The sequence below is a fragment of the Magallana gigas genome, chromosome 5 (genome assembly GCF_963853765.1).
Source record: "Magallana gigas chromosome 5, xbMagGiga1.1, whole genome shotgun sequence".
Classification (NCBI taxonomy): domain Eukaryota; kingdom Metazoa; phylum Mollusca; class Bivalvia; order Ostreida; family Ostreidae; genus Magallana; species Magallana gigas.
The window spans coordinates 45,056,150-45,128,238 of record NC_088857.1 but is presented as its reverse complement, the minus strand read 5'-3'; the positions used below and the strand labels follow the sequence as shown (position 1 = coordinate 45,128,238).

Genomic DNA, 72,089 nt, shown 5'->3' with positions numbered 1-72,089 from the left:
AACAAATAATTAAACAAAGTGATATTAAAAGAATATTTAATATTTTGTTTACGACAGTAGATAAACAAGTCAGTGGTCGGGGTACCCGGCGCAGCCATGAACTCGGAGATTAAATAACTTAAACATTTACTTTATAAGTGTCCGTAGAATTACAGTTAATGATAAAAGAAATCAAATTAAATATGTTCATTTTGCTATTCTTTGCGACTAACTGTCGATTAAGTTTCACTGATGTTGGAGTTGAAATACAGATATGGTACACACATATTTACCAAACAATAAAAATCTGACAACGACTTTACATTGAGTTTTGACGTCAAGGCGGCGCAACGAAAACCATTAAACTGGTGGAAATCTCAGAAGAAGACCTTTTAAAGCCACGCAATTGCGTAAAAAAAATATACGATAACAAGACAATGTATAAAACTTCAGTTCATCATATTTTTTTTCACTGATTATTTAACTAGAATTAGGCCAAAGGGATTAATCAACAACTTTTGACACACAAACTGTTGTAAACAGTTCTAAAATATGTAAAAAATGACTGCAGGAGACATTCACAGTAATTAGACTTTCGGGTAAAAATATCTCGATTATTTCTCTAAAAAAACAAGAATGAGAGAAAATGTAAATGATGACATCTTGAAATTAAAACAAAAGATGAGAAATAAAGAATAATTCTTATTTCAGTGCGTTTGTAAGGTGTTTAAAACATGGGAGCAATAAGAATGGTTAAAATGACGTTGCGAAAAGTTTGCGGTTGCGCCGGGTTACAGGACGAAGGCACTTTGGTCAGCTTACTAGGAATGATCTATTCATGCCATGAACAAGAAACTTTTCACATTTATAAACTCTATCCTGATTTACGTTTTGGTGAAATTTCAAGAGTTTATCTGTTTTACTAAAAGAATAAGACAAAATGTCTCAATAATTTCCGAACAACCCTCGTATATCAATGAAATATTAATGTTGATTACTTCATGAATGTTATGTTTGACATGAATAAAGCATGTTTTAGTAAAATATGGCGCTTATGTCACATCTCAAAAATGAAATCTATGTGCACCCACCATTGTTCCTTTTGATTACTTCATGGTACAGTGAATTTTTTTTATTAAATCCATCTGGGTTTCTTTAACCTACCTATTCAGGAATCATATAAAATCCACATATTGTAATGACGCCCATCTCGAAAAAAGAATTGTAGATTTATTTATTCGTGACACCTTTCTAGTGTAGTGTCAAAACAAATTTTAAATGCTAGTTTCATAGATAAGCTACGCCACCAATTATTTATTTTATTATAATTACATACTATGAACAAATATAATTAATAGATGTTCTCTCCCTTTATTATTTATTATCCGCTTCGATGTGAACCATTGAAGTTAAAAACTATTTTCAGTTCTGTACTAATTGTCTTTTTAACTGAAAGTGCTTTATTGAATATAGTAACTTATAAGATAATCTTATTTTTTCTCGTGTTCATAAATCAGTCATACTTACTCACTATACTAATACTGATGTTGAAGTCGTACTCAATGTAGTGGCATCTTGCTATTATGCAGAAAGGCACTCATATCCGTATACATAGGACTAAAGTGCACTCGTTTAACACAGTAAAGCTTTTTATTTGTGTTTTTTTGTCCGATTTATTATTTACAAGCAATGATGTTAAAGCTTATAAAACATATAGAGCATCAACTGATGTACTTGTAGTTTCTAGTAAAAAAATAAACAATAAAAAGCAAGTTAAGAGTTAACCAGGATATGAACTCGGTTGGTCACGGGATCAAATCCTGTGAATCCCGAGAGGCTTCTCAGAAGAATTTTAATCACTCACTAAGTTCATATCTAGGACTTTTTAAATTGCTGTTTTTTTCTTATATTTACGTTTGAGAAAGGCAAATTGTGTAGATTCATAAACATAACAATATTTTTTTGTGTATAATAATGCAACCGTCAAACTATAAGCGCGTGTGGTGACTATTGTGACGTCATAATTTTGACATTTTGACCCGTTAAAAAATTAACACAGAAATAAACGTTTGTTGCTACATATTGGGAAACAAAGTTGCAAATGTTAATATAAAGAAAAAAATAAAAACGTTGATTACACCGTAATTATCATTTAAAACAACGTGGATTAATTATTTTCATAATTTTACAGAATTAATATTAGTGTTCGTTAAGGTAAGAAAATTGTATCAAAACAATAAAAAAAGAACGGATTTAACTGATCTATTAAACAGGCTCATTTTATTTTCCATTTGTTCTAGGTTTTTTATTTGAACATGCACTTCCATGACTCTGAATTGCTTTAAGGAATATTGATGACAAAATATTACATCAGAGTATACACTGTGACAGTTAAACATACCTCTTTTGAGAATATAGCACAATACAGATCGATTATTAAGAGATTCAATTTACACTACTCTTTTTACTCTATTTTTTAAACAAATATTGTAAACAGTCAATTACAATTCGTTTTAAGACAAGGCTTTACATACAAGAGCTAACATTTATTCTTCAGGTAAGAACGTTTGATTACCATGAAACTATAATTTGTGATAAAATATAATTGAAATATATCATTTTTTACAACAGACATAACATCTAAAACAGGAGAAATATACATATATTTGTAATTAAGATACATCTATTTGTTTTGTGGGAGACACTTAAGACTACCAATCTTTTCTTTGATCCATTTGGTAGCAAAAGTCGTACTCTGGATTACCCATAGAAGAACCATTGTTTTCCAAAGAAGGCATTGTACTGTATTCGTTATCAAAATCGGGTTCGGGGTTTGGGTTTCTGCCTTGTCTCAACGTGGAATAAGAATTATCTTCCAAATAAGAAGCAGTTCCATATTCATTGTCTTTTGTATCCTTTGTTATATGATTTTGTCTACTAGAATGTAGATGGTCATATTCTTCCTCTTCTTTTTCCACATAAATACCGTCTTCTTCATCCATGCTTCCCTGGTTATAATCATCTGGTGTTGTATTGTCGTCATGTCCTTGGTTTTTCACAATATTGTCATCGTATGTACTATTATCAAAGACATTGGGACACTTTCTTTGTTGTTGATTTGATTGCAGGCATTGTAACTTTCTACAACAAATAATTAGATTTGTAACTTCATGTTAAAAACAAGAATTTGTCATTTCAAACAAATGATCATACGAATAATATATACATGCTACACACGTGGCAATATATATGTCATATAATAAAAATACCCCCACCTAATCATACACAAGGTACACATCGCCATTATAAAGATTCCGCTCAATTACAAAAACACCGTAAGTTAGCTTTCAAGTCTTTTCATTTTCCCACTGACACTTTATATCTTTTTACCTAGAGAAACAGAGAGATTTCTTAAGGCAATTCAAAATGGGAATCTTTTCCCATTCGAAAGTCACTCGGAACACTTTGCCAATTTTTTAATGTTATCCTTAGAGTACTTTCATGTCTTTTGCAATGCAAAATCCCAGCTAATATTTTACTGTTCAATGTGTATTAAAACCTGACACGTTAGAGGAGACCTTTCAAACGAAAAATATTGGGATTATTTTAACCACGAGGCATTAGATTTTATAAATATCGAATAATTTAAGAAAATGTTCTGCATAAATATTTTGGGACAGAGTGTATTACTTTTATGAAAACGTAGATTTGTACATGCATGTCTCCTATAAACATATTTCTCAGAACTTATTTCATGCATAATTCATCAATTGTATATATACTTGCCGTCTTTTTATGAAACACAATATCAGAAAAGCGACCGATGTCAAAAATACTATTCCAGCAATACTTGTACCAACGATTGTTGTCTTATTTTCATCTAAAAATGAAATGTAAAATAAAATATTATGCCTTAAGGCGTTAAAATTCTATTTTGTAATATGATAGTATAAAAACAATAAAGGCGATTTAAAAGAATCAGGTTTGATCTGTTTAATACAAACGCACGAGAAGAATTAGGGGAAATTTTTTCATTTATGCAAATATAGTGGCAAACTAATCTACTTCAAATTCTCCAGATCATCCATGATTTAAGGTATAATTTGGGATATGCCTTACCTATTTTGAAAGATGATGTATCATTAGGTTGACTTGTTGCTTGATTAGGGTTAGTGGACTTCAAGGATGTTAAAAATGTAACAGAGGTTAAAGTTGACGTACTCCTTTTGCTTGAGGGTGATGTATTTCGGTCATTGGTAGTGGAGGAGATGTCAATAGTAGATTGCAGCCTTACAAACTTTGTAGTACTTTTTATTTGTTTCGTGCTGTAGACGTCTGTCTGAGCTAATATTAAAGTAAACGACTGTCAGTGTAATAAAATACTGATAGTTTTTGCATACAAATGTTTATGCCCAAAGCAATCTCTCTCTCTCTCTCTCTCTCTCTCTCTCTCTCTCTCTCTCTCTCTATATATATATATATATAAAGCACTGAATAGAATCAACAACACTAGGCATCTTTAAAGTGTCGGATCCAATATATAGATACTAAGCCAGTAAACTGAATATATAAAGCACTAAAAATGGCTAACGACACAACAATAGAAATTGTCAAATTTTCGGGACAACCAGTCCCTTCTTCAGGACCAAAAATAAATGACATGAGTAAAAAACAAAGAAAACAAAATCTAAAGCTACTACTAAACTACTTAAGAAACTATAAAAAAAACCCAGCTACATTATAAACATCATTTGTTCACATTCTTAAAGAAGGTGTTGATACTGTCGCCGATCGCTCTAAAGTAAACACCTTCTTTAAGAATGTGAACAAATGATGTTTATAATGTAGCCGTTTTTTTTTTTATAGTTTCCTAAGTAGTTTAGTAGTAGCTTTAGATTTTGTTTTCTTTGTTTATATATATATATATATATATATATATATATATATATATATATATATATATATATATATATATATATATATATATATATATATATATATCTTAAGCAACCAAACATTATTAAATATTTTGCAGATGCTGCAATACTTGAAAAAAGTTCAAAATAACTTTTCTGATACATAAACTGTGAACAATTATATTTACATGTAATATCTACCTTATCAATTTGAAGCACAGGTAGAGTTTTGTAGTTTTACGGAAAAACAAATTGACATTCATTTTTAAGGCTTAAAACACCACACTGTTATTTTGATCTCGGCCCTGGTATCAGCCCTTTATTTTATCTATTTGTGTCCTTCCGTGTTGGGCCAATATCAACCACTCAGGCTGATGGCAGATCAAACAATAGTGAGGTATTCTATATAGCCCCCTCATCATTTAAAGAATATATGTAAAACAGGTCATCTTAATGTTAATATACATGTACTTAAAAAAGGAGACAATTTTTGAGTGAATAATATATTTATGCTGCAAGACACTAGTTAAAAAAATGACCCATACAAAGTTTACTCACCGATATCTTGTGTACAAAGAAACGAATGTCTTTCTGTACAATTCCTTTCTACGTAACTGATTTTGCCTTCTTGTATTTCTATGCTGTAGCATCTGTTCTCATTTTTTATCATATCTAAACAAATTCTTAATATTGTCATTGTGTTAATTGTTAGAAAATAAAATTAATACTTTTATTCAAAACACAAAAGGAACTAAAAATGATGATACGAATACCTATTTTGTATTTTCGTAGTCCAGTCCAAATACTTCTGTTTGAATAATAACAGATACTCATTGTATCTCCAACAATATATATGTTTTGTTTTCTACAGCGTTCCCAGTATGCATTAAATGTTGACATATTTGTTTTTCGATTTCCATTGCCATTACTCATAACTGGATTCAAATAATGAAAAAGTAGTATTAATTCAACATGATATATATACCGGTTAGACTCATATTTTGGTCGTTATAGTCACATAGACACATAAGCCCTCATAGTTAATTTTTATCAAAGGAAAATAAATTACAGGATCGAGTGCCATTGGTTTTTGCAATTGTAGTGGATAGAAAATGCACATTATGCACATCCTGCAGGTCAACCTTAAGGGGAAACGAAATAAAATTTATCATACAGAATATGCATGTAGTAGTATAAAATAATCATTGAGGATACCAATATTTATAAATCAAACGTGACTGTATTCTATAGATATATTAAAGATTTACCCTATTTTGAAATGTTAATTTATAATTTTCCAAAGACACCTTATAATTAGAATCTTGATAACTTGATGTTTTAATCATTGTGGAATTAATTAGTCTTGAAACTGACTTTACATTTGTTTTAACACCAAGTTTGAATTCAATGATCACACTACGTATTCAAATTGAACGTTTTTCATGCCTAACTTTAAGTAGAATTTAAACATTTCGATAGCAGTTTGGAAATATCTTAATAAAGCATTGTAAACAAAACTAATTCGTGACCATGCGCCTTTAAACTGTATAGAGTAGAAAATTGATGGTGATTGTACAAATGGAACAATATTCCTACCGCAATATCCATATGCATTTGCATCGCATTCCGTACTGTATAAAAATTTACGACCAGACATACTTTGTGTTTGACAAGTCAAACAAAATCCCCCTAAAGGTGTTTCAGGTAGGTTAACTAAAATAAAAATTACTAAAATATAATATTGTTCATTTTCTAGTTGCAAATAAAGTCAAGTGTAACTAATTTCCATGAAGCTCACTTTTTTTTTAGATTATACTTTTTAATTCTATAAACCATATCTATAATAAATGTAGATCTTGACATCATTTTGTGACATTAGATGTAAAATCTCCAAAACAAAGCTCTCTGGATACAAGTAGAATCAAATTTTCATGTAGCCCTATCCAAAAGTTCTTCAAATTATTGAAATTTCTTTGAAACTCAATTAATTGCATCCTACCTGTCATTTTCTGGTACACGCTAATGTAGTGATATCCACCACATTCGCCGTTGTTGATAGAATGCACACACAATGTGTTGCATGAAGAACTATTCGATAAAAGTGTGAGTCTGTTGACCGTGCAGAAGCATAAGCAGGTTTCTTCCTTGTAAAAATAATTAAATTACTATTAGAGCTAAAAGTCGGGATATTTTGATGTGAATTGATCAAAAATATTTTAGGGGAAATACCACAAAATTAGAATTGTATGTTCGAAGAAAGAGTTGTCCATTAACTACACTGACCATGATTTAAAATAGGTTCAAAAAATGTTTTCCTTTATTTTAAAATGAATTTTTTCTGGGTTACCTAAAACAAAGAATAAATTTCATTAAGGTGGTATGAGACACCTATCGACATTTAATGTTGATTAAGGTAAAATTTATCATGAAAATACTTCCATCGTTTTTAAATTTTCAAATTTTACAATATTTGATAAAATAAATATGTTTTAAAAATATTTTGAAACGTAATAATTATAAAAGCCCCAGCGGGATTCGAACTTGTGACTTACAGGTTTGTAGTTAACGCCCTAACTCATTGCACTACGCTGTTCGGTAACAATTTATGGAAAGGTTTATAAAATTATGGTTGATTTTATTGTTTATTTCGGAAGTACGTCACAATAAGGAGGTGTCCAATATCATCTTAAGAAGTTAGAACTGTGTTTACATATATTGGGAACATAAATTAAATTTTAAAGTTCAAATACATGTACGTGTATATGAATATTTCCTGACTTAATCATAATTTTACGTTTACCGAAATCAATTATTTTTTTAAAGGTATCTAACTTCTCACGTTTTGATTTCATTGCGCATATGTTCATTATATTTTAAAGGAATATGATTTTATTTATTCAAACTTCACAGAAAGATAATAATTTCATAAATACACAACAATCATAGAGAAAATCCATTTGAATTCAAGAAACAAGCAAGTTTTTGGGGAACTATTTTCTCGTGCGGAATGTTTTTTTAGTCAAAAATGACAAAAACAAGCAAGTTTATGAATTTTCTATATACTTTTCTTTTTATTAAAATGTATTCATTATTTACATTTTTAACATTTCATAAGTTTGTGACATGTTTTATAGGTCCTGTATGACTTGTACTAATCTAAATTTTGGGAGAGTGATAGACGTTTAGCATAAAGTTATGCAAGTATATAGAAAATATCTGAACATTTTGAAGCCAAATTTGCGAGAATTTTACCTTTGAACCCGTATATCTAAAATTTAACATAACTGACCTCCATGTCAAAATGATACTGAATATATATCTAGGCAAACTGGATTAATCTTGTAAAATTCTTTATATTCAAAGTGTTTTTATTTCAGTTCAAATTGAATTAATTATAGAAATTGTCTATTTTAAGTGCAAAAAGGTCACACAAAAATTTATGCAGCTACATACAATTTTTTTGTTATAATCACTGTATTCAGTTTGACCATTGTGCATAATTAAAAACATCATTTCAAGAAAAAAGTTTGCTTAATCAAAAATACTGACAACAAATCCTAACCAGGCTGAAATCGCATCTTAGGTGCAAAAAGGTCAAATTAAATTGGGCATAATACAGATGAATGAATACTGACCTCCCATTATCTTTGCATGTTTTAAGTATGTTTTGTCTACAGATTTTAATGATATACTTCCAAAGAAATTGTTGATTCAAGAACATCAAGGAGTGGGATACCTTAAGGTAGATCTTTAACCCTCATTCCTGTAATAATGTTATTCACCGGCTGTTGTTTCTAAATGTTTAAACGAGCTTTTATTAGTTTTTAAGAACGATTTAGATTTTAACTTTTTTCAAACATATTATCTTATATGAAAGGCAGTACTCTGTAAGGTTAAACGTTGTTTTCAGACGTATCGTCTAATTTGTTCAAATGACTAACGCTTCTTGACTTAATCAAAATTTTGAGTGTGTACCCTGGCACAAGACCACAAGTATTTTGTGGGGTGTAATCATGATACATGTATTTGAACACACACGGCATCAATAGTTCCTCGATTAACTAATTCTTTACCAAGATATCATAATGTGAAATAAAATATTTTTTGTAACTATTTAAGAAATGGAAATGCTACCTGTATTCACTTTCGCGGTTTGTCTGACTTTAAACAGCCCGAATAAAATTGCGGGTCTTAAATTTAATGTTATTTTGACGCACTTTGCAATAATTTTCTTCTTAATTAAGTGATACTGTCATGTAAAATAATGAGTTCATTTCTTTGTCCAAAAAAAGTATTGGGTTTCATTAAGCTGACTTCAATCAAAAATGCTTAAAATTAAAAGCACTGCTTGATATATAATACTACCTTAAGACCAAAGTAAAACTGTTCAGTGTCGGCACATCCTCCATCAGAATAGTTCTTAGAATTACATTGGAAATAACAGTTTCCCACGGTGTTGTTGACGAGATTATGGCACTTTCCCTCGCACACACTTTCTTCGAAACATCCTTTACACAGTAATAAATTTATAACAGAAAACAGCTGTAAACAACCATCGGCAAATTAGCTATCTACTTATTATAATGCTTTAAAAATACTTTTCAAGCATGTCAAGTGAGGACTTTCCTATTGGTGTGATTCATAATTTAATATTACAATTTAACTACCCAAAGTCGTGTTCATATAATCGCAAAAAAACGTGTGTCCTCACAAAAGGTTAACTTATACAATATTTTGAAAGCAAATATAGTTTACTCTGTAGCAATGATGATCAGTAGAGGATGTTTTAATGCTCTTTAAAGAATTAGATATTCCAGAACGTAACAACTTTATTAATTTGCCCTGAGTATACGGTTTCCTTTACTTACCCCTGTAGGCAATCCATGGAGTAAATGTTCCTTTGACCGAGGACCAGATAGGAAAATGTCCAATCCTTAATGAATTGCTTTGTATGTCCTGTATACTAACCAGTGAGTCGTTTTGAGATTTACAACGTTCATCGGCTCCCTCCCAGTCACCACATTGTTTTACCGTGTCGGATTCACTACATGTACCTTGAATAATGTTATGGTATATATCATTTTTCACACAAGAAACAAGAGAAAAAAATAGTACATAATGATACCTACTTTGCAATCGGTAAAGTATAACAACCGCGGTAAATGGTAGAACAATCATTTTCTAGTTCATTTTATAACATTATTGATTTGTTTTGACAACTTCCTGATAGAAAGACCTTATCTAAAAGACCCGTAACCTTGATATTTAACTGTACAGGCGCTTTTTAAGTGTGATGCATCAGTATTTTTACCTGCTCTACAGGTGTATAATAGTTGAACTCTCCACAGGTCGTTTCTTTATTTTATATTTACATGGCGGCCATGAAAAGAGATAAGCAATAGTTTACTTTCTTCACTTTTTAGCTCACCTGAGCTGAAAGCTCAAGTGAGCTATTCTGATCACATTTTGTCTGTCGTCTGTCTGTCCGTCTGTCTGTCTGTCCGTAAACTTTTCACATTTTCAACATCTTCTCAAAAACTACTGGGCCAATTTCAACCAAACTTGGCACATATCATCCTTAGGCAAAGAAGATTCAAAGTTGTGAAAATTAAGGGTCACACCTATTTTCAAGGGGAGATAATTAGAAATTAATTAAAAATTTCGAGAATTTTTCAAAAATCTTCTTCTAAAGAACCAGAAAACCAGGAAAGCTGAAACTTGTGTGGAATCATCCTCAGGAAGTGTAGATTCAAAGTTGTGAAATTTATGATTCCCGAGGGTAGGATGGGGCCACAACGGGGGGTCGAAGTTTTACATAGGAATATATAGAGTAAATCTTTAAAAATCTTCTTCTCAGAAACTAATCAGCCAGGAAAGCTGAAACTTGTGTGGAAGCATCCTCAAGTAGTGTAGATTCAAAGTTGTGAAATTCATGACCCCCGGGGGTAGGGTGGGGCCACAATGGGGGTCGAAACTTTACATAGGAATATTTAGAGTAAATCTTTAAAAGTCTTCTTCTCAGGATCTAATAAGTCAGGAAAGCTGAAACTTGTGTGGAAGCATCCTCAGGTAGTGTAGATTTAAAGTTGTGAAATTCATGACCCCCGGGGGTAGGGTGGGGCCACAATGGGGGTCGAAGTTTTACATAGGAATAAATTCCTATCTTTAAAATGTTCTTCTCAGAAACTAATCAGCCAGGAAAGTTGAAACTTGTGTGGAAGCATCCTCAGGTAGTGTAGATTCAAAGTTGTGAAATTCATGATCCCCGGGGGTAGGGTGGGGCCACAATGGGGGGGGGGGGTCGAAGTTTTACATAGGAATATATAGAGTAAATCTTTAAAAATGTTCTTCTCAGGAACTAATCAGCCAGGAAAGCTGTTACTTGTATGGAAGTATCCTCAGGTAGTGTAGATTCAAAGTTGTGAAAATCATGATCCCTAGGGGTAGGGTGAGGCCATATTGAGGGGGGGGGGAGTGTTTAAGTTTTACATAGGAATATATAGAGTAAATCTTTAAAAATCTTCTTCTCTGAAACTAATCAGCCAGGAAAGCTGAAACTTGTGTGGAAGCATCCTCATGTAGTGAAGATTCAAAGTTGTGAAATTCATGACCCCCGGGGGTAGGGTGGGGCCACAATGGGGGGTCGAAGTTTTACATAGGAATACATAGAGTAAATCTTTAAAAAAGTTCTTCTCAAAAACGAATCAGCCAGGAAAGCTGAAACTTGTGTAGAAGCATCCTCAGGTAGTGTAGATTCAAAGTTGTGAAATTCATGATCCCCGAGGGTAGGATGGGGCCACAACGGGGGGTCGAAGTTTTACACAGGAATATATAGAGTAAATCTTTAAAAATGTTCTTCTCAGAAACTAATCAGCCAGGAAAGCTGAAACTTGTGTGGAAGCATCCTCAGGTAGTGTAGATTCAAAGTTGTGAAAATCATGATCCCTGGGGGTAGGGTGGGGCCACAATGGGGGGTCGAAGTTTTACATAGGAATACATAGAGTAAATCTTTAAAAATGTTCTTCTCAGAAACGAATCAGCCAGGAAAGCTGAAACTTGTGTAGAAGCATCCTCAGGTAGTGTAGATTCAAAGTTGTGAAATTCATGATCCCCGAGGGTAGGGTGGGGCCACAATGGGGGTCGAAGTTTTACATAGGAATAAATTCCTATCATTAAAATGTTCTTCTCAGAAACTAATCAGCCAGGAAAGTTGAAACTTGTGTGGGAGCATCCTCAGGTAGTGTAGATTCAAAGTTGTGAAATTCATGATCCCCGAGGGTAGGGTGGGGCCACAATGGGGGGGGGGGTCGAAGTTTTACATAGGAATATATAGAGTAAATCTTTAAAAATGTTCTTCTCAGGAACTAATCAGCCAGGAAAGCTGAAACTTGTGTGGAAGCATCCTCAGGTAGTGTAGATTCAAAGTTGTGAAATTCATGATCCCCGGGGGTAGGGTGGGGCCACAATGGGGGGGGGGTCGAAGTTTTACATAGGAATATATAGAGTAAATCTTTAAAAATGTTCTTCTCAGGAACTAATCAGCCAGGAAAGCTGTTACTTGTATGGAAGTATCCTCAGGTAGTGTAGATTCAAAGTTGTGAAAATCATGATCCCTAGGGGTAGGGTGAGGCCATATTGAGGGGGGGGGGTCGAAGTTTTACATAGGAATATATAGAGTAAATCTTTAAAAATGTTCTTCTCAGAAACTAATCAGCCAGGAAAGCTGAAACTTGTGTGAAAGTATCCTCAGGTAGTGTAGATTCAAAGTTGTGAAAATCATGATCCCTGGGGGTAGGGTGGGGGCCACAATGGGGGGGGGGGGGTCGAAGTTTTACATAGGAATATATAGAGTAAATCTTTAAAAATGTTCTTCTCAGAAACTAATCAGCCACATGATTCTTTATAATTGTTAAGACTTTGGCTCCAGGACAATTTTTCGGCCTCACAAGAAGGTTCAGAGTTTGATGTAGCTTTATATCCCATATATAAACAATTGTTAAGGATCTTTTTGAGAACTGCAATACTCAACATGTGATATGACTATAAAATCATCCTGTTAGAAAAGGGACTAATGATTATAAACATAAGAATATCCAGGGGGAAAAATGGATTTTATTTATACAGGACTACATGTATTATTGTACATTGTCCAGATTGTTTGTATTGTGACTCCATTAAGCTGATTTTATCATACCTATTGTTCCTCAGGTGAGCGATGTGGCCCATGGGCCTCTTGTTTCTTATACCATCCAATCGCTGCTATTTGAGTTGATATTACTTATTTTTAAAAGTCAACAAGGAAAATAAGGTAAAGAGCTTGATGTAATAGAGGGTTAGATATTTTGTTTTCATTACATTATTGATCTCTTATCCATTTCAAGATTACAGTCGATTAGGAAGTGGTTCTATTTTTAACTAAGTTAACTTAGCGATAGAAATCATGTCTATACTTTCTTACATCCGTTAGCTAGATAACAATGTTATTATTACTTTTTAATACTTTTTAATCAATTGATATTGGTCATTTTCACTTTAAACACTATAGCCAAAAATTCAACAATCATACTTTAATACACTAAAATATAAGCTCAAGGGTGCTAATCTACGTCATCACCGGGATGACGTAAACATACACAGTCAGCCATTTTCTCTCGGTTCGAATAAGAGGTAAGGTTGTTTTGTACACAGATACTAAATACTTATTAAATACACCACTCTTATGGAATTACATTAGACCCACTCTATTATGCTAAAACTGTATAACTTTCCAAACTGCAGTCATTTCTGAAAACACCTCGCATTTATCCAAATGTATGCCGAGGTAACATTAACGCACTTGCACTATCGTACATTCAATTCACACATTATATGCATGTTTTACAAATTATAAAACACATTTTTTAACAAAACTTATTATTAGCGGTCTTTTAGCCATAAATGAATTCATCTAGTCAATTGCAATCTATAATTTGATATTGTTGACATTATTTGATGCTATTACTAATATCTTGATAACGTTAACACATCCATTTTTCAATGATAACGTTCACACTTTACTGATAATAACGTGTTTTCTTTTTTTATCAATCTTATAATTATATACTTTTTATTTATAGGTGAAGATGGTTAAACGTAAAAGTCGATTGTGGCTAAATCACCCAACATCAACAGCTGCAAAAATAAATTCTAAAAACAAACATATAGTAGACAATATACCGGTATGTACTAGTGATTCGCCACACAAAAACAATACTCTGATTTTGCGACGAAAGATAAAAGGGACACCTTCTAAGTCACCTCTAAAGTTATTAAATAAATTAAGATAATTAAAAATGATTTTGATCAAGAATCTCCCGGGTCGTCTGATAAAGTTTTGAAGTGTCAAAACAACCAAATAGAAAGTGAAAGCATTGGAGTAAAATGCACAGGGCCTTCTAAGAGAAGGCGTGCTCTGCTTGAGCGGTTTGAAAAGAATTCAAACATTTCTTTTTCAGACAAAACTGGTATATTACCTGTAGGCAATACGTGTATTACGTGTATTTCAGACTCGGTGGACACTGCTGATATTCATGCAATGATCTTAAAAGTTTTACAACAACTCAAAGAACATGGTCTTGAAAGAAGATTTGTTCTTTTTTTCGAGTTGGTACGGAAGGGTTTATTCCCGATCAACAACATTGCACTAAGACTGTAGTTGGAAGTTGTTGAATGGTACGCTAATGAAAATACTACAACCATGCGGTATATGAATAAAACCAAATCCTTCTGGAAATTAGGATGGCGTTTATTTGGGGGAAAGTTTGTAAGATTTATGTCTGGGTACAAGAATGTAACACAGGTGTTGTTTTCAAACCGCTCAAGCAGAGCACGCCTTCTCTTAGAAGGCCCTGTGTATTTTACTCCAATGCTTTCACTTTCTATTTGGTTGTTTTGACACTTCAAAACTTTATCAGACGACCCGGGAGATTCTTGATCAAAATCATTTTTAATTATTTTAAATGAAACCGACGGACATTTTGATACAGAGGGGGATACATAAAAAATCGTATTCTTCGTCAGTCTTTTGATAAATGGAGATTTTGATGGTGTCGAACGCTGCTTGAATACTTTACAAGGAGGTGACCAAGAAGGTGTCCCTTTTATCGTTCGTCGCAAAATCAGAGTATTGTTTTTGTGTGGCGAATCACTAGTACATACATGTACCGGTATATTTTCTACTATATGTTTGTTTTTAGAATTTATTTTTGCAGCCGTTGATCTTGGGTGATTTAGCCACAATCGACTTTTACGTTTAACCATCTTCACCTATAAATAAAAAGTATATAATTATAAGATTGATAAAATAAGAAAACACGTTATTATAAGTAAAGTGTGAACGTTATCATTGAAAAATGGATGTGTTAACGTTATCAAGATATTAGTAATAGCATCAAATAATGTCAACAATATCAAATTATAGATTGCAATTGACTAGATGAATTCATTTATGGCTAAAAGACCGCTAATAATAAGTTTTGTTAAAAAATATGTTTTATAATTGTAAAACATGCATATAATGTGTGAACTGAATGTACGATAGTGCAAGTGCGTTAACGTTACCTCGGCATACATTTGGATAAATGCGAGATGTTTTCAGAAATGACTGCAGGTTGGAAAGTTATACAGTTTTTGCATAATAGAGTGGGTCTAATGTAATTCCGTAAGAGAGGTGTATTTAATAAGTATTTAGTATCTGTGTACAAAACAACCTTACCTCTTATTCGAACCGAGAGAAAATGGCCGACTGTGTATGTTTACGTCATCCCATTGATGACGTAGATTAGCACCCTTGAAGCTAGCCCAAGCGTTAATCTTAGTAAGAATTTCTGATCATATTCTTTCTGCGTCCATCTGACTGGCCGACCCTTTATCAACTTTTAACACGCTTAGAAAAGCATCTTTGTGGAATTATTTAAATAAAAATCAAGACATCATGTCAGTGGAAGAAAATTAAAAGTATGTCCTAGACAACAAAATTTTTAAATGACGTCATACCCGTTATTTTCCTACTGATGACGACAGTGCTTCTTGTCATTTACAGCTTTAATCTTTAAAAAGGTATATGTTATTACCTTTATTGCAAAACAATTATTTCCTGAAAAGATACGTGAAAATTGATCATCTACGAAATCGGCTAGTGTACCTTTTACAAAAATGGGTTGGCTCTTCATCTTATCAGTCGACAATCTTTTCCCTAGCCCCGGTGATCATGATTTGAACAACTTGATTTTATACTGAGAATGTTACCACACAAGTTTTAGCTTTTCTGGCTGGCTAAGTGCTGTTTGAAACGAAGATTTATAAAAAAAAACTGCTGACAATTTTCATTTATCAGTTATTCCTAATTATTTCCTCTGCGAAGAGATTGAAAAAAAATTTCGAATCACCTTCACAAAAGAATACTTTGTGCCAAGTTTGGTTAGAATTAACCCAGTGGTTCTGGAATTGTACGTTCATTTATTACTTTTGTATAACTTTAAAGAAAAAAACTGTTCGTAAAACAAATATGTATATCAATGTTTATCAAAAACATACATACACTGTGTCTATAGATGAAGAGTAACTCTACTTTAATATGAAGCAACTGTTTCAAAACATAACAGACGGTTTATGCTAACAATCTTGTCTTTGGTTTGACTGGTAACAAAAGTCACAATCTGGATTGACAACCGAACGGGAAATGTTGTCCAAAGATGCTGCCATGCTGTCGTACTCATTATCACGGTCTGGAACAGACTTCCTGGATTTTTTGACTGTAGAATATAAAAGATCTTCCACCTGAGTAGATGTTGCATATCTTTCATCTTCAATTTTCGAGACAACTTGTTTTGGACGACTGGAATGTAAATGGTCATACTCTCCCTCTTCATTTTCCAAATATAAATCATCGGTTCGGACATCATTAGTTGTGAAGACGACGTCATTTTGGTTCTGGTTTGTTTCAGATTCAAGCATCATGCTAGCATACGCATTATTGACTGAAGGAGTCCTTTGTGGTTGCTGAAGATCAATCTTGGAATCACGTAGCTTGCTGTCACAAATGTTGGTTAACGGTTAGTATGCAAAATATTGAATAACAATTTCAACAATTAACATGCACAATACTGAATAACAGTTTTAAAGCATTAATATTATATACTTATAACGATTGAATAAATGACAATCATTTACAACACCATTTGGTTAAAACAATCCACAAGACTTTTCAAAACAGAAATCATGTATCAACAGTAACTACATGTAACGTCAATACATTCATTCAGAACTGAAATAGTCAAGTTTCTTAGTTTAAAACAAATTCATGCAGTATTTTATTGACAAAGTGTAGGCTAAAAAAACCGGTATATATTATAGATATCAATAAAACTCACCATTTACGTTTTATTCTGTAGTACCAGATAAGGAGAACCAGTGAAGTCAATGCAAAGATGGCAACAAACAAACTGACTATGACTCCAACAGTATCTAAAAAGTAACACTTTATGGATAACCGATACGGCGGTGCTCCGTTTGACACAATACAATTAAAGACATTGTTTAAGTAATAAGAACGGTCATTTATTAAATAATATAATAAATGACAAAGTACAAAGTACAACATAAAGATGCCACAATGTAAACTACCAAAAACACAATACTTTTAATCAAAGGAACAATCCTGCATATATAAAACATAGATAACTAACACAGTATTGTGACTAGAACACTATTGCTAATAGAAATCCGTATCCAATGTTCGTGCGCAAATATGGTCACTCACACCTATACAATAGAGAGGTTAATCAATTGACCGTGTACGTGTACCTGTGACTAGGGGAATCCACTAATTTATTGCGTGTTACTGCATCAATTTTGCATATCGTGGAGGTACATTTTTGTAAGAATCTCTAGCTTTTCACACTCAAAATGAAATATTTCTGTATGAAAATGTACATTTGTTTTTAAAAGTACAGGATAAATTACATACGATTGTATGTCTAACTTGATCAACATAATAGAATAAAAAATGATTGTTAAGCTACAGTGTTGAAAGAAGGTCATCGGTTGAGGAAATTTCTATTTAAAACCTCTGCATCGTATTTGTAGCAAAAAAAAAATTCAGCGCCGCTCAGATTGCCGCACCAAACTATCAATATCAATATACATTCAACGTCACATATAAAATAATATGTGATTAATATTATCATTAATCAAACCGGGGGGGGGGGGGGGGGGGCGCACATGTTGCCGGCGATTGTTAATTCCCCATTGTTCCTATAACATAGATTTATACGAGCCCCTTTTGTCATGAATTGTATAGATTTTAATTAACCATAAATCATAAATCTAATGTAAAAGTTTGGATATCACGGGGTATTTGCTTCTGGAGAAGATGTTTTGATTTACTTCTCGATATCGTATCTTCCATTTTTTCTTAATTATCTCCCTGTGAACGGACTGGTCCTTCATTTGATTTAACTTGAATGACCTCTCCGAATAATTAATTTTTTGCCAAGTTTGGTTTAAATAAGTCGTTTGGTTCTGAAGGGAAAAAACACCCAACCCTATTTTCACTCTTTACTAATTAAATCCCCTTTAAAGAGGAACTGGCGCTTCATTTAAAAAAAAACAACTTTGAAAGCCATTCTCTCAAGGATGCTATGTACCAAATTTATTTGCTTATTGATTCTGGAGAAGAATATTTTAAAAACTTCAAACCCAATTTTAACCCCTTTTTTATTAGCTCACCTGAGCCAAAGGCTCAAGTGAGCTTTTCTGATCACAATTTGTCCGTTGTCTGTCGTTGTCGTCGTCGTTGTCGTTAACTTTTCACATTTTCATCTTCATCTCAAGAACCACTGGGCAGATTTCAACTAAATTTGGCACAAAGCAGCACTAGGTGAAGGGGATTCAAGTTTGTTCAAATGAAGGGCCACGCCCTCTTTAAAGGGGAGATAATTGAGAATTATTGAAAATTTGTTGGTATTTTTCAAAAATCTTCTTCTCAAAAACTATTTGGCCTGAAAAGCTAAAACTTGTGTGGAGGCATCCTCAGGTAGTGTAGATTCAAGTTTGTTCAAATCATGGTCCCCGGGGGTAGGGTGGGGCCACAATAGGGGGATGAATTTTTACATAGGAATATATAGAGAAAATCTTTAAAAATCTTCTTCTCAAAAACTATTGGGCCAGGAAAGCTCAAATTAAAATGGAAGCATCCACAGGTAGTGTAGATTCAAGTTTGTTCAAATCATGGTCCCTGGGGGTAGGGTTGGGCCACAATTGGGGGATAAAGTTTTACATAGGAATATATAGAGAAAATCTTTAAAAATCTTCTTTTCAAAAACTATTGGGCCACAAAAGCTCAAATTAAAATGGGAGCATCCACAGGTAGTGTAGATTCAAGTTCGTTCAAATCATGGTCCCTGGGGGTAGGGTGGGGCCACAATAGGGGGATGAATTTTTACATGGGAATATATAGAGAAAATCTTTAAAAATCTTCTTCTCAAAAACTATTGGGCCAGGAAAGCTCAAATTAAAATGGAAGCATCCACAGGTAGTGTAGATTCAAGTTTGTTCAAATCATGGTCCCTGGGGGTAGGGTGGGGCCACAATTGGGGGATAAAGTTTTACATAGGAATATATAGAGAAAATCTTTAAAAATCTTCTTTTCAAAAACTATTGGGCCACAAAAGCTCAAATTAAAATGGGAGCATCCACAGGTAGTGTAGATTAAAGTTCGTTCAAATCATGGTCCCCGGGGGTAGGGTGGGGCCACAATAGGGGGATGAATTTTTACATGGGAATATATAGAGAAAATCTTTAAAAATCTTCTTCTCAAAAACTATTAGGCCAGGAAAGCTCACATTTGAGTGGAAGCATCCTCAGATAGTGTAGATTCAAGTTCGTTCAAATCATGGTCCCCGGGGGTAGGGTGGGGCCACAATAGGGGGATGAATTTTTACATAGGAATATATAGAGAAAATCTTTAAAAATCTTCTTCTTAAAAACAATTAGGCCAGAAAAGATCAAATTAAAATGGAAGCATCCTCAGGTAGTGTAGATTCAAGTTTGTTCAAATCATAGTCCCTGGGGGTAGGGCGGAGCCACAATGGGGGGATCAATTTTTACATAGGAATATATATTAAAAATCTCCTTATCAAAAACTATTAAGCCAGAAAGCTCAAATTTAAATGTAAGCATCCTCAGGGAGTGTAGATTCAAGTTTGTTCAAATCATGATCCCTGGGGGTAGGGTGGGGCCACAATTGGGGCATAAAGTTTTACATAGGAATATATAGAGAAAATCTTTAAAAATCTTCTTTTTAAAGACCTTTTGGCCAGAAAAGCTTTAACTTGTGTAGAGGCATCCTCGGGCAGTGTAAATTCAAAATCACAGTCCCTAGTGGTAGGGCGGGGCCGTGATGGCGGTTTGAATTTTTACATATACATGTATAGAGAAAATCTTTAAAAATATTCTGGGAAAGTTTTTCGGTCCAAAACTCAGTACTTAGTGTGAAAGCACAGGTTATGCAGATATAAGTTTGATGAAACCATGATACCCTAAAGAAAAGTGGGGCAACAAAATAGGGGGGGGGGGGTATATAGGAAAAGAGAAAAATCATCTTACAGGTACAACAACAAAAGGGGCTTGGTATTTACCAAAAGAAAGAGGTGGATAAAAATTGGCAGATTTTCAATTTTTTTTTAGCAAGATCTACTGTACTTAGTTGTCAAGATATTTTGATACTGTGATGCTAATTTGATCAGAATTAAGGCAAATGTTGCTCAGGTGAGCGATGTGGCCTCTGGGCCTCTTGTTATTTTCCTATTAAAGAAGGAATGACCCTTCATTTGAACAAACTTTAAAATAGCCAACCATATCCTCACTCTTTTCTAATTATCTCTCCTTTAAAAAGGAACTTGCCCATTTCAAGAAACTTGAAAGCCCTTCCCTCAATATTGCTTTGTGCCAAGTTTGGTTGAAATTTGCTTAGTGGTTCTGAAGAAGAAGATTTTAAAATCACCTAACCATATAACAACCCTTTCCTTGTCATCTCCCCTTTGAAAAGGAACAAGTTCGTGACAGTCGTTTCCCCAAGCATGCTTTGTGCCAAGTTTAGATGAAATTGGCCTAAAGGTTTTGGAGAAGATGATGAAAACGCGAAAAGTTTACGACGACAACGACGTACAACGGACAAATTTTAATCAGAAAAACTCACATGTCTGTAGATTAGATGATCTAAACATTTTAAATGTCAATATAAGGTCAAACACATGCTTATTTACTAACAAGTTGTGTAATTATAACTATGAAATTAGACACGATCTCATTGTGAGCAACAAGGTCATCCGTATTATTTTGAAACGATAAAATATAATTAAGAATAATGGTAAAAACTTTCTAAACCATCAATATCAATGAAACATGTACTTCTCTAAATGTTTAAGTTTTACCTTTGCAAATAAAAGATTCATGCTCTATCCCTTTAAGACACAACTATGGAATATCATATTTAGTTTTATTATTTATAGCTACACAAAACTAAGAGAATTTTTTCTACGGTTTTTCGTTTGAGACCCAAAAAAACCCCACTAAACAGAAGAGAAAAAATCCAACCATTAAAGTGACGTCATTATGATTGTTTTTGGAAAATACTATACAATTAAAGCCCTTTTGATGACGACAATACACGGTTTTATTCACCTGATGAGAATATATCGACCGAGGACGAAGTCTCCGTGATTATAACACGGTCATGTGACAGTAATCAACTAATCATGTGCTTGGGAAAAATACGATATTATAATAAAATATATTGTCTCGTGATTCTAGCCTTTTATGGCTAAGATATATCGTGTATGCACTAAAATGTTTCAATTTACTAACACCACTCTCTAAAATTGTGTAATAAGCCAGTTAAAAAAAAATCTTTAGCGCTTATCGACAAATTATCGACACAAAGTTATACTACCTGTACTTGACGTAGTTGCTTCGTCAAATGATGTAGAAGATTTAAGGAGAGGAAGAATGGACGATGAAACCATATGGTAGATGGGGGTAAATTCAGATGTCAGGACTAAAGTGGTCGAGTTGTCCTCAGATAAATAGTCTGCAGATGTAGAGGTGAAATCAGGTGATCGGTTTTCTATGGTCGAGTCTAAAGCGATTAAAAAACCAACAACATGAAAATACTTTCTTATTTATTACACTCATTTTTTGGGGGGAAAATATGAAACTGTTATTTCACCCCGACACGAATTAATTGTAACTTCAGCTGCGTGTAAATTTCTCTGTAATGTACAACTTCATATTAAAATGCCAAAGCAAACATGTGTCGATAACGAAAATAAATTATTCTTGCATTTAAAATATATCTGATTTATGAGGTAAATGGTTATACATACGAGGGTTGTTCGGAAATTATTGAGACATTTTCTCTTATTCTTTTAGTAAAAAAGATAAACCCTTGAAATTTCACCATAACGTTAATCAGGATAGAGATTATCAATGTGAAAAGTTTCTTGTCCATGGCATAAACAGATCATTCCTGGTAAGCTGACCAACGTACCTTCGTCCAGTGACCCGGCGCAACCGCAAACTTTTCGCAAGGTCATTTTAAGTTAAACGCTTCTTATTGCTCCTGTCTTTTAAACGCCTTACAAACGAACGGAAATAAAAATTATTATTTATTTCTCATCTTTTGTTTTCATTTCAAGATGTTTTCATTTACATTTTCTCTCATTCTTGTTATTTTTAGGGGATGAATCGAGTTATTTTTCCCGAAAGTCTAATTACTGTGAATGTCTCCTTCTGTCATTTTTTTTATATATATTTTAGAACTGTTTACAACAGTTAGTGTGTCAAAAGTACTCGATAATTAATCCCTTTGGCCTAATTCTAGTTAAACAATCGGTGAAAAAATATGATGAACTGAAGCTTTATACCTTGTCTTGTCATCGTATAGTTTTTGTAAGCAATTGATTGGCCTTAAAAGGTTTTCTTTTGAGATTTCCACTGGTTTGACGGTTTTCAATGCGCCGCCTTGACGTCAAAATTCAATGTAAAGTTGTTGTCAGATTTCTATTGTTTGGTAAATATATGTGTACCATATCCGTATTTCAACTCGAACATCAGTGAAACTTAATCAAACGTTAGTCGCAAAGAATAGCAAAATGAACATATTTAATTTGATTTCTTTTATCATTAACTGTAATTCTACGGACACTTATTAAGTAGATGTTTAAGTTATTAAATCTCCGAGTTCATGGCTGCGCCAGGTACACCGACCACCGATTTGTTTATCTACCGTCGTAAACAAAATATTAAATATTCTTTAAATATTACTTTGTTTTATTATTTGTTGGCATTTCTTCGGTGTCTATGCCAATTTTCACCAAAATTCGTCAATTAGAAAAGAAAATATTCGAGTTGTCTCAATAATTTCCGAACAACCCTCGTATGTTTAATTTCAAACGACTTAGTTTTTTTTTATTTAAGTTGACATGAATTCACTATTACATTTGGATGTCATGTATTTTTGGATTTCTTAACTGCTACGAAAATACTAGTTTATTAAAAGTCAGTTGCTTTTCGATGGAGGTTGCACGGACCTCTGTACGGATGAACTTTTATAATACTTTCATTGCAATATTATGAAAATTAAACAAAAAGAAAACTACAATCATTAGAATATAAGAGGGTAGTGATTTGAAGATTTGCCAATGAATGTATCGGAATTATCTTGCACAGGAAGTGCTGCCTTGCTTTTCATGTACATCGAACACGCATGTGTTGTTCATAAACAGTGCATACATGTATATATTGTCTGCAAAGATCCCGGCACAACATTCAACAGAGTTAATAAACGATATATCAACACGACACTGCGAAATGTTCTACAATGGTCTAGATTTTTTTTTACTAGGAGTGCTTGGAGTTCAGTCAATTGTGTTTAGTCATTCATTCAGTATATACCTTACTGGCAGTGACAGTCATATTCTCTTACCTGAATGCGAGGAAGCGTGAATAGTGTTCTTCTCCTTAAATAGTGGGTGTATAGAGATTTGTGTGAAAATAGAAATCGAAAACTAATATGACGGTAGTCTGACTCAATGCGTATCTATGAATCCAATTCAGCTTTCCGGGATGTCAATTTTAGTCGCATAACCAATTCGATTAATCGGGAGCTTTTGCCAAGCAACAGTCGAGACTCGTTGGTTTATTTTACTCTTTGCCTTCTAGAATAAAATAATGCCACTGTCACACAGCTCTAACTATTACTCAACATTCGTCATTACTTAAAATTATATTGGATTAGAAGAGAAGATATCTAAATATTCGTTAACAATTATGTGTGCCCTGGCTTTCTTGTTTTTCTTTTTACGCTTTTACATAATGGAGCAGATTTCCAAGCCAACTCAACGTGCCAACTCAACGGTTACTGTTTTATTATACAAACGCCTTGAGATATATGTAATTACCGATATGAATAAAGTTCGCGTTCTATTTCGAAGTGCGGATTACAATGCCGTAATGTTTTACTTGTCTTTTCCACTAATTTTCCCAGATTTCATGACTGTATCCTTGGATTTATTGCTGTTGCCCAGAAGCAGAAGCATCATTTGTTTGATACATAATTATAAAAGATCATAAATGCATGTGAGGCTTAATACTAATATCAACAGTATTCTCAAATTTAATAAAAGTAGTAATAGGTTACAATTAAAAGAAGATCAGAAAGGGATGACTGCACTGATCGCCGTATTTTGGGTCCTTTTTCGGTCATTCTTGTTGCGTTAATTCTTTGCTCAATTTTACTTCGTCATTTTTTAAAAAGTTTGGTAAAATTCCAATAGAAATTTATTGTCATTTAAGAAATGAAGATAATAATTTTTCTATTGATCGACGTATGAAAAAAAAAATTGACCGGAAAACTTCATCAATGCGCGTAGTTTTTCCTCTGTTTAACCATGACCGCATGTTTGTCTATAACTGATCTCCTATTAACAAAATCTTATAGATATAGATATACAACTATCATTAAAAGTAAAACAAAAGAAAAACATGCGCTGACAATTTATTAAGTCTGAAAAAAGTGGGTGTCCTCATTATCCTATGGAGATTCAAATCTAATGAGGACTACTTATGTACACGACTTCGTACTTTATAAATATGAACTTTTTTTAAGGATAATTACATAAAGTTGCAGCTGAGACATTGACAATTCCTACCATATAAAGAAATATGCCCAATTCAAAAATTTATTATTTTTACGGATGGGCACTCAAACGAATGTATTACTAGTATCCATCAATAGTCACTGTGATCATTACATATAAAGCGGACTGTTTTTATATTGTTGTTGGATCTACTTAGTATATCAGGCCATCATCATCTGGCAATTTGTCGGACCAGCAGGATCACCTATCTTGTTCACAAGATTAATATTGACTATGAAAACATATTGATAGCTCCGTTGTAGTCTTTTGCATGGGAATTACATGTATTCTGCGACATTTTAAACAAATACATATAAAAAATAATAAAACATCCCTAAGAACTATTCACTTTAAATTTTATCAAAATTTAAGCCCAATACTTCATGGTTTCGTACGTTTCATATTAGCTGTGGAAATCTTCTGAATATGGTGGGGTTTTTATTTTGATTCTTGTATTTACATGAAAAGAACTAGATACATGTAAAATTGTTTTTGATGGATATTTAGGTTTTAAAAAATTTTCATCAATAATTGTATTGAAAAGCGTTGACATATGCGTAACTGTTTTTTATTACCATAGCATAGCGTCAATGTGGGACTTTATATATATACTTTATATATAGTATCAACACAGATCGTTTCGTACGTGTAATAAGTCTGCGCAGTGAACCCGATAACCTTTACCGAAAACTATGAGTAGATTATAAGGCACCTGTCTATTATATGCAAGAACATATGTATATACATGCATAATAACTGTACGTTTTTGATGATGCATCTTTGTCTTTGACAAAGTATTTAAATTTATCTTTATAAATTTGTTGAAGAACAATCATTAGATATTCCTAAGCATGTAAACAAATGATTCTTAGAAAATATACTAAATCCGATATCATTTCTTGTTGTATCAACCAATTTGTCTTTGGGTTTTTTCGAGGGGGGGGGGGGTACATATACATAGATCAACGTGCACAAAAACTACTTATCACTCCATCTCCAGAATTCTCCAGAACTCCATTGAACAAAAAGAGAATTCCCAAAACCTCCTTCCTGCACATCCACATGCAAATATATCAGTCATGAATGATGAATGATTGAACTTGGAGACATATGTGAAAAGAAGGTTTTTTCCTTCTTCGCATTTACATTTCGCATGGCTGCATCTTATCAGAGACAGATTCAGAACACAAAAACAAAAAAGTCTACAACTACGATTCCCCATTCAGAGAAAATTCTGAGAGAGAGAGAGAGAGAGAGAGAGAGAGAGAGAGAGAGAGAGAGAGAGAGAGAGAGAGAGAGAGAGAGAGAATTCGTTGCCCCTTAAATCATAAGAATATACCAATTGTTTACCGTCCGATTCATTTCTTTGGCATTGTGCACTTTAACTTTTATAAGTATATATAGATGTATAAGTATAAATCTTTACTCTTGATAATTTCTTAATTTTACTGGATAAGGTAAAAAATACTGGGTTATTTAATCGTGTTAAAAGATATAGTGTCTGATATCTGGCAAAAAAAAAAACAAACTTTAAAATCAAATGTTTTGAAACATGTTAACATCTTATGTAGAATATAAAGTATCAACTAATAGCGATTTGTCAATTCGTCGTATGTGTGCTTGCTATGGCTGTTTCATGCACCAAAACTTGCTCTTCTATTAGGTTCAAAAATTATTTTGTACTTAAACTACGACAACTAAATGATTAAACACATCGGAATACTTTAGATTGTCTTAAAAACAAAAAATCTTAGGGTTAAGCACTGGACAGGTATAATAGGTATAGCACTAGCACATATAATGATGTCCATCATATGGTAATTATATGATTGTAGAAGTTGCTTGCAAAATTTATTCACATTTCAAACATCAACGTATGTGATAAATTGTGAAAGTAAACATTTAAAGAAATAGATATATACGTAGTTAATCAATACCTTGATTTTGTTTTTACTTTGTTGACATTTGTTTAAAAAAAAACCACTGCTACAAATTAAATGATTACATTTCCAGTGAGATTTTGTAAGCATTTATTGCGTATTCAAGGGATCTCCAAATCCAGTGCTTAGCGTGCTATATATACATGTTTATAACGGTCAAAATGATGATAGTCGTTTCATTTTTAGCCGGGCTCTGCTGAAAGCAGAGTCCTGGCTATAGGCAGGCAAATCGCCAATGTTACTATAAATAGCACAACTTCAAAAGTAAACAAAAAACCAAACAGCGTCAAGGTAAATCTTCCGCTATACCAAATAGTTACACAAAGAGCGTCGTTTTGTCAAAAGTGTTGGCATTTTGTTTCTTTTTTTTAATTTCGAATGAATTGTTTATCTTTTTTTGTTTTCTTATTAATAACGTGTTTTTAAAACATTACAATGCATTTTGGACACATACAATTCGCATGAATTTCCATGAACTACTTTGCTGCCCGATGAAGAAATGGGGATTGAATATATAATGCTTGTAGCAAAATTCAAGGCAGCAACTGTTGAACTTTTTAACTTCTACTAGACAGACATATTTTTTGTTTATAGCCGCTTACAAAATTTGGTCGCTCTCTGATGCTTTGCCGACATTAAAAGCATGAGAGAGAGAGAGAGAGAGAGAGAGAGAGAGAGAGAGAGAGAGAGAGAGAGAGAGAGAGAGAGAGAGAGAGATTTTTAGTCTTTACTACACAATATGCATAAAGATACACCAAAAAGAGCCCGGCTTTCAGTACTTCAGTACTTTGATTTACTAAAATAATATCTGAAAAAGAATACGTAGATTTAATGACACCACCCCCCCCCCCCTTAAAACAATTTTTTTCTCAAAAATATTCAAATTAATTTCGAAAGTTGTGCTAACTGCTTTACATCAAAAGTGGATGAATGTACACAATTGTTCGAGTATGTGTACAGGTAGGAGTAAATCTACGTACAAATAAACCATCACAAAATCATTGCATGACGGCCAAGACGACATTCCAATGATACATATGTTTGTATATATGGTTAGTATGTTTGAAGGTTTCTACAAGACATAATTTATGTCAGAAAGAATCGATTATGGATTTCTCCACTTATTCCCTTCAAAACTTCAGGCTCTTATTAACTGCAAATTCATCGTGATAGTTTGGTAGTTCATTCAGAGCTTACAATTGATTCTCGCAAAATTTATATCAGACTTCTACCAGGGCCTTTCATATACATACATGTACTTTTAGAAAATCTTAGATAGGGAAACTTCGAGTACGGCATTAAAGAGTCCATATTTCTGAAAACGATCTGATGACTTGCAAATACCGCTAGTCAACATGGAAAACCATACTCTGCATTTTGTTTCATAGCAGAGGAATAACACTTTCTATCACTTGGATTAAAACTAAAATTGTGAATCATGGTGTGCATTCCGATATCGGTAATTAGTGTAATAATAAAATTATAATGTACTCTTATAATTTACGAGAAACAGCTTGCATTAATTACCGTTTTTTTATTCTGATGAAGAACAGGGTTGGGGGGTTGGAGAGGTAATGGCGACTGAATGATTTATTTGTTGGTAATGGCGACTGAATAATTCATTTTTTTCTTAGTTTGTATGATGTTTTCATACTCATAACCGGGATAATTGAAAAGGAGAACGAAATGTATAGGTATGATATACTTTAAACTTATTTTCGTGCGACTCAGTTTCACGAGAATCGCAAGAAGCGCAAAGTCGCAGATATATATCAGCTCAAACCAGTCTTTTATTTTTATTTCACATTAGTCTGATATAATCCACATTGAAGGCTGATGGATTCTCGGAGATGATAACCGCAATAAAGTTAAAGCAATATGAGCTGTATTTTTTAGAATCTTATTTTGCTGTAAAAAAGCTGCTAGTATGATAAGTTTGCATATAACTTAAACTTTAATGATAAATAAGGTTTGAAAAAAAATATTAATTTTTGTCAGAGGAAATATTTCTCCTCTAAGGAATATAAAGCAAATTAATTTTTGTACAGGAAGACAATAATTCAATTATGCTCCAAATAAGGCTTCTTAACGGCCTTTTCACACAAAAATATGGCTAAAAGATAATTTAAAAACCATGATATTTTGTTGTCATTTTAGTAGAAAATAACATTCTCGTAATAAAAAATTTGAACATGAAAATAGCAGCTCATATTGCTATAACACTCATTACATACGACATCAAGTCGTCGCGAGTTACTGTATCTTTTGCGTATTTTAAAAATTTTTGCCAAAAAGATCAATAATTTTTATTAACTATAACAAAAGGTTGATGTTTCTAAAAATTAAAATCAATCTATATAGTAAAAATCGAGTAAAAATGACATGAAAATAATTGAAAATGAAAGGGAGAAGTGACTTTACGTTTATGACGTCGTGAAGGACATATATGTCCCTCTCGCAGCCAGCGGTAAAAGGACATATATGTCCCTGCCGCAGTCAGAGGGTTAACACCCCCGCGTTTTATCATTTCTAACAAACAAATGAATTCTATAAAATAGTGTCAAGCATTGTGTTGTAAATTTAATCGGCAGGTTTTTTTTGTATTATTATTACAATCGGGTTCGTTGCCGGGTTGGGCTGTTTAACTGTTTGGTTTGATTCGGGGTACAGAAGACGGTAAGAAATGATTTTTTTGTGTATAACAGTGCATTCTTTTCACTTTTTACCAGCGAATACAGAATAGACTTGGCGAAATTACAGGAGATGAAATGAAGAGTATTATTTTACCTATTTCCTATTTAATTTCTATATCAACTATATATGTAGTGTCCGGAAATATCCGTCCCCGGTTTTAATTTTAGTTTTTATTGTTTGTTTCCGCCCAGTCTTTGTTTACACAACGTGGTTTACACTGTTTGCGTGTTTTGTCCCCTCATGGAGTAAGTTCTGTTGCCATGTCTTCTTTTTGTGTATTAAATGATCGAATACTCTTTAAATATTATGTACGCTGTGTGTAGTTTGTAAACATTCTGTATAATTTGCATATTTCTGCATTTCTATCATCTGTATTTGTAACTGGGTCGTCGTAAATATGGCGGACAATTTGGGTCATTTTTATATATTAACACAGTAATGGTTTAGAGTAATTTTTCATTGTTTTTATCCTAAAAGTCTGTTAACAACAAGTCCTAATTACAGCTTTAATAAGTCTAGTCAACATTGTCATTTGTCAATATTTTTGTTGTGAAATTGTGTATTGATTGTGTCTAAATGTGTGTTGTCTTATTTGTAGTTTTTTACCCTCTTCCGAGAGGTTTGTGCCCAAATAAAACATTAAACAGTACAGTAAAAAATCCATTACCCGGACACAGACTCGTCGACAGTATGGTGGATGCTCCGGCATTAAGACAATCTAGGACCATCACTTCAGTAGGGATGGAAGAATTCGATGAGAAAGTTAACAGACACGTTTCTAAATTGGGAAACATTAAGAGAGACATTGATTCCATTTTTATGGACATTGCTGAAAATCCTGTCATGAACCTCGAACGGGCCAAGATGTACAAAACCTCGCTCACCAAATTTATGAAACAATATGAAAAAGCTTCGGGAGAATATGCGGCTTACTTACAGGGTCAGCGGCATGAAGCTGCTAAGAGAGAGGAAACCTCGAGGGCACTTATTGCAAATGTACTGCAAGAAAAAGTTTCAACAGTATTGAAACAGTTGAACTCCATACTTCCAGTTCCTAGGGCGAAATCACAGATGTCCGGGCACAGCCACATCTCCGCATCGTCACATCTCACATCTGTGATACTCCAACACACAGCGAAAGTTGAAGAAGCCCGCGCAAAGCTTAAATACGCTAAGGAAGAAGCAGAGTTGATGAGAAAAGAAGCAGAGATAAAGGCAGCCCAGTGCTTACTTTCGGTCAAGAAAGAATTTGATGCGGCAAAATCAAGTCTAAGTGCTATTAAAATGGTTCTTGATTATGACTCTCTTGGAGAAAGCTACATACCACCATGTGAAGAGGACACAGGTGAAGATGACCTGGGTGAGAAGGAAGACGATGCGTGCGCAATTGAGCAGCCCAATCCTCAGGATCATGATGAAACTACTGGTCAATATACAGAAAATCCAAGAGAACTTCTGAACACTAGAACAGTTCGACATCACAATCACTTTGAATCTACAGACAGACCAAGTGAACCGGTTAACCTTAACACCAGTGTATGCCCTGACCATATTGAATATATTCCGCGTTCATCGATGGAATTGCCGCAGCCACGCACTAAGCATATTGAACATACTCTACCTACGCCAACAGAGAAAACGCAAACACTGTTGAACCCAAACGCTCCAGAGTTTGTTGCTGTTAATCAAGATAGAAACGTTTTAAGTGAAACCAATGAACTGGCTAAGTTGTTAGCAAAAAAGCAGCTTATACCCACAAGACTTTCTACCTTTGATGATGTTCCAGGACACTACTTTGTCTGGAAGTCTACATTTGAAAATGTGACTGATGAACTTGGTGCTTCCACAATGGAAAAACTTGACCTCTTGATTCAGAATCTTGGAGTGAAATCGAAGCAGCAGGCCCTCAACATTCGTTCAGCAAACCCTCGTGACCCCTCTAGAGCATTGGGTCTGATATGGGAGCGGCTTGATTCGAGATATGGAAGCCCAGAGAGTATTGAATCTTCCCTGAAGAACAGAGTTGCAGCTTTTCCTACCTTAAAGAATACAGACAGGAGTGAACTGTTTGAACTGGCAGATATTATCATGGAGATAGAATCCATTATGCAAGACGAGAAGTACACGAAACTCTTCGCATATTATGATTCGTCAGTAGGCATAAACCCGATTGTCAAAAAGTTACCTGTAAACATTCAGGAAAAGTGGACGAATGAAGCAAACAAGTATAAACAGAAACACAGTGTAGTTTATCCACCATTTTCTGTCTTTGCTACGTTTGTGAACAATATTGCAAAGATCTGCAATGATCCCAGTTTCATTTATGACACTACCAATAGTGCACAGCAGGGTGATGGACTTAAGCGCATCAGAGGGACAGGTTTTACCAAAACACAGATATCTTCTAGGAAAACAGATGTGACCACAGAGAGCTGTCCAGTCCATGGCACCAACCACACACTCAATGCGTGTCGGCAATTTCGCACAAGGCCGCTACAAGAAAGGAAGGATTTCATCAGAGAAAATGGCCTCTGTTTCAAGTGCTGCGGACCAAGGAAACATATACAAGCGAACTGTAAAGTGACTGTGAAATGTGACATTTGTAACTCTACAAAGCACCCATCAGCACTTCACCAGGACTCAAGGATGTCTCCAACTGTGAAAGCTCACGAGGGGGAGAACTCTACTCAAGCAGTGAATGTGATGAGCAAATGTACTAAAATTTGCAACACTCGTGGAAACACATCAAAATCATGTGCCAAAATAATACTAGTGAGAGTGTACCCTCAAGGAAGAAAAAATGTGTCTAGAGAACTCTATTGCATGATAGACGAACAGAGTAACCGATCTCTGGCAGTCTCACAGTTCTTCAACGCCTTCGGAGAATGTGGAAGTGAGATGGAATATGTCTTGTCCTCTTGCGCTGGTAGATTCAACACATCTGGACGCAGAGCTTCTGGGTATGTGGTGGAATCGATCGATGGTTCTTGTGCTTTGCAGCTACCTGATTTGATCGAGTGCAATGATATTCCTAATAACAGAGAAGAAATACCGTCACCTGAAGTGGCACAATGTTTTACACACTTGAAGGATATCGCACACTTCATACCACAAGTGGATGAACGCATCAACATAGAGTTACTGATTGGTCGTGACCTCATTATGGCACATCATGTGTTGGATCACAGAATTGGGAAAAACGACTTACCTTATGGACAACAATTGCCACTTGGGTGGGTTATCATTGGAAACGTCTGCCTCGGAACAGTTCATAGTCCGGATGTTGTCAACGTCAACAAGACCGCCATCTTAAGTAATGGACGTCCCACCACGATGATTCCGTGCGATAGTGAGATCAAGATTGACTTTGACTCAGTTTTCAGAAGGACTGAGCAGGATGAGAAGCCAGGATTATCAATTGAAGATAAAGACTTCCTCAAGATTGTAAGTTCTGGAATACAGAAAACAGATCAAGGACAATGGATGGCTCCACTCCCTTTCCGATCTACACGGAGAACGTTACCAAACAACAAGGAAGCAGCTGAACGACGTGCCAGATCCTTTGACGCAAGTCTGAAGCACAATGAACAAAAACAACAGCATGTCACAGACTTTATGCAGAAGTTATTTGATAATGACCATGCAGAAAAGGCCCCAGCGTTGGATGAAGGAAGTGAATGCTGGTATCTTCCGCTCTTCGGAGTATACCATCCCAAAAAGCCAGACAGCATAAGAATGGTTTTTGATTCTTCAGCCAAGTTCCACGACGTATCTCTTAACGATGTGCTGCTCAAAGGACCTGATCTTAGCAACAGCTTGCTAGGAATTCTTATGCGATTCAGAGAGGAAGCTGTAGCTGTGACAATGGATGTAGAACAAATGTTCTATAATTTCAAAGTAACCCCAGAACACAGAGACTTTTTGAGATTTTTTTGGCACGAGGATAATGATCTTAACTGCCCACTCACAGAATATCGTATGACAGTGCACGTCTTCGGGAATAGTCCCTCTCCCTCCGTGGCCACTTATGGTCTCAGAAAATCAGTGGAATCATCCAGCGAAGATGTGAAAGAACTCATAAACAATAACTTCTACGTTGACGATGGGCTATTGTCATGTAATAGTGAAGAAGAAGCCATCAGCCTCGTACTCAGGACCAAGGATGCACTCAACGAAGGAGGGAAGTTGAGGCTCCACAAATTTGCCTCAAATAGCCGAACACTCCTCGACTCATTTCCGTCAGAGGACCTAGCCAAGAACCTGAAGGATCTCAACCTTGGTACAGCATCACTACCACTACAGAGAAGTCTAGGACTTCTATGGGATACTAATTCAGATGTCTTCCTATTCAAAGTATCAGAAGAGCAGAAACCTTTCACCAAACGTGGAGCATTGTCGATCATCAATAGTATTTACGACCCGATAGGTTTTGCACAACCAGTTATAATTAAAGGCAAGATATTGCTGAGAAACATGATCTCTTCCTCATCAAAGTTGGACTGGGATGACCCCTTACCTGACTCTCTCTACAAGGAATGGAAATCTTGGGTGCAGTCGTTGCCGGAGTTAGAGGAGTTCCAGATTCCCAGACAGTATAGTTCCCGGTCATTTAAAGGCGCACAGAAGCGAGAGGTGCACATCTACGCAGATGCTTCTAAAGAAGCCATTGCAGCAGTAGCATTCTTGAAGTTGTATGGCAGCGATTCAGATTCATGCACTACAAGCTTTCTTATGGGAAAGGCAAAGGTTGCTCCATCTAGTGGACACACAGTACCTAGACTCGAGTTATGTGCTGCGGTTCTAGCCGTTCAGTTAGCTGATGTCATTCATGAGCAGTTGAAGATAGACAGAGAAGATTTTTCTTACTACTCTGACAGTCAAGTTGTACTCGGGTACATAACAAACGAGAATAGAAGGTTCTACATTTATGTGGGAAATCGAGTGAGTCGCATCAGAATGTCAAGCCAACCCTCGCAGTGGAAGTACATAGCATCTGAACTGAACCCAGCAGACGTCGCAACGAGAAGCGTCAAAGCATGTCAACTAGCGGACAGCAAGTGGATCAAAGGGCCAGACCCTTTGATAGATTCTACATCTAATCTGGATCAATACCCCCTCATTGAACCAGAGACAGATAAAGAGTTGCAACCAGAAGTAAAGTGCTGTAAAACTGAAGAGTCGCAGGACAAGAAACCTATGCATGCAGGTGTCAATGTTACAAGGTTTTCAGACTGGAGAAAACTTGTGCGAGGAGTAGCATATTTGAAGAACTTCATCAGGAAGTACAAGGGAGTAAACACTACTAAAAATGTTGACACAAATATTATCTCGGAAACGGAGCATTTCATAATTCAGATGGTTCAGAAGGAAGCCTTTGGACCTGAGATTCAAGCCATTAAAGAGGGAAGGTCACTGAAAAGAAGCTCAATCTTATCTTTGACACCAGTGCTCGGTCCAGACGGTCTCTTACGAGTTGGCGGAAGATTAAAGGACAAAGACTTTATTGACAACTTGGCTAAACATCCAATAATTATCCCTAAGAACCACCACCTAGCCAAACTACTCATCCATCATTTTCATCGCAAGGTCTCCCATCAGGGTCGACACCTTACGGATGGAGCTGTGCGAGCTGCTGGATTCTGGATAGTGGGATCCAAGCTTATGATTTCGTCCGAGATCAACAAATGTGTCATTTGCCGTAAACTCAGAGGGAAACTTGGTTGGCAACAGATGGCGTGTTTACCAGAAGACAGAGTGACGCCTTGTCCACCATTTTCATATGTTGGCGTGGACACGTTTGAACCATGGGCCATTGTTCATAGAAGGACCAGGGGCAGTTCAGCCAATCAGAAGCGGTGGGCCTTATTATTTACATGTATGGTGACTAGAGCTATACATATAGAAGTCATAGAAGAGTTATCCAGTGCGGCATTTATCAATGCCTTGAGACGCTTCATAGCCATTAGAGGACCAGTAGTGCAGTTTAGGTCTGATCGTGGGACCAACTTCATTGGGGCTACACAGGACCTGTCCATCAATGCAGAGTTTGTGGAAAAGGGACCCGTTGGTACCTTTCTATCCAATTCAGGAACGTCTTGGATATTTAACCCACCTCATGCCTCCCACATGGGAGGAGCATGGGAACGCTTAATAGGAGTATCACGCAGAATACTTGACTCTATGTTACTTCAGAGTCGAGTTGAACTTACCCAAGATGTCTTAGTCACTTTCATGGCAGAGGTATCAGCCATAGTGAACAACAGACCGCTACTTCCTGTGTCATCAGATCCTGAATCTCCGAGTCTACTTACACCATCCATCTTGCTAACAATGAAGACCTCGGCAGACATTGGACCATTTCCAGAATTTGGACCAAAGGACATACGTGCACACTGGAAGCGAGTACAAATACTAGCAGAGGAATTTTGGAAAAGATGGAGAAACGAATATTTACATACCCTCCAGGTGCGTCAGAAGTGGAAGGAAGACCGTCCAAACTTGAAGACTGGGGATGTCATCTTGATGAAGGACAGTGGAAGTGCGCGTAATGACTGGCCTATGGGCATTGTGAAAAGAACATTCCCAAGTGATGATGGTCGCGTCCGGAAAGTCGAGATATGCGTTGTGAAGGACGGTGTACGCTCTACATATGTGAGACCAATTTCAGAACTTGTCACGCTTTTGGAAGTGTAATGACATTACTAAACAGTTATATCTGTGTGCTATTTTCTTCATAAATAAGAGTGCATTATAACTAACAGTTAATTTGTTTTAAAAGGTAGTGAATTCTAGTAGAAATCAGAGGGGGAGTGTAGTGTCCGGAAATATCCGTCCCCGGTTTTAATTTTAGTTTTTATTGTTTGTTTCCGCCCAGTCTTTGTTTACACAACGTGGTTTACACTGTTTGCGTGTTTTGTCCCCTCATGGAGTAAGTTCTGTTGCCATGTCTTCTTTTTGTGTATTAAATGATCGAATACTCTTTAAATATTATGTACGCTGTGTGTAGTTTGTAAACATTCTGTATAATTTGCATATTTCTGCATTTCTATCATCTGTATTTGTAACTGGGTCGTCGTAAATATGGCGGACAATTTGGGTCATTTTTATATATTAACACAGTAATGGTTTAGAGTAATTTTTCATTGTTTTTATCCTAAAAGTCTGTTAACAACAAGTCCTAATTACAGCTTTAATAAGTCTAGTCAACATTGTCATTTGTCAATATTTTTGTTGTGAAATTGTGTATTGATTGTGTCTAAATGTGTGTTGTCTTATTTGTAGTTTTTTACCCTCTTCCGAGAGGTTTGTGCCCAAATAAAACATTAAACAGTACAATATAGTTTTAATTTCCTCTGTTCTTTTATCTCTGATTAAAGCATGACATCTCGTTTACAATAGCTCTGAAATAGTTGTGTGCTTGGAAGCTTTCATAGAAAAATACAAACCGGTAGGGGACGTGTATTGCTTATGCAATACTCTCAGAATGCTTGTTTATTATGCGCTTCGATGTGAACAATTGTAGTTAAAAACTATTTGCTTTATTGAATATAGTAACTTATAAGATAATCTTATTTTTCCCCGTGTTCATAAATCAGTCATACTTACTCACTATAGTAATACTGATGTTGAAGTCGTACTCAAAGTAGTGGCATCTTGCTATTATGCAGAAAGGCACTCATATCCGTATACGTAGGACTAAGGTGCACTCGTTTAACACAGTAAAGCTTTTTATTTGTGTTTTTTTGTCCGATTTATTATTTACAAGCAATGGTGTTAAAGCTTATAAAACATATAGAGCATCAACTGATGAAATAAACAGCAAGTTAAGAGTTCACCGGGATATGAACTTGGTTGGTCACGGGATCAAATCCTGCATGTGAATCCCGAGAGGCTTCTCAGAAGAATTTTAATCACTTACTAACCAAGTTCATATCTAGGACAACTTTTTAAATCGCTCTAATTGCTCTTTTTTTCCTTTTATTTACGTTTGAGAAAGGCAAATTGTGTAGATTCATAAACATAACAATATTTTTTGTGTATAATAATGCAACCGTCAAACTATAAGCGCGTGTGGTGATTATTGTGACGTCATAATTTTGACATTTTGACCCGTTAAAAAATTCACACAGAAATAAACGTTTGTTGCTTTTCTATAACTACATATTGGGAAACATAGTTGCAAATGTTAATATAAAGAAAAAATAAAAACGTTGATTACACCGTAATTATCATTTAACGAGGCCGGGTCTAATTTGTTCTGCCCTAGATTTTTGAATGTATTTTTTTACTTGAATTTCTACTGATATAATTTTTTTAAAAATAAAAAAAAAATAATACATTTACCACATCGTTTGTTTAAGGGGCCATCTCAAAGTTTGTTAATGTTTATCATAGGACCCTATGGGATTTTGCTTGGAATGTATTAATTTTGCACATTTTTTACATTTCTGCCCTAGGTATTTTTTTCTGTTCTACATATAAAAGTTACTGCTAAAAGGCATCAAATGGTTAAATAAAAAACCCTTTTATGTGCTCTTAAATCCTGGTAACCCTACATTACTATTACTGTTGAATATAACCTGAAGCACATTTGCAGCTCTGTTCTGCTGCTACCTTGATAAAGAAAAACTATGGCTTGTGTGAAGAGCATTTATTAAAAATGCCAGATGAAGTTATACTGAATATAAGAATGAAAATGTGAGACTGCATACATTTAGTAAATTATCAACAATGCAGCAGAAGGTGGGGCCCAAAAAATAACCCACACCTTTTACAAAAGGAAGTTATCCATACCAATCAAACAAAAATAATAATAGTAATATTTAGTAAGGAGGATAGAAGGGGTGGAGGTGGGCAAAACTTCCGATGCAAGTTAATTTGGAGCCAAAATTGAAATATTTAGGATCAGGCTAATAGCCTGAAAATGCTCTTACCGGTATGAGTATAAAAACCCCAAAAGACCCTTTAAATCCTCATACTGTACAAATATGACTAATTAAATGTAACATAGTAGAAAACTATATAATACCTAAACTATAAGTATTTAGATCACATAAATTCCTTTATATACATGTACATAAATACACTTATGTGCTCTTAAATCCTGGTAACCCTACATTACTATTACTGTTGAATATAACCTGAAGCACATTTGCAGCTCTGTTCTGCTGCTACCTTGATAAAGAAAAACTATGGCTTGTGTGAAGAGCATTTATTAAAAATGCCAGATGAAGTTATACTGAATATAAGAATGAAAATGTGAGACTGCATACATTTAGTAAATTATCAACAATGCAGCAGAAGGTGGGGCCCAAAAAATAACCCACTAGAGGAACACTGAACTGCATGAGAAGTGTCCCTCGCCCCACCCAAAAATGTGCTTCGTTTAACAGTAAAGATTCTAGTAGAGAATCAAAAATAAGAAATTAGTCTATCCCAACTTATGAAAATATTTCCTAAGAACATTAAGAACAGTGGTTAACTAAATTTACAGCAAAAAAGAGATGCAATAACATGTGTTAATTTTGACATGCATGCTCACTGTGAAATGAAATACATTGTTATTGCCCTAGATAACCCATTTCAATAACCATAAAGTTTATTAACTAAGACATATTTGGAATGCATCCAAATGTAAAATGTACATGTTTAAACTGAAACAATTGCTGTAACAATGCAAAACAAGCCCCTAAATGTCCATATATCTAAACATGTAAACATCCATGTACACTTCCCTTGACAACCTTAGGTGCCACCTCAGTTAGTCACCTCCCAAGCAATGCTAATTAAGTGATCATGAAATATGTCAGCCCTTTTAAAAGCTGGAGGTAAACAATTGTTCTACTGAAAAATATTCTTCACACATTTCCTGCCAAAGAAACAAAATTAAAAACACGTGAACACACCTACATTTTGATGTTAAATACCTTGTAACACCCGTTACACATCTTACAACTTAATCCCAATTACTTTTTCGAATATGGGGGTGCCACCTCAGATAGTCGCCCCTTAATATTAAAATTAAACCTGGAACATGATAAATCTTTGTCATAAGACTTGTTAAAATAAAACCTGAAAAGTATATAAACTATCAAGATGATAAATCATCAACTCGCAACACTTGGGTCTCATGCCCTATATTGTAAACATCTATTACTTCAATACAATGTACTTCTTCCCACTTTACTCTAATAAAACAAAAGGAAATTGCAAGATTTCAACATCATGAAAATAAAGAGCCACCGATAATGGATACTGCCTCAGTCAGTTATCCATTATCAGTAGACCCTATATGACAAATATCCTACATTGTATATGTGTTAATCTTGTAAAACAGCAAACCTGACAATATGAGATTTATTAAAACCTCATACAGACACCTGAATGTTAAAAAGACTCAAATACATAGCCAGTAATAATGGATACCGCCTCAGCCAGTTATCCATTATTACTGGACCCTAAAAAACAAATATCCCAGAACATTATTGTGATATAGAAACTACAATGTTGGAAACAAGGACACCCTGATATATCTCTGAAATGACTCGGAGTGCCATCTTCCCATAACTCTTATTTGTGAATCTGAGAATCCCTGCAGGTGAGCCTGAGTTGCTGCTCCTATTCTGAAACTGTGTGCTTTGAATTTATGACTGTCCAACTTTGAGAACTTCAGAGCCGATTTCAGCACCTTGCAGAATTCTGAACGGGATATAGGCCTTCCAGAGCCATAGCAAAACAGAGGTCCATCCTTCACACCTCTCACTTTGAGATAATTCTTCATGATTTGCACAGGACAAAATTTGCGGATTGGCTGAGGTTTGATTTCCAGATGCACAGGATTTTTCCCCAGATTATGCTTGAAGTTGGTCATTGTTATGATCATACAACTTGCTTTGGCTATTGTCTTGAAGGATACATTACTCAAAAGCAGCAAGTTTGGGTTAGAATGGGAGCGAACTGTGATTTCTCCTACTCGGAGGAAAGCATAAAATGCTATTATAAACATAGCCATGAACAAACATCTTTGGTAACTAGAATTGGCTACATGAGGCACGGCTACTAAAAGGTTTTCCAGGATATCCAGAGTAATAGGCTGCCTCACATCAGGAGAGCTGGCCAGACGCTTTGCCCCACTTAACATTTTCTTTATCAAGAAATGATTTGAAAAGTCTGGAATATTAGACATTTTAAAATAATATGCCAGCGCTGCCAAGTATGTTGTTATCGAGCTTGGTGCTTTGCCTATACTAAATAGATAGGAAACAAAACTAATAATGTGTTCGAGAGAAACATCCTTAATACTGCATGTATTGTAATAACTTTGCATGAATGTCTGAAAACAATTTAGGGCCTGCTTGTAGACAATCATTGTATTAGGGGCTAAAGCTGCCTCAATCAAGGTAACAGCTGTGTTTTGGATAGCTGCAAAAGGTGGCTTGGTATGGCTGTTGGTTCGTCCTCGCTGTCCAATGACACCTCCAGAAATTTTTTGACCTGTAACTGTGAAAGTAAATCAGGTAGAGTATTGAACAAACCTGGAATGTGTTCTGCAGAAAACAATATATTGTACTTCATAAGTGCCAACACTAGTCTTCTAACCAAAATCATGATTTTCGAATCCTTTGATGTCTGTGCATTTACTATGTTGACCACTGCAGCATTATCAGAATGGAAAATCACACATGAATTCTGCAAAACGCGGCCCCATACTTCCACAGCTACAACAATTGGAAATAATTCTTTCAGAGTAATATTATATTCTTTCATACTCTCTGGCCAAGCTCCATAGAACCATTTCTTCCAAACACAGCTCCAAAACCCCAAGAGCCAGCAGCGTCAGTATATAAATGTAACTGCTCTGATGTCTTCCAAATGTGTTTAAACAATATGGATTTCCCATTGAAATGATTAATGAATAATGACCAAGCCGCTAAATCTTGCCTACTCTCTTTAGTAAGATCCTTGTGATGATGTGGCTTTGCAATACCTTTAGTAAGGTCTATAAGTCGTCTTAAGAAAGTGCGTCCTGGTATAATCACAAGACATGCAAAATTAAGCAGTCCTATTAAAGACTGAAGTTCTCTTAGGCAAACTTTGCGTTTGTATTTCACTGCATCTATTGCTTTTTGTAGCTTAACCAATTTGTCCTCAGGAAGCCTAATCTCCATCGCCACAGTGTCAATCTCAATACCCAAGAACACTAAATTTGTATTTGCCTGAAATGTCTTTTCCTCCTTTAAATAAACACCTAAGCTCTCACAAATAAGTCTGAAAACTAACAAACTCTGATTACAAATTTCTGATCCAGATGGACCGATAAATAAGAAATCATCCAAAACATGTACTATGTGTGGAATGTGACCCTTTACCCTACCAATCCATTCTAGTCCTGAGGAAAATTTCTCAAAAATAGAACAAGAACTAGCGCAACCCATAGGTAAGCATTTATCAAAGTAAAAGCAACCATCCCACTGAAAACCCAGTAATTCATGATCCTCTCTGCAAACAGGTACGATGCGAAAAGCTGATTCAATGTCAGTTTTGGCAATCAGGCAACCCTTACCCAATGAAACAATAATATTCATAGCATCATCAAGAGTAGCATAATGGACTTTTGTAAACACTTCTGGTATAAAATCATTAATAGAACTGTTTTCAGGAAAAGATAAATGGTGTATGAGCCTAAACTGACCCTCTTCTTTTTTTGGCACAATACCAATAGGGGAAATTTGGAGATTATCAAAAGGGAGTGTAACAAAAGGTCCCACTATTCTGTGAGCCTCGAGCTCTTTTTGTAGTTTTTTGTTCACAATAACAGGGTTCTGCAAAGCCGACAAAAGATTTTTAGATGACCTGAATTGTCTTGGTCCCTCATAATGCAATTCAAACCCGTAAGTAAAACCTGCCACCAGATAATCTGCCATAGCAGTATCATAGCCCTTTAAAAAATACTTCAAAACTTCGGGTCTTACTGGGGTTACAATTTCATTGTTGTTTTGTTGTTCCCAAAGAGGAGTTGACACTTTGGTTCTTAACGACTGCTTGGGTTCTGCATTTTGTTTTAGGGTGGTTTTTCTTACATTCTGTACAGATGTGCTGAAATTTGCAGCGCTCAAGCTTGCAACCTCCCTCTCTATTGTAAGACCAGCAGATACCTCTTGGTAATTGGTTTGTAAAAGCTGATCTTTGTCCAGGCCTTGTACGAAAGGAACGAAAGGACTGCTTGTTTTCTTGTCTGGATCTCTGGGCCTGCAGCATGAACTCTACATTAATTTTACCCCATGGAGTACCCCTTATCTGTCTATCCATTCTTATTTGCTTATCATATGTTTGCCATGACACATTTCCCGATGCAGCCATGTCACGTACTGTCTCTGCATGTTTTATGAGATTTGGTGTTGCATTTGGAAATTTCTCAGCATATATGCCAACAAAGCGCAAGAAAGCTGTCGTCCATTGAAAAATGGAGTTAATAGACTGCTTGGCCTTTTTTGGTACTACCGATATGTTGTCATTCTTCTCGAGTTTAAATGTATAGTTGCTACTCTCTGGACCAGGAACCAAGTTATTAGGGAGCAATACCGCGAGATCAATAAACTGATCCTCCCATATTTTCTGTTTCAACTTCTGAGGAACCATAGCCGAAATAGGGGTTGACCAAGTAAAAGTATCTATTGCCTCACTGGAAGCATACTCATCATTTGACCTTTCTATCTCTTTAAATGTAATCTCTGAATCAGACTCACCATCCAAACTCTGGGGGGACTCGCTCCTGTCTGGAATGGCGGGGACAGCTCTGTCCTCTAATGCTTCCAACACCGCCTGTGTTACTCTCTCTACCAATGTTTCCTCCTGATGATCAGAGCTCTGATCTTTTTTGGACTTTGCTCCTTTTCTTTCCGCCGAACCAGCTCTTTTTCTTTTCACACCAACTTTTGGTCTAGGCATCATGCTGTAAAAAACTGTACCCTACAGCTGAAGTTTTCTATGACTTAATGTAACCAACCCTTATTCTTGATACATTGCCTTATCAATAACAGTAAATTCCTACAGGATCTAAAACCCAACTTGAACTTTATCCTAAACCCCAGTGAGTCCTTCCAATGTGTGAACAGAGATTAAAATTTTTGGATTTATTTGTGCCTATTCATGCCTTTTAACAATTGGAATCACACCATCAAACCTAAATTTATAATACATCAAAAATTTTATGTCATTCAGTAATGACTTAAACCATTGAAAAATGTAATGTAAGTACAAAAGTAATGGCAAGTACATGTACATTGGCTCCGTTAACCACAAGTTTCTGACCTACAATCCAAAGCACAAATATGCTAAACCAAATATGCTATTAAACACATATCCCACGATTCAAAATAATGGTTACCAAACATATATATTAAACCAAACTTTTAGAAATTGATAACCTACAACTATACCATACATGTAGACCTAGCAGCTTACCATAAAAGAACTCAAAATTTAAACCTATCTATACATATTTGTTCACAAAGCTAACCAAACTTGTACTGCAAACTCAATATGCATGTAAAGTATGTATAACTCACCCCACATTAAGGTAACCACCTAACACTCAACCATGTAGAAGCTAATTATCTAAACACCTCATAGACTAGTCACACTGGATATGATAACTGATCACTAAGCCATATGGTGACCAATAAGTAAACATATCGTAACACCACCACACTGGATATAACATCATAGGTAAACCGCCAAACATAATCCAACTACATCAGATATTACAACGTTGCACCTAAACCATAAAGGGGCTCCTTGGTAAGCCATATATCATAATCCAACCGTACTGGACATGACAACATAGCACCCAACCATAAGGGGGCTAAATGGTTACCAGAAGATCCAAGCATGCTGGACATAACAACATAGCACCCAACCATATAGGGGCTCTTTGGTAAGCCATACACATGTATATCATAATCCAACCAGACTGGATATGAAAACATAGCACCCAACCATATAGGGGCTAAACGGCTACCATATGATCCAAGCATACCGGATATTACATAACATAGCACCCAACAAACTAGGGGCTATTTGGTTTACCAAGTATCATAGTCCAACCATGGGGGATATCACCATAAAACACCCAATAGTATAGGAGCTAAACCGTCCATCATATATTAGTACATACAGATATTGGCCAAAACAACTAACCTACACTCAAGCCTATAGCAATGGACCATGCGCAACACCTGAGTCCAAACGATAGTAAATATTTTGTATCAACAACATGAACAATATGATTAAAGTCATTACAATTTAACCCTACTTGGTATAATACCTATGTTCAGTGTATGTCGTACTAGAACAAACTGCGAATATCAACTGTGAATCTAAACTTATATATTTGAACCCTTTATGTTTGTGACATTTTATATACTATTTTTCTCCAGCACTAAACACTGAGCTTTCATTTTCCACAAGCTAATGAAGCTATAGGCTATTAAGTCCTGAAACCACTGATGCTCTGACACTGTTGTAATACTTAGGGTAGCCCTGAGTCTCATTCAAATGCACACCATCCTCACAAAAAACCATAGCTTTATTTTCAGGTGACCAAAAGCCAGCATGGCGCCAGAATCTGACTCCTGACAAAAAATCTCTTCCTAGCCTCTCATCCAAAAGCCTGTTAACTAAATCTACCCTAGAATTGAACCACTCTGAGTCAACAGCAAATCTACCTGGTTTAGTGGGAGGCTTCCTGTGCAGGATTTGGTATACGCAAACTCTGCGCACTCCCCGACCTCGAAGCATCTCTGTAAAGTCAACTATTTTATCAACTAAATCATGTACTTCTACATCAATACTGCAGAGATCGTTAGAGCCTATTTGCAAACACACTAAAGCTGGTTTAAACTTATCCACCTCCCGGATACCTCTCTGAGAAAGTCTATCAATCGTGCAACCCGAATAACCTCTGTACACAACGTGTTCACGGTTAAGTCCTAAGTTAGGTCTAAAATTCACTGAGTGATTCAAAAACCTATGCAAGCGCACGATGAATGAATGTCCGAGAAACAAAATTGTATTCTGCATGTCCCCAAAAAATTTAGATACTCACAAAAAAGAACAACACCTGCCAAAACTTCCGATGCAAGTTAATTTGGAGCCAAAATTGAAATATTTAGGATCAGGCTAATAGCCTGAAAATGCTCTTACCGGTATGAGTATAAAAACCCCAAAAGACCCTTTAAATCCTCATACTGTACAAATATGACTAATTAAATGTAACATAGTAGAAAACTATATAATACCTAAACTATAAGTATTTAGATCACATAAATTCCTTTATATACATGTACATAAATACACTTACCTCCTGGTTTGTTCCAGGCGTCTTATCAATGTTGTTTTTTGTATGCCAAATTTCAGTCCCAGTTTGTCAGATAATGGCTATTTTTTATTTGAAAAAGACGGAAATGGTTATCTTTATAGTAGTATTTAAACATTCCGACATATTGAAGTAATGAAAAATATATAACATCACATATTAAGGGTCATTAATATAAAATACATGGCTACTGTCTTGAAATATATGAATTAAGCTATATATAGGCGGGTTAAGAAAACGTGACAGAGGGCTAGGCTTTCTGAACCCTCTTCATGTTTTCGACCCAAGCCCAAATATAGCTTATACTGCGAGACATTTATGTTTATTCCACGATATAATATCAATTTTACGCATCAAACGAGCTATTTTCAACAAATTTCGCTGAATATCTGCAGTTGAAACTACCACGCCATGGCGTCAACAAAGAAAAAAGATGACGTCACAATACAAATGAAACGCTGCGCGAAAGCGTGCGTACTCGTTCTGTACTCGGCCTCGTTAAAACAACGTGGATTAATTATTTTCATAATTTTACAGAATTAATATTAGTGTTCGTTAAGGTAAGAAAAAGGTATCAAAACAATAAAAAAAGAACGGATTTAACTGATCTATTAAACAGGCTCATTTTATTTTCCATTTGTTCTAGGTTTTTTATTTGAACATGCACTTCCATGACTCTGAATTGCTTTGGAATATTGATGACAAAATATTACATCAGAGTATACACTGTGACAGTTAAACATACCTCTTTTGAGAATATAGCACAATACAGATCGATTATTAAGAGATCCAATTTACACTACTCTTTTTACTCTATTGTTTAAACAAATATTGTAAACAGTCAATTACAATTCGTTTTAAAACAAGGCTTTACATACAAGAGCTAACATTTATTCTTCAGGTAAGAACGTTTGATTACCATGAAACTATAATTTGTGATAAAATATAATTGAAATATATTATTTTTTACAACAGACATAACATCTAAAACAGGAGAAATATACATATATTTGTAATTAAGATACATCTATTTGTTTTGTGGGAGACACTAAAGACTACCAATCTTGTCTTTGATCCATTTGGTAGAAAAAGTCGTACTCTGGATTACCCATAGAAGAACCATTGTTTTCCAAAGAAGGCATTGTACTGTATTCGTTATCTAAATCGGGTTCGGGGTTTGAGTTTCTGCCTTGTCTCAACGTAGAATAAGAATTATCTTCCAAGTAAGAAGCAGTTCCATATTCATTGTCTTTTGTATCCTTTGTTATATGTTTTTGTCTACTAGAATGTAGATGGTCATATTCTTCCTCTTGTTTTTCCACATAAATACCGTCTTCTGCATCCATACGTCCCTGGTTATTATAAGCTGGTGTTGTGTTAGTGACGATGTGGTCATGTCCTTGGTTTTTTACATTATTGTCATCGTAAGTACTATTGTCAAAGACATTTGGACGTTTTCCTTGTTGATTTGATTGCAGACATAATAAATTTCTACAACAAATACTTATATTTGTAACTTCTTGTTAAAACGCCCTCTCGAGAATTTGTCATTTCAAACAAATGATAATGCATTAATTATATACATGCTACACACAGACGCCTGGCGTTAAATACTTTTATAATTCTTTTGATAAAAGTACCCCATATGTACTAATTAACAAGATACACATCGCCCATTATAGAGATTCCCATCGATTGCTAAAAATACTTTAGGTAAGGTTTCAAAAATGTTTTGGTAGATCACAATTATATAAATCTGTGTTTATTTTATTTTTTTCTTTACAAATTTTTAGGTTTTTTTTTTATAATCATGCATAATATGCAGGCTGTGTGCTGTTGGCTTTATTTAACTGCTTTTACGACATAAAAACGTTGATCAGATAAAACAACAATATAAACTAATATCAAAACCTATTTCCAAATTAAAGAGAGCCGTGTATTTTGCAGAGCAACGTTTTTTTATGTATTTTAATATATTAGTTTTATATAAGTAAAATAGTTTTCGTGTAATCAACTTAGATACCGATAATTACGTCATTCTTTTCACCATAGTCTGTCCCAGGTTGCCTTTACGAATTTAAAAAGATGTGCATATACCTCTCAAAGAAGATGAGTACTAGTCTATTGAATGAATAAAATTTGAACCCTGTTATATTAAAAGTTACAAATATCGAATAATTTAAGAAAATGCGCTACCTAAATATCTTGGGACAGAGTGCAATACTTTTTCTGGATCTGTACATTTTGTACATGTATGCCTATCACAAACACATTTATCGGAAACGAATAAACCGTACTTACCGTCGTTTTATGAAACACAATATCAGGAAAACTACGGATGTCACAACTACTATTCCAGCAATACTTGCACCAATGACTGTTGTCTTATTTTCATCTAAAAAATGAATTGTAAAGCCAAATACAATTTGCCTGAAGGCTATATAGAATCTAATTTTTAATACGGTAGTTAAACAATATCGACAAAATAAATAATGTTTATGTCATTTACACGAGTGGAATTAAGACAGGTTTCTTGAGTTATGAAACTATAGAGGGTAAAAAAATCTACTTTCAATATCACACTCTGGACTTTCTATGATTAGTTGTTTGATTTTTAGCCGGGCTCTGGCTGTAGGCAGGCAAATCGCCCTTGTTACTATAAATAGCACAACTTCAAAAGTAAACAAAAAACCAAACAGCGTCAAAGTGAAAGCTCCCGCTATACCAAATAGTTAAACAAAGAGCCACGTTTTGTCAAAAGTGTTGGCAGTTTGTTTCTTTTTTTTAATTTCGAGAGAATTGTTTATCTTTTTTAGTTTTCTTATTAATAAAGTGTTTTAAAAACAGAACAATGCATTTTGGAAACATACAATATGCATGAATTTCCATGAACTACTTTGCTGCGCGGTGAAGAAATTGGGATTGAATATATAACGCTTGTTGCAAAAATCAAGGCAGCAACTGTTGAACTTTTTTCTACTAGACAGACATATTTTTGTTAATAGCCGCTTACAAAATTTGGTCGCTCTATGACGCTTTGCCTACATTAAAAGCATGAGAGAGAGAGAGAGAGTAAGAGAGAGAGAGAGAGAGAGAGAGAGAGATTGAGATTCAGTCTTTACTACACAATATGCATAAAGACACACCAAAAGAGCCCGGTTCTCAGTACTTCAGTACTTTGATTGATATGCGTTACCTAATTCGGAAGACGGTGTATCAGTTGTATGACTTATTGCTAAATCACTCTTGGTGGGTTTCCAGGGTGTTAAAGATATGACAGGAGTTGTAGTTGAAGTACTTCTTTTGCTTCTGGGTGATGTATTTTGGTCATTGGTTGAGGACGAGATGTCAAGACTTAATTGTGGCCGTACAGATTTTGTAGTACTTTTTATTTGTTCCGTACTGGAAACATCTCTCTGAGCTAAGATCAAAATTAGAGATTGTATTAAAGGGACTGAGACACGATTTGACTTTAAATTTTCAAATTGTATTTTTCAATTTTCAATATTTATAATGATAAATTTAGACGTTTGTAATGTAATGTCAAAATTTGAAAGTCAAATATCAAGTCATTAGCAAGATACAGAGTTCATAATTCTTTGTTTTGTGAAAAAAAACTCGAATATTGTCTTTTTTACATATGTGTTGTATTAGTGTAAATTTCAATCAAATGTACCCTTTTTTGTTGATAATAGTGTTTATGAAGATAATGAATAAGTTTAAATTGTTTTTGACATACCATTTTGTCCAAGAAATGGTAATTCTCTACATTTCATTTTTTATAAACAACTATAAGCCTCGAGCTTTGTTTACATAACAATCAATTAATTCTTACTTCTGTATCTCGCTTGTAACTTGACTTTAACATTTAATATTTTGGTTAATTATTTAAAATGCACCAGTAAACCATTTTATACATTTAAAATAAAAATAAAATTTTTGATCTCAAATCGTGTCCAAGTCCCTTTAAAATACTGACATGATCTTGCATATGAAGATGCATGCCAAAAACTAGATGTACATCATCGTTTATATAAATAAGCAAACAAAAATAATTTTATAAAATTTTTAATTATATTCACATGTAATGTGTATCATATCAAATTGAGGTAAAGACACAGCATTGCATTTCTGCTTTAAAAAATCAGGCTGACATACCGTTTGTGTAACTATATACCAATTCAATGTAATATAATCAAAGATTTAATTATAAGGTTCTGGCTACCCATAGTCACTAATTTTCTTAATATTACATGCATACATATATCTAGCTGTAAAACGCAAAGAGACACTAAAAATCGGTTGCTTTGGGTAGCCGCTGCCATAGTAGCAAATGCGAAAGATGAAAAAAAAAAAAACTATCAAAGACATAAAAGAACTTTTACACCGTATTGCCGTTTTTTTCGTGGAACACAAATTTGACGGAATTGGGTCTACAAGGTATTCAATTAATTTTTGCGGATATAATTTTGGTGAATCCTTTACCATTCATTAAAAATCTACTGTCAGTTTCTTTTTCATAGTTTACCCTGGCTTCACAAACCTTAATAATTTCAATATAAATAACTAAATGGTATTTATTACATGCATGAAAAAAGTATACTCTACTAACAATCAGTTTTTATTTCATTGTTAGTGAAGAAACTGATATTAAATCAGTCAATTATCTGCACCTGAGTCGATAAAGGATCTCATGTCTCCTAAAACAACAAAAGCTACCATCCTTTTAACAGAGCTAATTACACACCTGAACAGGGAAAAGTGATGTGGTGTTTAAAAAATTAACTTCAGTTTAACCCTTTTTGCTTACATTAGTTATTGCATGGGATTTTGAGTACATGTACGTGATGTACATCTGTATCTGTAACACATTGTGCAAGTGTGTCTAACAATTGTCCCTTTTTATCATACTCACAGACTTTAAAAATGTATGAAAAATAATTTCCAAAACCTACATGTTTTCAACAAAATTTACATAGAAAGAACATAAATGAGTGATTTTAATTTTAGGGAATTTTCAAAAATCGCCAAAATTGGCCAAAATTATATCCATGTCCAAAAAAAACCCCAGTTATTCGGTATTGTCATTTTTCATGCTATAGAATACTTTTTTACTCACCGATATCTTGTTTACAAAGTAACGAATGTCTTTCTGTACAATTTCTTTCTTCGTAACTGATTGTGCCTTTTTTTATTTCTATGCTATAACATCTGCTCTCATTTGTTATATTATCTAAATGAAATATGAATACTGTTACAATTGTGATAATGTTTAAAATTCGTTAAACACAACGAAGCATTTTTTTAATTAGAAACGAATACCTATTTTGTATTTTCTTAATCCAGTCCAAATATTTCTGGTTGAATAAGAACAGATTTTTTCTACATCTCCAACAATATACATGTATAAGTTTTGTTTTCTACAGCGTTCCCAGTATTCATCAAATGTTGACATATTTGTTTTCCGATTTCCTTTGCCATTACTCATAACTGCAATCAAATAATGCAAATTGTATATATATATATGAAAAAGAAAGCGCTTAAGCTATATTGAACGTTTTTCGTGTTTTCTTATTAAATTTTTATCTATAACTCGCCGACCACTGTGGATTTAATTGTGTTTCAATATATATATATATATATATATATATATATATATATATATATATATATATATATATATATATATATATATATATATATATATATATATAAACATCATCTTCGCTAGCCAAGAGTTTTCATTCCACTATGCTTCCCATAAACCCTTGGCAGATCTCATTACGAAAACTCGGTGATGCGGTGGCGCTATCTAGCGAGCAATTTGAGTTGCGCCCCTTGCATAGTTGCATTTCAATCGAATGAAACAATGGGTAATATACACGCTACGGCATAAATACAACTTGAAAACATGTTGACTAGCGAGAAACATAATCAACAGTGCTATTAAATAAGAAAGAAAATTATACCTAGAGAAAGTAAGGAATGATTTAATTATCATAATATTGTTTACGGTAGGGACCTGTACCGGGAGTGAAAAAGTCGCTAATATATGAAAGCATTCATGCCATAAAACCAGGTATCGTCGTCGTGAATACTGTGGATAATAATTGAACATTAAAAACCAATAATCATAAGCAGGGACGTATATACTAACGGGATAGGCAACTTAATTCTACATTCGCCATGTTTACTTCCCATACTATCACGAGAGCTTTGCATGACAAGTTGGTAAATATTTTTAAAGCGATCCGGTTGGACCACTGTTAGGGAGGCACTGTACTCTACAAGCTCCTGATTTAAACGCTGCGATTGGATCAGTTACTCACAGCTGCAGTCAATTATAAAACGGTGCTTGTCACCGAGTTTACGTAATGAGATCTGCCAAGGGTTTATGGGGAGCAGAGTGGACCAAAAACCCCTGGCTAGCGAAGATGCATCTATTTGGTCATTTTGATTTTCGTATATTATGAATCAATTAAGGCAAAGTTAATCAAATGTCTTTAAATAAGAAATTAACAGCCGATACCTTAATTTTGATAACACTCTTGACCATGCCCTTTTAAGCCGTGTTAGGTAAAATTTTGATGTAAAAATGCGACACTATTCCTACCACAATATCCATCTGCATCTGCATTGCATTCCCTACTGGATAGCAGTTTGTGACTTGATGTACTTAGAAATTGACAGGTCAAACAAAATCCTCCAAAAGGTTCTTCAGGCAAGGTTACTAAAATCAAAATTACTAAAAACAATTGTTCATTTTCACGTTGCAACTGAAGTCACAGGTAACCAATGTCAATGAAGCTCACTAAAGGTAATATTTTTAACTTATCTTTTTAATTCGATAAATCATATCTACAACCAATTTCGATCTTTGCATAATTTTATGACAACAATTAAATGTAAAATTTAAAAACAAAAATATCAGGATACAAGTAGAATCAAATAGCTATCTTCACATGTATTAGAATTCTCTAATGATTAATTGAACGCATCCTACCGTTAACTTTCTGGTACACGCTAAAATATCGGTCTCCACCACATTCGCCATTGTTGATAGAATGCTCACACAATGTGTTGCATAGAGAACTGTTCGAAATAAGTGTGAGTTCGTTGACAGCGCACAAACATAAACAGGTATTCTCCTTGTAAAATAACCAAATAGCTATTACAGAACTGAAAGAAGGAATATTTCGACGTGATTTTGTAAGGAACACAGACAAGATTAGGTGGTGTTTAAAAAAGCTTTTTTACCCTGATCATTATTAATGGGGTCAAAGTGTGTTTTCCTAAATCTTTGACTGAATTACGATTAGGATTTACTTTTCATTTCTTTCACTGAACTAAAAATACTATCCAAAAATACCTGTAGCATGATCTTTACCAGTATTTGTCGATAAAACATCTTGAATGGTTTCAATACATTTTTATACTGTTACTAAATGTACGAAATGAAAATCTCGTAGTTATGAACAACTCTCCAATGATGTAAAATTTGAATGGGGTTATTCACTGGCTTAATAATAACTGTTGAAAAAAATATAGAGGCCAACCAGCCACAAATTATTCATTTGTGTATACTGAGTACCAACATATTAATTTATTTTAATGCAATTAAATGAGCTATTATCAGTTCTAAAAACGTTCGTTGATTTAAAAAAAAACCTATTTTAGTAAAAACTAATATGAGAGATAACAAACAGTCAGGTTAAAAGTTGCTTTCAAAAGCAACATCTACTTTGATTAAATGGATTAATCTGCTTAACGACTTAATGAATAATTAAAAGTGTATTCCGGTACTAAATCACAGCTTTTTAAAAAAGTTTTATAATCACACTTGAAGTAACACATCAACAATGACATGCAGAAAAGTATTTTTTATTCTACAAAAGCTGTTCAATCAACACATTGTAAACTGAAATTGCAGAGCTACTGTCAGGCCACTGTTTACTTAATGAGATCTATCCAAAAGTAACTTTGCAGAAAAAAGTACAAGAGTACAATTTATAAATGTGTCGATGTGATTTCGAGATTAATGATGAAATGAAATCAGACAATGGGTATACTGATAATCATTTGATGTTTGACTGGGTGGTAATATTTTTCTGATCAAATATAGGACTAGATTTTAGTTAGTGATTTATGAAGGTTTTGTATTGGTGATTTAAAGTGTCCTTGTCAAGTAGTTTAATTAGTATTAATTTTTAATGACGGGGAAATATAGACACCAGTTGGGTTCTGCCCTGTAAAGATATTATGAAATAACATTTACTATTTATGTTTAGGTAAGTGTGTATTTAAAACAACACTATCTAATGAGTGAACTAATGATCCTATTTTTGAGTATTGATGTTTGGTTGCAGCATAAATATTGTACTTATTACTATAGTTACTGGACACAGTGGGCACACGACCTTCACCTGTTCTGGTTATCCTTTCTTTATTTACATGTAATTATTATCTTGGTGCATATCGTGGACATCAGTGTAAGATATGTTTATATGTTTGTTTCATAGTCCACTACACATATAATTAGAATTTTCCTGTAATTTTACAGACTGCCGTTTTCTTTTGCCAATAAAGCACATTAATCCCGAATTTGACTTTAATATGTATTATCAATTTTAAACAGATCTGATTTAAAATGTAATTATGTATGATAATAATAATATATGGCATTCATGGTATCAATTTATCTGTTAAACTTTACCGTGTCATATCTGGACCAATTAAATTTAACTCCTCCGTCTGATTTTGGTGGCTTAAGCTGATACACGTTGTCATGTTAAGTTATGAGTTTATTTTTACCGTATTGATTCTAATAAGCTGACGTCAATAAATATAAGCAGAAAATTAAAAGTACTGCTTGTTATTTAACATTACCCGAAGACCAAAGTAAAATTGTTCAGTTCCTGCACATCCTCCTTCGTTGTTGTTCTTAGAATTGCATTGAAAATAACAATTCCCCACGGTGTTTTTATTGAGATTGTGGCACTTGTGTCCCCCGCAAAGACCTTTTTCCCGACAACCTTTACACGTGAAAAAATTAAATATATATACGAATGAAGACAGTTGTATGAAAGTCTGACCAAATCAGTTAACTATTTTTTAATTATTGTAATTCAAATATCAAGGAAGAATTTTCTAACTTGTTTAATCCATTAATTATGTCATTCCGTTTTTGTGTTTTCTATACGAGTTCGCACAAAAAACTTATCTATTAAGACATGTTGCCATACCTGAGTTTTTTTTGTGTCAGAGAAATAAATATAATATGGGATTTCCTATTGCATTCAGAGCATTCGAAACACCCTTTTTTATTTGTTTGTTTGGAGTATAACGTTTTCGTCACTTACCTCTGTAGGCAATCCATGGAGTAAATGTTCCTTTGACCGAGGACCAGATCGAAGAATCTACCATCATTAATGAACGGTGATTTTGTATGTCCTGTATACTAACCAGTGAGTCGTTTCGAGATATACAACGTTGGTTGGCTTCCTCCCATTCCACCTTGTCAGATTTGCTACCTTTAACGATGTTTAATGGGATATATCCATTGTTTACACTAGAAACACACATTTTATGACATTAGATACATACTGCGCAACTGGGAAAGTATGATAACCGAGGTGAATGTTATGATAATCATTATCCAACCATTTCACATTATAATAAAATTTTCGATTGGTTTTGAAACCTTCTTATAGACAGACGTTATCTTAAAGACCCACGACCCGGATAAAGCTTTCAAATAACTGTGATGCATCGGTATTTTCACCTATTTTACAGGTGTATAATTGATAAACTCTCCACTGATCGTTCTTTATCATTATATTTAAATGGCGGTCGTGGAAAGAGAAAAGTAATTCTTTATCATCTTCACTTCTTTCTTAAACCCTCCAATCACTGTTATTTGAGTTAATATCCTTTACTTTTAAAAAGTCAACAAGGAAAAAAGTAAGGTGTTTGTTGCTATGCAGGTATATATATTTGATATTTTGTCTCCATGTCAATATAGATCTCTTATCCAGTTGATGATTTAAGTCGACCAGGAAGTGATTATATTTGAACTAGTAAACCAAGCGGGATTATGTCAATACCCTTTAAAATTTTGTAGCCCGATCGCACTGTTAAAATATGTAGATATTTTTCTGCATCAACTGTTTTTGGTTATGTTTTACTTTATACACAGTAGAAAATAATAGTTTTATAACCATACACGAAAACGCTTGATTTATTTGAGTTTTTCTTTCCTCAAATGTTTGATAATATTCACATTCAATTCTACTTCGATGTAATTGGCCGACCCGTTGTGCGCTTTAATGTTTTTTTACTTCTCCAGAGCTGAACAAATTATAATCAAATTGCAAACATATTCTGCAAAGGACATCTATGGATTGAAATCAAATTAAACATAAGAAACAAGAAATATAAAACACATTATAATTATTTAGGTCACCTGAGTCACTCATGTGCCTTATTGCTATTGGTCTTCGTCCGTCGCCGTGCGTCGTCCGACCTTTATGGTAAGAGAAATCTATATTGTGAAATCCATGGCTCTGTCACCCTCAGGGCGCCATAGGTGGGACCAAATTTGCAAAAGCCATATTTTTAAAAATCGTCTTCTCTATTCCCTCCAAAACTAAATGCATGATTATGATGTCCACGAAGCCAAATTTCAAATTGAGAAATTCATGGCCCCTGTGTCAGAGGTACAGGCCCTAGTGTGGGGCTAATATCACCATATAGTAAAAACGGATTACATCTTCTCCCATAAATATTTAAGAAAATCTAAATGCATGTTTATGGTTCTACCGAAATTGTGAAATTTATTACCCCCCATCAGGGGTACTCAGGATATTTAATAGCAACGTAAAATCGGTGCTACTTTACGGGTCGGAAACATGGAGCCTCACAATGGCGAACAGGAAAAAACTCCAATCCTTTGTAAACAGATGTCTGAGAAACATCCTTCAGATATGGTGGCCGAACAAAATAACTAATGAAGACCTTTGGAGAAGAACTAACCAAATCCCTATTCCACAAGAAATCAAAAAGAGAAAATGGAAATGGATTGGTCATACACTAAGGAAAGGCAGATCTAACATCACCTGTCAAGCCCTCCAATGGACACCACAAGGAAAGAGGAAAAGGGGAAGGCCAAGACTAACGTGGAGAAGAGTCCTTGAAAAAGAAATGGCCGAAAAAGGACACAACTGGAACACCATCCACCAACTAGCAAAGGAAAGAGAGAAGTGGAGAAGAATTGTCTGTGGCCTATGCTCCACAAGGGAGTGAGAAAGGCTTAAGTAAGTAAGTATCAGGGGTACAGGACATAGGACAGGGCCAATATATGTATATAGTTTTAGATCTTAAAAAATCTTCTCTACTCCTATACGTGTCTGTGAAAAAACTTATTGCTTTGTTATGATGTCCACAAAGTTCTCTACCTAAATTGTTAAGTAAAATTATTGTGAAATTCATGGCCCCTTGTTCAGGAGTTCAGTCCCAAGTGCAGGATCAATAAAGCCATATAGTAAAACCATATTAAATCTTATAGAAATTTCTTTTCTTCTCCCATATATATTTAAAAAAAAAATGTAAAGTTATGAAGCTCTCTACCTAAATTGTGAAACTGATGTTCCCTAGATCAGGCGTTCAGGCACGGTCATATCTTCATCTTCAAAACTGGTAATTGGCCCTTAGTATATGTTTATTTTCTCTTGCAGGATTTTTTTCCATCAATGGCTAAGTTTTTAAAGATTAACCCTTAATTCTACCCCAGGCAACAGGTTGCAAGGATATACGGTTTTAGACGCGTCTGTCAGTCAGTCAGACATTCAGTCAGTCCGTCAATCCTGGTTTTTTTTTTGCAAGTACAACTCTTCGTTCGTAGGTTTGATGAATATGGAAAAATGGTGTACATTTTACTTATTTGCATAGCGGCCATATTGTTATCACAATGGCGATTTTCAGTACAATTAAATATATAGAATGGAATGAAAAAAAAATCCCTGAATCAAAAAAATAGTATTTTGGAAATAATTTCTCCTCATTTGGTTTTGTTATATACTACATCCGGGATCGGAATGTGCTTGTTTTGTTTACACGAGATGTTGAGATGGCGGTTCATTTTGAATCTGAAAAATCGAAGCGGGGCGTTGTAGGAAAATAGTGAGTTTTAGTGATGAATGACCTTATGAAGGGATTTTGGAATTATTTTTAAAATACTTGCCATTCATAGGTAAAGTTGTTCCTCATATATTTACAAAGTAATTGCAAACTAATTGTGTCAGAAAATTAAAAATTAAAAAAGTCTTGTTGGTTCCTTTTTACTTTCAATTAAGCATTTTTGTGTGTTGATTTTAATCAACTCTCCTATGCAGTTACTCAGACAAACCAAAAGTGAAATAGTGTTTGGACCTTAGCACAAATCATTGCTGCTGACAAGACTTAGTTCTTGAAAATAATTGATAAATTCGATGTAATGTATGCTAAAGCATTGTGTTTCAAGGAAACGTATTTATAAATACCTTGAAAATAGTCAGATTTTAAATGGTACGAAGAATTTAAATATTTTTTGTTGTCGTATGTATTCCTACTCCAGAGTTCAGTATAGTCTCGTTCAACTCGACGCTCGGCTGTCTTCGTAAATCCTTGTCGGAGATTTACGGTGTCACCCGAGCGTTTGGTTGAACGAGACTAGAGTTCAATATTGCTTGGATCCATACAATTTTCGAGAAATATTTCTATTACTGATACATAGTTTGATTGAATTAATTTTATCTTTAAATATTATTTAACATGATTCATATGGGGGTTTCTCGACATTCTTGTCGAAAAAGTCCAAAAATTCATATTATAAAAATGTGCGTAATTCAAATTAGAAACTACATGTACTTGTCATGCAAAATAACATATAATTGATTTTAAAATATATAAACATCGACAAAATCAACTCCCGTCAGTTCTTCAGTACATTGATTTTAATATGAAGGTCTTTTCTAAAAGAGATCAATACAGTCTAAAACCTGCATCGACCATGGATCCCTCTGAAATCGCTGCACGGAAATTGAAACCTTTGTAGGTATTTAGAACACAATTTCATAGTGTAAATGTGCACATTACCGTGAAATTTCGATTTTAATATTTTTTCGGGAGTTTCAGCCCCTTTGAACTTTAACATTTGGCAAAATATTGAAGATATGATTTATTTATTAGGGTGGACTTTGTAGAAGTTTTGTTAAATGTATAGTTCCTGATATAAACGTTTGTAAACAGATAGCCATGCTATGACCTTGAATTGCTAGCAATACATATTGGTCACTTTGATACTTGTATACCAAGATACTGCGCAATGAATTGTGGTAATGATTACTAACAGAATGAACTATATGACTCTTGTAGCACTGCATAGTATTCCTAAATGATGTTATGAAACTAGGTGCATAATACGGGCATAATAATATCCAAATTGAGAGTTTATAAATAAATGTCATATTTGGTGAATCTGTGTCTGCATCGATAGCTCTGGTACTCTATATTGAGTCATGTATTGCATATTCTATATAACCTTTGTAACCTTTTAAACCATTAACTCATGTATACTTTTATATATGATATTTCAATATTGCACGCAAGCGAAGCGTCATAATAAGGCGGGATACTCAACGCCTGCATCCAAATACTCTTAGTCCTAAATAAGGTTATTTAATTCTGGCACAGTAAAATATATAAACAAGTTATCAACAAATTGTCATATTTGGGATCCTGTGTCCGCAATGAAGGCTCTGATATTGCAAGTTAGTCATGTAATGCTATTTAACCTTTGTAACCTTTAAGCCATGTATGTATGAATGTATTATGCGTAAGCGATGCATCATACCCAGGTGGGGGGCTCAGAGACTGGGACTCGGAGACTCAAAACCTACATCACAATATTATTTCTGACAGTTTTGTTGCTTTATATAGAAATAAAATATAACTCTGGAATTTGAACACTAAATGTTCACTCATGATCATCGTAGATGACCCGAACTGGTCAGAACAGTCAATCATAAGAAAAAAAATGTTATATATATACATCTGTAAAATGATGTTAGCCAGAGTTTGAGACTTGGAGGAATTTTTAGATTTTTTATTTAGAATTGTATTTTGGGTTTTGATTCTGCTTATAGGATTCTTAGATTTGGGCTGCTTTTAATTGTTGTAACTTTGACTATACGATCACGATTTAATAAAACCGCTTGTGAAAGAACTACTGGACTTGGTTATTACTAAGTTTGAGCTGACCCTCAAGTGGATCAATAAGACGGAAGGGTTAAACGTTTTTCTCTATATATATACCTATGTTGAACTTTGAATACCACCAGTGCTCAGTAATACCCAAAGGTCAATACAGTATATTTGAATTTTATAAAGTCGTACTTAGATATGATATTTTTTTCAACATTGGCATTTCTTGAACAATGGTTCTCGATACAAAAGATTTTTAAAGAGGAACATTTTTTTTCAAATTTTAATAGATTGTCTTACTTTTATTAAAAGGCATCAATTATCATTTTAGAATTCCTCTCCCATATATAACTTTTAGTTATATTAGGTTCTAGACAAAAAAAAAACCAATAAAAAATGTTACAGAAGAACAAGCGGACGAACAGACAGACGGACAACAATTGTAGAGAAAAGCTAAAACTGTTAATTCAGATGAGTTAAAGAGAATTGACTGTTGTTTGCATTATTTAGCACTTCATTTTGAAGAAAATGTTATAATAAAGACTTATTTTCAATGTTATAATACTTTTGTAGCATTAGGAAATGTATTGCAACTATTGCAGCAAGACATTCATGAAATAAAACAATCTTCTTCTTTTTTTAGCTTGACTGGTAGCAAAAGTCATAATCCGGATTAGCAACTGAACGACAATTGTTGTCTAAAGATGCTGCTATGCTATCGTACTCGTTATCACAATCTGGAACAGACTTCCTGCTTTTTCTAACTGTAGAATAAGGAACATCTTCCAGCTGTGTAAACGTTGCATAACTTTCATCTTCCCTTTCTGATACAACTTGTTTTGGACGACTTGAATGTAAATGGTCGTACTCTCCCTCTTCATTTTCCATATATATATCATCGATTTGGACAGCATTTGTGGTAGTCGTGAAGGTGACGTCATTTTGTGTCTGATTAGCTCCAGATTCAAGCATCATATCACTGTACGTATTACTGACTATATGGGACGTATGTGGTTGCTGATGATCAATACGAGATTCACGTAGCTTTCTGTCAAAAAGGTTAATTACCATTTCATTGCACAATACTGAGTTACAATTGTTTACTAGTATTCAGATCATACGAATAATCATGATAATTAGCAATTGCAATAATAATTTTGCAACCTTTGAGTGTAATAATATTCAAAAATTTCTGACACGTGTAAACATTAACCAAAACGATATCGATACATTCATTTAAAGTGATATTAATCAGATTGTAGATTTAAAATTCTTCATTCGGCTTTTAATGCATCGTCGGATACCCACTGGTGTTGCTTTTAATGGAGAACTTACCATTTACAGATTTTAACATATACATGTGCATATGTTATGGATCTCAATAAGACTCACTGTTTTCGCTTTTTTCTGTTGAACCAGACTAGGAAAACCATAGAGCCTAAAGAGATGATGGCAACAAACAAACCGACAATGGCTCCAACAGTATCTGTAAAGGGACGCTACTGTTGATAACAATGTAAGATAGCTCTCAAACACGCTAAAACATATACAATGTTTTATACGTAGATATTATGTCTGTAAAAAAAGCCAGATTGATCAAGATTTAAAAATTATTTTTCAAGTGTTAATACAAGGTAAAACGACATTGTAATTACAAACTTACAATACATTTAACCATGAAATTGTAACAAATATTGTCCAAATGAGTTTTAGCACCTGGTTAAAAATATTGTACATTATATATACTAGTAAACTGTTAAAAAGAAGATGGGGGATAAGATAGCGCAAATGCCCATTCGGTTCAGTCATAAAATACCATTTTGAATTTATTTTTTCCCAATTAATTCCATTCAAAAATATTATAATACAAATTTGCAAAAGCAAAATTTCTTACTATATTCAGTTTTTAAAACATTTAACAAACAATAAGAAAAAAATTGCATTAAATTTTGGTGGTATCGAACCCATAACATTAAAACCCCTAGATATAAAAGGTTAGTTTATGTAATGTGCTATAACCACTGGGCCATTTCAGACACAATAAAATACGCTGTTTAAATACTATTCGTGACTTTGGCCACGGATTTACGGACTTCAAAACGTTCAATTGTTGGGACACAAAATGATATTTTTAATGTATAGTGGGTCATCTCTCCACATATTGTTGACTCAAATTAGTTTGTTCTCCATTAAACTTATTTAGATTATGAGAAAAATACGGAGCACAGCCCCACTCTATGAAAGAAAATGGCTTGAAGTTCTTAAAAGTGCACGACTTGCAGGTTATGATACGTATAACGCTGTTTGAGTAAACATATTCAAAGTATTGAACATATATAGGTTACAAATAAATGATATGTTAAATATTTTTAAAATGTTTTAAAGGATTTTTTTTTTAAATATAAGATTTATTGATATTTTAATTTTTCAGAAGCTTGTCCGACCGTGTATGGGCATTTTACACGCCTTATCCACACATCTTCATAAATATGCTTAAATCAAAACTTTCTTAAGATTATTTAGTAGTTTATATGTGTTGAAAGGAGATATACGTAATTTGAAAATTCCGGTCAGAAAAAAACCATTTAGGTGAAATTACCGTGATATACGATTTTTGCAATATTAACAATGTGAAACATTCGGTTGTAGCTGGTACTTTTTGAAAGGATACTTTTTCTTTAAGAACAGCCTTTCTTATTGTTTGATAATTGTCATGTGTTTGCTATTACTAGAACATAAAATCCATACTTTGAAAAAAAAAATTTCCTTTGCCTATCAAAAATAAATCACATAATACGTTTATACCGAAACTCGACATTGCCGCTTTGTCAAATGGTGTAGAAAAATTAAGAAGAGGAATGGACGACGAAACCTCATGAGTGTATTTTGAGATGAGTTCAGATGATTGGACTGTAATGGTCGAGGTATCTTCAGATGAATAGACGACAGATGCCGTGATGTCTTCAGATGACTGTTCAGCTGTGGTCGACGTGACCGCTGATGTTTGATTATTAGTAGTCATCTCTATAAATACAAGTAACATTTGGAGTGATGTGAAAAACCAATTGTATTCCTGAGTTTATTATGCAAATCTGCAGTTTAAAAAAAACTTTCTGGGGAGTACGTTTTCTAATACACAAGTCTATTACACATACTTCACCTAGTGGGAAATAAATACCAATCTGTCATTTATTTTTTGTTTACACGTATTCATTGTAAGTTCCGTCGAAGGTAAATTACTACATGTACGGTATAACATTGTCTTAAAATTCAAAAGCTCAAAATATGTCAGTTGCTAGAATAAGCCGTTCTTGCATTTGGGTATTTTTTTGTTTCTGAGATAAATGAGTTTATGAATAAATGTTATGTTTATAAGCATGATAAAAACCATGGTTTATTACTCTAACAGAATTGGTTCATGCGTTTTAATTGTTACATAGTTCAGTGTTATTTTCATACTTACCGTTATTCCTTAGACAAACAAATGGGAGCTGTTGCGCACAGTCTATATTACTGTAGTTGCTGCCATTATCTTCTTTTATGCCGAAACATATTTCTTTTCTATCAACTTGAACAAAAGTTTCGTTTGAATACAACGAAAACCCCGAATCAAAAATGTATGTTTTACAATAAAAATTGAAATTGGTTTCCTTCTTTTAGAATTCGTCTTTGCAAATTGTAATGAATAAAATAAAAGAATGTTAAAATCATATCAAGAAAAAGACTAAGCTCTTATGAAAAAAAGACCCTAGAAAATATTAGAAAAGTATGTAAATATTGTAGTCTATGCGTTTTACAAAATACTTTCTTATTTATAACCCCCCCCCCCCCCCCCCCCGAAAAAAAAACCCAAAACAATTTTATAACCCCCCCCCCCATCCAAAAAAACAAAACAACAAAAACAAAACAACAAAAACAAAACCTAAATTTAAACAAAACAAAACCAAAAAAAAAAAGCACCAACCCCCAACCCCCCCCCCAAAAAAAAAAACCCCCAAAAACTTAACCAACAAATAAGCAAAATCCCAAAGAAAACAATTCTCAATATGTCAAAAGCAATCATTCAACTCAGACTTATCTTAGTCTAAGATATAGTTTTTTTGTACATATTTTACTTTTGGTGGCAAAGTTTGGTGGTGTACGTGTTTAGAGAACGGTACTTAGATGTATTCATTCATTATTACAATAACTGTTACAATATCATTAGTACACACACTAACATATATGTATACTAACAAATAATTTAACAATATCAAAGCGGGCGCCAGGTCGGATGTTCAAATATTTATTTTAATATAAGTTCGGCAAACAAATACAACTGTTAATGTAGCCAGATATACTCATTTACAAAAATGTTCCTTTACGTTAATATCTCTACAATCAATCGAAGATAATTTTAAAAAATTTCAAACTTTTGAAATTATTCAATCTTTTTCAAATTAAATCATTTGTGTTTTGAGTTTTGATTTTTTTAAAAATATTTTAAATTTGCAATTTAACTCTGTATCCTTCGTTTAAAATATTAGATTAGAGAAACTCCTGAATCTTCTGTTTCAGTAATCATAATATCAATAAAGTAAATAATGATAAAAAGATTAATAGTGGCATGGCGTATTATCAAAATGTATATTTTACCACACAGTCCAAAATGTTCTCCATCGCAGCCAAAAACACTCAAGTATTCATCTGAGCTTTTATTTGCTTTTGAACAAACCAAACAAAATCCATCTGATATTTTGTATTTCATAGCATCTAAAAAATAATTCAAGTGTAATCGATATCTCTTATTGTGTTGATTTCATTATTTGATGAACATTGCTGCAACATTGATGTGATAAGTGAAAAAACATATATGTACAAAATTATTTTGTTTTTGTTCACGCTAACTTGAATGTTTTAATCGTCATCTAAATTTGTTTCTCCAGATCATCGGTTAATCAATCATAGAACAAAAGTCACTTTACAAAATGCTCGTAGTTGTTCTCAACTTTGTAATGTTAATTTTCTTTTATAAATGAAGGATATAAGAACGCAGATATTCAAAAGCAAATTTTTAAAACTGAATTGTAGATCAAGACCAATAAAAACAATTACAATCAAGTCAAAATAAGATTCTGTTGCAGATAATTTCATTAACTTCTAGTGCGCACTGTAAAAAGAAAAAAAGATACAATACTTGCATTCTGTGTATACTCTATAGTTTTCAGTGATGCATTCACCGTTGGAATTACATGACTCATTGCACTTGCGACTGCGCGAGAGAAATTCTTGATTTTTGCAGAAGCAGAAACAGAGGGGTTTCTGAAAATACATGTATATTATGTACATCACACCAATATTTAACTTTTACATTTTGCCCTAAATTTCAATTGAAAGGAATCATAAAAAATATCATCACAGTGCTGAGTAAATTCCAAACTACGTGGTAACTGTTAATCTTCCTATGCGAACAACGGTTAAACCGAAAATCGTGTACTTATGACACTAACTTATTCTAGGTGTAAATAAGATCAGGTTTATTTAGTTTGTAGACAATAATTTGATAATTTTAACTCATATAAACTTTATTACCCGAAGAGCAAAATATATTGGTTCGTTTTGCCCACAGCTGATATTCTCTTTTTGACACTCCAGGTAACACCCCTCTATATTGTTATTTGAAATAACTTTGTGTAGGTGTTCTTGCTGGCTATGGGGTATAATATCAATATCAACACAGCCTATGAAACAAATACACATATAAAGATGCTATAGGTAGCTCAATTGAATTTACTGTAGACCCGAAAGCTACAAATCGTCCTGATCAGATTCGTTCATAATTTTTGGGAGTTGATTTTACTCTCCTATGCAGTTACTCTGGCAAACCGAAAGTGAAACAGTGTTTGGACCTAAGCACAAATCATCACCGCTGACAAGGCTTAGTTCTCAGAAATAATCGATAAATTCGCTGTAATGAATTCTGAAGCACTGTTTTCAAGAAAAATTTGGATATGTTTCATGAAATTCAGCAAAGAATAATCATGATGTTTGTATAAATATATTTTTCGGCAACTGTGTTCAATTACCTAGATATAAGATCCAAAGAGTATGATTTCCATCTACTGACGACCAAATTGGTCGTATAAGGAATTCTATCGGTGATCCAAAATTATTTGAATTGTTCAATCTTACAAGTGAATCGTTTCCAGTCATGCAGTGAGTCTCAAGAGTTGACCAAATGGGATTCAATGTGTTAGATTGACAACCTGTAACAATGAATTTAACTTAGTAAGGCCTTTAAAGGGGCATGGTCACGATTTTGGTCAAATTTTATTTTTATTTTTTTATGAATGCATTTCTAATGATCAAATGAAATTTGGGTGCCCGTCGATGAGTTTTAAGCAAGATACAGGGCTAACAATTCTTCGTCATGTAAACAAGGCTCGTGCTCTGTTTTTGTTTACATAAGTTCAATATACCAGTTAAATCTTTTTTAAGATGATTTGTCTATATGCTTATTCATTTTAAGCATAAATAAACAGTTTCAAACGATTAACACATTCATTTGAGGTCTAAAAATTGAATTTTCACTTCAACATTCAAAATGTAAACAAAAGTTTTGTTTACATAGCGAGGAATTGTCAGCACTGTAACTCGCTTATAACTCAACAAATGACACTCAAATTTTGGTTGCCTATCAAAAATGCCTTACTGAAGCATTATAAACATTAAAATCGAAAAAATAATTTTTGACCAAAATCGTGACCATGCCCCTTTAAATATCTGATAAAAAACCCAACTTCATTCTAAATTCGGTCGTTAAAAAATTAAAAAATAAATTTGCAAAATCGTGCAAAAACTTACTTGCCAAATGAATAACCAACAGAATCGAACTGAATATCAATATATTAAATTCGGCCATATTCACGTGCATCTTATAATTATTCATTTCCTGGTGAAAAATATTATCGCTAAGTTTAAATGCAATCTATATATTGTTTAAACCAATGCCCTTTGATTGTATTTATTCGGTTTTTTTTTTATTCAAATCATTTCCTGTAATACGGATGTTATTGGTGTAAAGCAGAAATAGGAGGGTGTGTGCCATTTTCATCCAGGCATTATGCATTATGATTACAGAAAAATGTCTAATTTACGTTTGTTTTTCGGGGTTTTTTGTGTGGCTATTTTCTACACTTTTATATAGGTATATACATTTGTTGATTAGAAAATTCTGCAATGTGTGTGGTTATAATATGTAAATTTCTATAACAGCGCTGACATCGGTGATGACCCTGAAACCAAGAAGCAGAAACAAGATTTGACAATAAAAAATAACTGAAGAAGCTAAATTCAGGTTAGATAAGATCAGATGAGTTAATATTAGCAAAAACGACCGTCGTTACACATTTGATATATTTGGCGATATAAACAAAAAACTTCGAGCGTGATGTCCACTATACCGGTAGTAGTGTCGCATAAACGCATCAGGATCGAATCTGTAGCAGCGAAAGCTCGAACTCGGGATCGATGTCCCGTTTATTCCAGAAACTTGTTCCTTTGACATTTATTTTTGTTTTTTTTCTTGGTATGTATGTTTGTGTGGAAGTCTTGTGTACTTTGCTGGTAAATTACATATACATATCTCAAAGGGAATAAGTCTGTATTGTATGAGAATGGTAGGGGTCTTTGCTATAGTTGAAAAGTGTTTTTTTTCCTTCTATATACCATATTTTCGTTCTCTGCACACATCTTTCATGTCACCTTGTTTACACACATTTTTCTTTTATACACTTATTTTGTTATGAGTTTTAAGGTAGTAACATTTAATTGTAGAGGCCTAGGTGGTCTCGACAAGAGGAGAGATGTGTTAAATTACATAAAACAAAAACAATTCTCTATTTCATTTTTGCAAGATACACATTTCACTCTTAATTTATTGATTATGAGCAAATTAGATCCTTTTGGGGCTATGACATCTATATATCTCCTGGACAATCTAATTCTCGAGGCACTGCAATTTTGTTTAACAATACTTTTGAGTATCATGTACTGAATGAATACAAGGATACGGAAGGTAATTTACTTGTTCTAGAAATTAACATGTATAAGAAATATGACATATTATTAGTTAATATATATGGTCCAAATCATGATGATCCAAACTTTTTTCAATCAGTATCGGACATCATTTCAAACTTTCAAGGTGAATTTATAATTATGGCTGGAGATTTTAACCTTGTTCAGGATATAGATTTAGATTATTTTAATTATACCAATATTAATAACAAAAGAGCAAGGGAGAAGGTTTTGAACATGAAAGTAGTACACAGTTTAATTGATCCATGGAGAGTGAAATATGAACAACGAAAAAGATACACATGGTTCAGAACAAACCCAACTAAAAAGGCGAGAATTGATTTCTTTTTAATTTCAAACGAATTAATGGCTTAATTGGATAAATATGACATTCTACCTGGTTATAGATCTGACCATTCTATGGTTTATATAGAAATTTATTTTACTAAATTCGAAAAAGGTAAAGGCTTTTGGAAGTTCAATAATTCATTCCTCCATGATCAAACTTATGTTAATCTAGTGAAAAGTAATATACAAAAAGTTCAAGAACAATATGCTGTGTTTCCATACAATCCTGCAAGTATCCATACAGTTAAGAATGACGAATTACATTTAGTTATTGATGATCAAATGTGTTTTGAACAACTATTGCTGAGCATAAGAGGTGCTACATTACAGTATTGTTCCAGAAAGAAAAAATTAAAAAACGAAAGAATAAAACTACTGGAAGAAGAAATTAAACTAGAAATATTGAGGAATAGTAATGATTCAGAGGACATTCTTCAAAAATTAACCAATGCACAGAACAGTTTGGAAGAATTCAGAAAATATTATATTAAAGTTTTATTTATCAGAACAAAACTAAACTGGATTGAACAGGGTGAAAAACCAACAAAATATTTTCTTAGTTTAGAAAAAAGAAATTATGTCAATAAAACTGTTGGCAAACTTATGCGCAGCAATGGTTATTACCTCACAGGAAGATATTTTAGCAGAAATTGAGACGTTTTATAAAAATTTATATTCCTGCTATGATAAAGAATTACAAGATGTAGATATTGAAATTACTATTGATAAGAACTATTATATTAGAGTACTTGATTTAGAGGGTTATATAACTAACGAGGAAGCCTTATTGGCATTAAAAAATATGAAAAATAACAAAAGCCCAGGAAGTGATGGTTTAAGTACAGAATTTTTTAAATTATTTTGGAAGGATCTTGGATGCTTTTTATTAAGATCAGTAAATGTAGGATTTGATGTTGGCGAACTTTCAGTCACTCAAAAACAAGGTATTATATCTATACTGCCAAAAGGGGATAAACCAAGGGAGTATTTAACTAATTGGCGTCCAATATCTCTCCTTAATGTTACATACAAAATAGTTTCAGCATGCATCGGAAATAGAATTAAAAATGTCCTTGATTTCTTAATACACGACAGTCAAAAGGGCTTCCTCAAAGGTAGATTTATAGGAGAAAATACAAGAATGATTGATGATGTAATTGATGTAGCTCAGGATAAACATATTCCAGGTATGATTCTACTCATAGATTTCGAAAAAGCTTTTGATTCTATATCATGGAAATTTATGTACAATACATTACATTTTTTTTAACTTTGGTCCTGATCTTATCAAGTGGGTATCAGTACTATACAATGGGGCCAAATTATGCGTTATTCAAAATGGTATTTTCTCAAAAATTTTTGAAATAGGCAGGGGCTGTCGACATGGTGACCCAGTATCCCCATATTTATTCAACTTATGTGTAGAGATATTAGGACTTTTGATAAGACAAAATAAAAACATTAGAGGTATTAAAATAAGAAAAGAAAAAGTATGTCTATAACAATATGCAGATGATACAGTGCTTATTTTGGATGGATCTGAAAAAAGTTTAAAAAGCGCACTTGATCTTCTTTTTTCAGTTTACAATTTTCTGGACTAAAACCCAACATTTCCAAAACAAAAGCGGCTGGATTGGCTCAAAAATTAATTCAAATACAATTTGCAGTGATACTGGTTTACAATGGACGACAGAACCTTTTACAATTCTCGGAGTAACATATACTGCTAACCTAAAAAACATGGAACAACTGAATTTTGATAATAAACTAAAACTAGTTCAGAAAGAAATTTACCACTGGTTAAAAAGAAATATTTCAACATTGGGAAAAATTACAGTTGTTAAAAGTTTCATTTTATTAAAATTCACACATTTGTTTACCTCTCTTCCAAAACCAAGTACTCAATGGATACGGCAATTTGAAAAAACACTGTATAATTTTTTTGGGGGAAATAAAATAGACAAAATATCTCGAAAAACATTGCAATTAAATTATGAAAAAGGGGGATGCAGAATGACAAATGTTGAAATATTTATTAAGTCTCTTAAACTAACATGGATTAGGAGACTTTTAACAACTAACTCAAGCTGGATAAGTATTTTTTTCTGAAATAACTGGGTGTCATACTTACAAACTATGTCAGTTTGGACCTGAATATTGTAGAAAGAGGGCAAAAGCCACTCGTAATAATTTTTGGAAAGAAACCTTATTTTATTTATGTGATTTTTTGGAAACTATAGAGACTGATAATATCAATATCATGCTTGAGCCACTATGGTACAATAATAAAGTAAAGATTCAAAATAAATATGTATTTTGTAAGGCTCTTTATGAGAAAGGATTTCATATTGTTCCTGATTTATTTGATACTCAAGGTGAATTCATTAGTTATGAGAGAATCACTAATGAATATCCAGTTAAGATTCCATTTACTACTTATGAAGGTTTGAAACGTGCAATTATTTGTGCTTGGCCAAATGTTAAGCAGTTTTCACATCAAGTAATAATCAAACCATGCCAACCTGAATCTGTCAAAATACTTTGCTTGTGTAAAAAAGGAGCACGGAATATCTATGACCACTTGATGGCAAAATCTAATCATAAACCTATTTGTGAAAACAAACGGGCCTTCAATTTAAATTTACCTCTAGATTTTAACTGGAAACAGGCTTATTCAAACCCTAGATCTGCCACAAAAGATTCAGGACTGATATGGTTTAACTATAGAATTATCCACAGAATATTAGGTACTAACAAAATACTACACATGTGTAAAATTAAAAATTCCCCACAATGTTCAATATGTTTTTAGAACCAGAAACAATTACACATCTCTTCTTTTACAGTCCATCTATTTTTCGGATATGGTTATTAATGTCTGATTGGATTTTTAGAAGGTCTGGTGAAAGAATTGTATTTGATGCCAAAACTGTTATTTTTGGTGTTCCAGAAAAGAAATACTTCGCTATAAACCTAATTATCATGTTAGTTAAGAGACATATCTTTAGTCAATCCAGAAAATCTGCTACTATTGCATTTGAGAATATTGTGAAATATTTACAAAATTACTATTCTTTAGAGAAACTAATGTTGGAAAATAGATTTTACCAAAAGAAATGGTCAAGATGGGTATGCCTCTTTGACGTGGCATAATGTGTAGTAAGATCCTATTATTATTGTATTATTTTTTTATATTTACTTTCCCAATCTGTGTGCGAGTGGTGTGGTGTGAATGATGGTATATATGTATTTGTATTGAAAATGAATAAAAAAAAATATTAGCTATGGAAAACACAGAAGAAAC

General features: G+C 33.9%; 3 protein-coding genes and 1 long non-coding RNA gene across 5 annotated transcripts; 1 reads left to right on the top strand and 3 right to left on the bottom strand.

Annotated features, from left to right (window-relative positions):
- Positions 1-29,899: 29,899 nt before the first annotated feature.
- Positions 29,900-37,105, top strand: LOC117688649 (uncharacterized). Its single transcript, XM_034466805.2, has 2 exons — positions 29,900-30,011; positions 30,365-37,105. The coding sequence occupies exon 2, from the start codon at positions 30,457-30,459 to the stop codon at positions 36,457-36,459; it is 6,003 nt and encodes a 2,000-aa protein (XP_034322696.2). The 5' UTR covers positions 29,900-30,011; positions 30,365-30,456; the 3' UTR covers positions 36,460-37,105.
- A 1,182-nt stretch (positions 37,106-38,287) lies between these two features.
- On the bottom strand, positions 38,288-46,117 carry LOC117688953 (uncharacterized). 2 transcript variants are annotated; one of them, XM_066085803.1, is made up of 3 exons: positions 45,872-46,117; positions 43,512-43,717; positions 38,288-41,259 (listed from the first exon to the last, which is right to left on the bottom strand). In XM_066085803.1, the coding sequence occupies exons 2-3, from the start codon at positions 43,714-43,716 to the stop codon at positions 40,265-40,267; spliced, it is 1,200 nt and encodes a 399-aa protein (XP_065941875.1). In that variant the 5' UTR covers position 43,717; positions 45,872-46,117; the 3' UTR covers positions 38,288-40,264. The 2 variants fall into 2 exon arrangements, with proteins under 2 accessions (XP_065941875.1, XP_034318956.2); XM_034463065.2 differs by having other exon boundaries at positions 43,512-46,117.
- Positions 46,118-46,782: 665 nt separating this feature from the next.
- Positions 46,783-52,858, bottom strand: LOC136275767 (uncharacterized). Its single transcript, XM_066085697.1, has 6 exons — positions 52,755-52,858; positions 51,464-51,631; positions 51,261-51,374; positions 49,338-49,562; positions 48,443-48,536; positions 46,783-47,632 (listed from the first exon to the last, which is right to left on the bottom strand). The coding sequence occupies exons 2-6, from the start codon at positions 51,627-51,629 to the stop codon at positions 47,197-47,199; spliced, it is 1,035 nt and encodes a 344-aa protein (XP_065941769.1). The 5' UTR covers positions 51,630-51,631; positions 52,755-52,858; the 3' UTR covers positions 46,783-47,196.
- An 8,816-nt stretch (positions 52,859-61,674) lies between these two features.
- Positions 61,675-63,936, bottom strand: LOC136275444 (uncharacterized). The gene is made up of 3 exons (XR_010714008.1): positions 63,843-63,936; positions 63,185-63,403; positions 61,675-61,865 (listed from the first exon to the last, which is right to left on the bottom strand). It is a non-coding gene; the product is annotated as an uncharacterized lncRNA (long non-coding RNA).
- Between the last annotated feature and the right edge of the window lie 8,153 nt (positions 63,937-72,089).

Excerpts from the sequence above, each read along its gene's own strand:
- LOC117688649 (XM_034466805.2), top strand. The coding sequence starts at position 30,457 with ATGGTGGATGCTCCGGCATTAAGACAATCTAGGACCATCACTTCAGTA.
- LOC117688953 (XM_034463065.2), bottom strand. The coding sequence starts at position 43,716 with ATGATGCCTAGACCAAAAGTTGGTGTGAAAAGAAAAAGAGCTGGTTCG. Across the intron at positions 41,260-43,511 it reads GTCCCCCCAGAGTTTGGATG|GTCAAAAAATTTCTGGAGGT; the intron begins GTGAGTCTGATT and ends TCACAGTTACAG.
- LOC136275767 (XM_066085697.1), bottom strand. The coding sequence starts at position 51,629 with ATGAGTAATGGCAAAGGAAATCGGAAAACAAATATGTCAACATTTGAT. Across the intron at positions 48,537-49,337 it reads TACACCGTCTTCCGAATTAG|ATGAAAATAAGACAACAGTC; the intron begins GTAACGCATATC and ends TTCATTTTTTAG. Across the intron at positions 47,633-48,442 it reads TTGTGTTTCATAAAACGACG|AAATTTATTATGTCTGCAAT; the intron begins GTAAGTACGGTT and ends TATTTGTTGTAG.